The 60,948-nt window shown below is 44.8% G+C and overlaps 2 protein-coding genes across 2 annotated transcripts; both read left to right on the top strand.

Moving 5' to 3' along the window:
- The first annotated feature begins 711 nt into the window (after nucleotides 1-711).
- On the top strand, nucleotides 712-20,272 carry Mtfmt (mitochondrial methionyl-tRNA formyltransferase). Its single transcript, XM_041679688.1, is given in 10 exon segments — nucleotides 712-936; nucleotides 1,967-2,176; nucleotides 3,172-3,294; nucleotides 4,338-4,440; nucleotides 5,576-5,651; nucleotides 8,773-8,864; nucleotides 15,582-15,660; nucleotides 16,487-16,569; nucleotides 19,201-19,362; nucleotides 19,365-20,272. Coding segments are annotated over 10 exon segments (1,164 nt in total). The 5' UTR covers nucleotides 712-733; the 3' UTR covers nucleotides 19,398-20,272.
- A 4,279-nt stretch (nucleotides 20,273-24,551) lies between these two features.
- On the top strand, nucleotides 24,552-56,893 carry Spg21 (SPG21 abhydrolase domain containing, maspardin). The gene is made up of 9 exons (XM_041679660.1): nucleotides 24,552-24,768; nucleotides 29,028-29,114; nucleotides 32,178-32,339; nucleotides 35,144-35,224; nucleotides 37,757-37,902; nucleotides 48,943-49,051; nucleotides 50,835-50,942; nucleotides 54,067-54,207; nucleotides 56,248-56,893. Exons 2-9 carry the CDS (start codon nucleotides 29,052-29,054, stop codon nucleotides 56,362-56,364), a joined length of 927 nt encoding a protein of 308 aa, XP_041535594.1. The 5' UTR covers nucleotides 24,552-24,768; nucleotides 29,028-29,051; the 3' UTR covers nucleotides 56,365-56,893.
- Nucleotides 56,894-60,948: the final 4,055 nt, after the last annotated feature.

Raw genomic sequence — 60,948 nt, 5'->3', positions numbered from 1 at the left:
GGGACTGAAGAGATGGCTCCATGATTAAGAGCACTTGTTCCTAACTGGACCTGGATTCGAGTCCCAGATCCCACATGGTGGCTCAAAACCACCTGTTCCAACAAGCACATGTGTTGTGTGCATACATACATGCAGGCAGGCAGAACATTCACATGCACTTGCTGCTCTTACAAAAGTTTAGTTCCCAGAATGCACACGGGACACACACACAGAATTCAATTTCCAGTACCCCCATGCGACAGACAGATACACGCATGCACAGAATTAAAAATGAAGTTGTAAAGTTTTTAAAAGATTTAAGTTTCTTTTAAAGGTTTATTTTATGTGTATGAGTATCTTGTTTGTGTGTGTGTGTGTGCAGTGTTTTTTTTTAATATTTTTTATGGTCTATTTAACTTTATTTTATATGCATTGGTGTGAAGGTGTCAGATGCCCTGCAACTGGATCTTCAGACAGTTTTGAGCTGCCATGTGGGTGCTGGGAATTGAACTCAGGACCTTTGGAAGAGCAAGCAATACCCTTAACCGCTGAGCCATCTCTCCAGTCCCGTGTGCAGTGTTTTTAAGAGACTTGGCTAAATAATACCATCAAATTTCTTCCTCAGCGTTAACTCAATCGGGTCTAGTCTCCCACGCGACAGGCCCCGCCCCGTCCTCTGCGTGTGCCTGGGCCTTCGGCCATATGCCCCGCCCCCTGGGTACGCATGCGCGTGGTGGGCCGCTGGACTGAGGTGATGCTCTTGGTTCGGCGCTGCTGGGGTCGGCGGCTGGCGGTAGGGAGGCCTCGCTGCTCGTGTCAGACACAGGCCGGGCTCGGCGGCTCCTCCGGCGGAGACAGCCGAGGCTCCCGAGTCCGCAAGAAGCCGCCCTGGAGGGTGTTGTTCCTTGGCACCGACCACTTTGCCCGGGAGACGCTGCGGGCTCTGCACGCCGCCAGGTACCGGGCCGGGGTCCCAGCGCTGAGCCGCGATGGCGACCCCCAGGGCGGGGAGGGTCGCGGGGTCCCGGGAAGGCGTGCCATCGGGTGCTGGCCCTACATCTCCTGCGCGAGGGAACCCCGGCTCGGAGAGGCCCCGCCGGAGCCCAAGGCCGTGAGAAGGCCTGCCTAGCCAACATGGGCTGTGACTCCAAAGATCGTCCCTTCCCGGGCTTGCTGCGCTCCAGTCGGTGGCCTCCAGTTCCTTGCCCCTCTGCACACCGTGTTTTCTAGGGCCAAACAGCTTCCGAACGAACCGTTTTCAAACAAATATATTTCTAAGTTAGAACGGTTCCGTATTCGTGTAGTAGTTAGGAGATTTGACAAACCGCGTCTGCTGGGGAGAGCGTTATTTGTAATCCAGCTTTTCCTGAAAGTCTGATATGTCCACCGCCCCACTTCCCCCCAGCTTAAGGTTATTTGGTTATTTATTATTCCCCCGTTTCCTGGCGTCTCCCCTCCCCCGGTTCTGTCACCGTCTCTGCCGCCCTACAAATACCTATTTTCCTGGAACTGGAGTGACAGACAGTTGTGTCACTACACACCTGGGTGCTATAAGGCGAGAACTGACTCCTGCCAGTTAGCCTCTTACTGCCAAACACATGCTGTAGCACATGCCCGTACTTACACACATATATGACACGTACCCCATAAAAATAATAGTTTATTTTTAATTATTTTTATTTTATGTACATTGGTGTTTTGTCAAGGGTGTTGGGTCCCCTGGAGCTAAAGTTACAGTCAGTTGTGAGCTGCCATGTGGGTGCTGGGAATTGAACCCAGGTCCTTTGGAAGAGCAGTCCCTCCAACCCCATAAAATTTATTTTTTTTAAAAATTAAATAAAAAACCCTATTTGTTGCTTGTACTAATTTTAATTATTTTAGCCATAAGTGAGTCGTGAGTTTAATTCCAAGAATAGCTTTGTTCTGCATGGAGTCTAGCTGTGAGCTGCTCAATGCTGTCTCTTTTGTCTCTAATCTTCTGATTCAGAGATGATGAAGAGGAAAAGTTAATTGAAAGCCTGGAGGTTGTCACAGTGCCTTCACCATCCCCCAAAGGACTCCCTGTGAAGCAGTATGCTATCCAGTCCCGGCTCCCAGTGTACGAGTGGCCTGATGTGGGATCCGGAGAATACGACGTTGGCGTGGTGGCTTCCTTTGGCCGACTTTTGAGTGAGGCTCTTATTCTTAAGTTTCCCTAGTAAGTTTTATTTATAAGGAAATACAGTGTAGAGGTCATGCCTCTATGAATAGGTCTAGAACCCAAAAGGCCATAATGGAAATTTTTATTTCCCGCCCCCCTCTTCTGTTTGTTTTATTATTCTTTCCAGACAGGGTCTCACTCAAGGTAACTCTGGCTGTCCTGGAATTCACTCTGTAGACCAGTCTGGCCTCGAACTCACAGAGATCAGCCTGCCCCTGCTTCCCGAGTATTGGTGGTTTTTTTAATTAAATTATTATTATTATTTTTTTTTTTTTTTTTTTTTTTTGGTTTTTCGAGACAGGGTTTCTCTGTGGCTTTGGAGCCTGTCCTGGAACAAGCTCTGTAGACCAGGCTGGTCTCGAACTCACAGAGATCCGCCTGCCTCTGCCTCCCGAGTGCTGGGATTAAAGGCGTGCGCCACCATCGCCCGGCTTAATTAAATTATTTTGCGTAGATATTTTTATTTTATGTGTATGAGTGTTTTGCTTGCATAATATGTATGTGTGCCCTGTATGAGCCTGGTGTCCAGGGAGGTCAGAAAAGGGTGTCAGATTCTCTGGAACTGGAGTCAGGGATAATTGTGAGCCACTGTAGTGCTGGGAACCAGTTCTCGGGTCCTCTCAACAGGTGCTCTTGACCGCTCAGCTAGTTTTTAATTAAGATTCACTGGTTGCTTATGGTGAGCGTGAACTTACCTAACTTAGTTTTAGGGATGCAAACCTCAAGGTCATGTGCTTCTAACCCTATAGGTTTTATAGTTTTGGTGATACAAGCGTTACATATTTTGCAGATGATGATTGTTTTGAAACAGGGTCTCAATCTGTGGCATAGACTGGCCTAGAACTCACAGCAGTTCTCCTGCCTCAGCTTTCCAAGTGTTAGGATTAATATGTGCCACCATACCAGGCTCTTGAAAGTTGAGTGCTGAAAGTGCATGTTAGTTTGGTAGCAGTAACTAATTCCCACACTAATTTCTGCCTTTTCTAACTCAGTGGCATATTGAACGTACATCCCAGTTGCCTCCCGAGGTGGCGTGGTCCCGCCCCGATAATTCATACAGTGCTTCATGGAGACACAGTCACTGGCGTAACAGTTATGCAAGTTAGACCCAAAAGGTAGAGCTTATTAACATGAATTTTGTCGTCTGTCTGGGGCCTTGGTGGTTGGGGACTGGTTGGAGTATGCTAACTTGGGTGATTCCCCAGTGATTGTTCTGAATATTCCTAATTTCTAACATAAGCCTTATGTCTTTGAGATTCATACAGTCTCTTTAAAGTCCTTGTAAATTTGTCATTGGAACTATTAACACTTGGATTTCTTTTTTTAAAAAAAAAATATCTATTTATTATGTATATAATATTCTGTCTGCGTGTATGCCTGCAGGCCAGAAGAGGGCACCAGATCTCATTACAGATGGTTGTGAGACCTTTGGAAGAACAGGCAATGCTCTTTTAACAGCTGAGCCATCTCTTCAGCCCCCCCCCCTTTACTCCCTCCTTTTTTTTTCTTTTTTGGTTTTTCTTTTTTTTAATTTATTTATTATGTATATATAGTGTTCTGCATGCATATCTCACCATATCTCATTACAGGTGATGGTGAGCCACCATGTGGTTGCTGGGAATTGAACTCAGGACCTCTGGAAGAGCAGCCAATGCTCTTAACCACTGAGCCATCTCTCCAGTCCTCTTTTTTGGTTTTTCAAGACAGGGTTTCTCTCTGTAGCCCTGGCTGTCCTGGAACTCACTTTGTAGACTAGGCTGCCCTCAGACTCATAGAGATCCACCTGCTTCTACCTCCCAAATGCTGTGATTAAAGACACGTGCCATCACTGACCAGCTCTAAACACCTGATTTTCTATAAAATGATGTAAATGACAGAAGGATTTGGAGCTTGTTTTTTTTTTATGTATATTTGTTTTGTGGTTTGTTTGTTTTTTCCCAGAGAGTCACTGTGTATCCCTGGTTGACCTAGATTAAAAGCGTGTGCACCCACACTCACTCGACCTTGCTTGTGAGGCAGTGTCTCAGATATTCCAGGGTGACCTCAAATTGGAATGGCTAACAGTTCGAGTAGTAGCCTGCAATTAGCTCTCTTTGTGCTATGTAGACAAACATATTGTCCTAACAAGTAATAACGTTGGCTGCCTTTTTCTTGCTAGGTTTGATATCGGCCCAATTCTCAAGCAGGAAACCATCCCTGTGCCTCCCAAGAGCACATCAAAGGAACTGGAAGCAGTGTTGTCAAAACTCGGTGCCAACATGGTACAGTTCCTCCACCCCACCCTGGCTTTTCATGCGTTTAGAAGGCTTTTAAGCAATATGAGGGAAAGAGTGATCTTATGATTTATAATTTTTAAGCTTTATTGGTGGGGGAGGGGACATGGTAGTGGGATGGCTCAGCAGGTAAAGGCGCTTGCCACCAGGCCCAGCAACCTGAGAGAACCGACTACTGAAAATCCTCTGACCATCACTTGGTTCATGCGCACGCTATAAAGAAATAAAATAGCATGAGAAAGTGAGCTCAGGACTGAGCTTACGACCAGACATGGTTATATTCACCTGTAACCTCACACTCAGGAGGCTGAGGCAGGAGAATCAGGAGCCCCAGGTTCATCGGGGTAATGAGATTCTGTTTTAACAACCAGCAGAGTGGTTCCTCTCCCTCGTTTCCTAAAAGTTAGCTCAGTATTTGTGACTATTGAGGACTGCAGAATGGATTCTTAATAAAAGCTTTCCAATAAAATAGGCGATGTTCAGAGGTTCCTCCATCTCATAGTGAGGTATTTATTCTTCCCGGGCCTCCTCTCTGCTCTCTTATACATCCCTTGCCTACTTCTCTCACTCAGCTACCAGCCACACCCTAGGAATCTACACGTTTCCCAGCTTATGGTTAGTATTCCCTGTTCTGGGCATTCCCTTAGAAGTGACTTTTTATGGTGGCTGCCATTTATCAAGACTGTTCTAGATACTCTGTGATTTTTCTTTTGCACCCTCCCAACAATCCTCTGAGGTAATTGTTGCTGTCATTCATTTCGCAAACACAATGTTGAGAGGTACAGACACGTTAAAGAGCTTTTCCAGAATGAGAGCACCAGGAGGTTATTGGGTAGGATTGGAACATGCTCCTCACATTGTGAGAGTGGTAGGAGCTCCACGCTGGCTGCCTGATAGATAGCATGAGCTGTGTGGTCAGGCCAGCTGCAGACCAACGCTGGCAGCAGTTCAGTGCCTGTGTCCACAGAGCAGCTTGGGGTAGCCGTCCACGAGCACAGGTCCTTACAGGTGAAGTCAGTTTGCCACCACTCTCTGCTGGGACAGGTGACTTCATGGCACTGAACTGTGATGTGTCTGCCTTGTTCTGCTGAATATACTCTGTGCTCTCTCTCTCCTTTTGTAGCTTATTTCAGTTTTGAAAAGTTTGCCTGAAAGTCTGAACAATGGAAGGCCACAGCCAGCTGAGGGAGTGACGTATGGTAAGTGAGAGCCACAGACACTCTGCTGTCTTGTAAAAGTTTCGTTTGTCATGGTGGTGGCTGAAGGCTCTGACTTCATCACTGTCTTGTATGTGCTTTCCCGGATAATGGTTGGTGGGCTCTCCCCCTTAGCCTATAGCTTCATCTTCAACATTTCCCCCAACATTTTAAGAAGCATGTAGATCCTGTTTGCTCCACATCTTCCTGTCTGTATATGTAGTGTATATATTTTAAATTCTGATTGCCACTAGCGGGTATAAATTCATCAGCATGCACTCTTGGAGAGGTGGCTGGAGTTAGGAGCAATGGCTGCTCTTGCAGAGGCTGCAGATTAGACACCCAACAGCAATATGGCAGCTCATAGCGTTGTAACTCTAGTCCCAGGATATCTGATGTCCTTTTCTGACCCATATGGCACTACATGGATGTGATCCACAAGAGGCATACATGCAGACCAAATGCTCATAGGTGTAAAATGAAAATAAAAATTTTTAATCCTTTAAAATGAAGAAGGCATTGAACATGTCCTGGTCGGTAGGTAGTATCCAATATCCAGTCCACACAGGTTTTCCTAAATGTCCAAGAATCGATTTTATATCTGCTTAAAACACACACACACACAAACTAGGATCAAGGAACACATTTTTTTTAACTTTTAAATTTTTATTTTATGTGCATTAGTGTGCATGTATGTCCGTGTGAGGGTGTCAGATCTTAGAGTTACAGACAGCTGTGAGCCGCCATGTGGGTGCTGCGAATTGAACTCAGGTCCTCTAGGAGAACAGCCAGCTACTGCTGAGCCATCTCTCCAGCCCTCCCTCCAGGAACACATTTTTAAGACTGCTTGAATCTTTAGTTTTTGTTAGTATGATCCTAATTAGTTACCAAAACATACACTATTTTTGGTGTGTTTTGAGTTTCTTTTTTTTTGAGTTAGGATCTTACCCAGGATAGCTTAGAAATCACATCCATCCTCCTGCCTCAGCCTCCCAAATGCTGGAATTATAGGCATGTACTACCACACCTAAAAATGTAGTTTTTAAAAAACAAATTTTAATATCAAAAGGGCTCAAGGTGTAGCTCCAGAAGAGTGTTTGCATAGTGCTGAAGCCTCAACCAAATCATAACAAAGATTCTTCTGAGTTAAGAAGAGATTGCCTTAGGATTCAGTTGCTGTCAATCTTTCTTTTTGCTTTGTTGTTTCTGAATTTGGCTTTTTGAGTCGTGGTCTCATGGAGCCCAGACTGGCTATATTGTTCAGGATGACCTTAGATTAGATTCCTGCTTCTCCTGCATTTATCCCCCAAGTTATGGACTTACAGGTGTATGGCATCACACTTGGCCTTTTTGTTTATTTAATTAAAAAAAATTATTAGTGGTGGCACATGCCTTTAATCCCAACACTTGGGTGACAGAAGCAGGTGGATCTCTGAGTTGGAGGCCAGCCTTGGTCTACGGAGTGAGTTCCAGGGCTCTCAGGGCTGCACAGAGAAACCCTATCCAAAAAAGAACAACAACAATTTACTATCTTTCTGCTTTTAATTAATGCATTTACTTTTTATTGATTTTTGCTCTTGACAATACATCTTTGATACTGCTTCCTTAATTAAATTTTTTTTTAAAAAGCTCTTTTTATGTGTGTGAATTTTTTGCTGCATGTGTGTATGCATGCACCACCACATGTGGATAGTGTCAAAAGAGGGTTTTCTGCAACTGGGGTTGCAGATGATTGTGAGTCGCCCTGTGGATGCTGGGAACCAAAGAGCAACAAATGAGCGCCTGTCCAGGCCCTGCTTTTTTTTTTTTTGTCTTTATCAGCAGAATTTTTGGTTGTGTGGATCTATTGTAATTTATTCACAGATCCCGTTAAGGCTGTGTGAGCTGTTTCCAGTCTTTCATGCAGCAGATGAGACTGAAGTTGAGTGGATCTCCAGTTCAAGGCCAACCTGGGCTATCTAGTAAAACCCTTTCTCAGAAAATGAGTAAATAAAATACTGGAGTCGTTTTACTGTACATGGCTTCTGCGAGTGACGTTGATATTTTTATGTGCTTAGGGAGTATTTGTATGCTTCATATTTCCTTTTCCAAGAAGGAACTTGACTGCTGCCCTTCTTTCTCCATCAGGATTCTCATTTATTCCTTTTCACTTATTAGGAGTATTTTATTTTCCTTTTTTTATTGGTTTTACTGCGCTATACATTTTTCTCTCCACTCTCCTCTCTTCCTCTCCTTTCCCCTTCTACTTGGGTCTCCCCTGACCCCCATGTTCCCAATTTCCTCAGGAGATTTTGTCTTTTTCTCCTGCCTATTTAGATCCATGTATATAATAGCCTCTGTAATATGGACTACATGTTCTTTCAGTTTGACATTTTTTTAACTTTAACTATATTGTTTGTTTGTTTGTTTGTTTTTTTCCCCAAGACAGGGTTTCTCTGTGTAGCTAGGTTGACCAAGCTGGCCTTGAACTCACAGAGGTCCGCCTGTCTTTGACTCCCAAGTGCTGGGATTAAAGGTGTGACCCACCACTGCCTAGCATATTGTTTATTTTTGTCTTTTAAAAAATGCTTGCTTTATTTTATTTATTTGTCTAGTTTTATTTTTTGAGACAGAGTCTTACTTTGCACCCCTTGGCTGTTCTGGAACTCGCTCTGTAGACCAGGTTGGCCTTAAACTCACAAAGACCTGCCTGCCTCTGTCTCCAGAGTGCTGGGATCAAAGGTGTACACCACCACAATCTGCTAAAAAGTTTGTTTCTATAAGTCTAATATAACCATCTTATTGCTCTGGGCTGATAAATTGTTTTCTTCATTTATTGTACAGAGGTAAATGTGTGTGCAGTGGCTCTGTGTGACCAGAGAATGGTTTTCAGGAGCTGGTTCTCCTGCCATGGAGGTTCCAGGCTATGAGCTCAGGTTGTCAGACTTGGAAGCAAGTGCCTTTACTTGCTAAGCTGTCTTGCCTGCCCTCTCTGGGGTTGTCAGGTCTACTTTTACGCCATATGGTAGCAAGTTGTAGGCATATGCCAAAGTTGAGCATTCTCTTCTGCTCTTGATTCAGCCTCACTCTTGTCAGTTCATGAACACGGAACCATGTTCATTCTTGCTCTTTTCTCATCTCTCAGCCCCTAAGGTTTCTGCTGGTACCAGCTGTGTCAAGTGGGAGGAGCAAACCTCAGAGCAAGTACTCAGACTTCACCTCGCCATTGGGGATATAGTGAGTGGAAAGTTTGGATTGTGTTTTTACCATATTGTTTCCTTTCTGGGTATTTTTATTTAGGAGTAAATTTTATAAACTAAACCTAGGAAATTTTCTTAAACGTTAAATTTTAAGTTTTGACAAAGGTCTTGGAATTCACAAAGTGCTTTCAGGTGAATTCTTCAGTATTTCCTAAGCAGGTTTGATTCCCTGTCATAGACAAGGAGAATAAAAACAAGATAAGGAACTTAGGTGTGGCCAGTTAGTAAGCAGTGAACCTTAAGTGTTGTAACTCCAACTAGTTTATTTTTCTGCCTCTGGTCAGTATTTCATAAAAAGATTTTTGGGGGGTTTTGATTTTTTTTTTTTTTGGTAGAGGGTTGTCTGTTTTATTTTATTTTTTTGAGACAGGGTTTCTCTGTGTAAAATCCTGGTTTTCCTAGAACTCACTTTGTACAAGATTTTATTTTTAATTATGTGTATATGTGTGTTCAGGGTAGGGTGTATGTGTGTATGTACAGGCATAGGCATGTGCACGATTGCCATACCTATGGAAGCCAGAAAAGGGCACCAGATCTCCCTAGTGCTGGAGTTTGGGGTGACTGTGAGCCATCCAGCATGGGCACTAGGAACTGAGTCTGGATCTTCTGCAAGAACAGCACTTACTCTTCTTTTTACTAACATAATTTATTTATTGATTCTTTGGGAATGTCATATCATGCACCCCAGTCTCACTCATTTCCCAGCCCTTCCATGTCTACCCTCAACCCTTGTAGCCTCCCCCACAAAGGAGAAGGAAAAAATTAAAACAGTAATAATAATTAAAAAAAAACCCCACTTCATTCCTGTCTCGCTCACCTCTCCATCACATATTCAACTGTCGTAGTGGCACTGGGAGCTGTGGTGTATCACGCACATACTCTTTTGCCTAAGCAGCTTTTCTTGCAAATGTTTATTGCAGTGAGTTATTGGTCTGGCTCAAGGCCTCTGGCTTTTGCTACACCATCAATACTGGACCCTCACTGAAACTCCTCTCAGATATCCTGCCACTGTCCTGAACCATGGAGGAGAGCACTTGCTCTTGACTCCAGGCCCAGATTTGCTTGTTTGTTTGGAGATCAGGTCTCACTTTGATCTAGACTGACTTGGAGCTCACTGTGTAGTCTACATTGCCCTCACATTCAGGCATCCTCCTCCATTAAACTTCTGAGTGCTGGGGTTACAGATAGAAGCCAATACCTGGCTTCTTTGTTTCTTTCTCTTCCTTTCTTATTTCTTTCTTTCCTTCCTTCCTTCCTTCCTTCCTTTCTTTCTTTGCTATTTGTTTATTTATTTTGAGACAGTTTCACTGTGTAACCCAGACTGGCTTTGAACTCTAGATACCTCTGTTTCCACACATATACTTAATGTTTTAAAAATTCGGCATCAATGTATAGTCTGAAAATAAGTGAACACAGAGAAACTGAGAGAAATAATTTCCTGTTATGTTGATTTTTATTGAACTTTCAATCAACAACACGTTTGTTTATATTGTAAATATGTTAAAGTAGCAAAGATGGCATTTTACGTTGTGGGGAGTAGATTAGCTAATAAATAGTACTACTGGGGTGGCTAGATAGCCCTTGCCAATGGAAGCCGTTTCTTTTTATTTAAGATTTATTTCATTTCTTTATGTGTGTCCTTGTGTGTCTGAGTATATGAACATGTGTGTACAGGTGCACATGCCCATGCGTGCACAGAGACCAGGAGAGACCACCTGATGATTTGGAACTGCAGTTACGGCAGCTTCCTAGGTTTCAGGCTTGTGTGGATACACGTATGCACGTTCGTTCTGGAGTGTGAACTCCCATCCTCATGATTTCACAGCAAGCTCTCCTAACCACTGAGCCATCTCTCTAGTCTTAGATGGAGGCCCAATGACTCTACCTTAATTTGACTTGATTTTATATATATGGGCATTTTGTCTGCTTGTACGTCTTTGTACCATATGTGTCCTTGGTGTTCTTGTTGGCTAGAGGAGGGTATTTGATCACCTGGGACTGGAGTTACAGAAAAGCACCCAGTGTTCTTAACCTCTGGTCCTTCTCTCCATTCCACTCTTTTTTTTTTAAGATTTACTTATTTATTGTGTATACAGTGTTCTGCCTGCATGTATGCCTGGACACCAGAAGAGGACATCAAATCTCATCATAGATGACTGTGAGCCACCATGTGGTTGCTGAGAATAGAACTCAAGGCCTCTGGAAGTGCAGTCAGTGCTCTTGGCCTCAGAGCCATCTCTCCAGCCCCCATTCCACACTTTTTAAAATATCAAATTGCTTAAGCCCGATGTGGTAGTGCATGACTTTAATCCCAACCCTCAGAAGGCAGAGGCAGGTGGATCTCTGTGAGTTCGAGGCCAGCCTGGTCTACAGAGTGAGTTCCAAGACAGCCAGAGCTGTTACACAGAGAAACCCTGTCTTGAAAAACAAACAAAAAGGTGTTGTAGGAGGCTGCTTGATTGTTCCTGGCTGCCCAGAACCGAAATAATCACAATAATCACACCGAAACCATATTATTTGCAATACTGTTTGGCCAATAACTTAAGCGTATTTCTGGCTAACTAATATCTTAAATTAACCCATCTCCATTAATCTGTGTATCGCCACGAGGCTGTGACTTACCAGGTAAGTTCCAGCATCTGTCTCCAGTGGGGCTACGTGACTTCTCTTGACTCCACCTTCTCTCCCCGCATTCAGTTTAGTTTTCCCCACCTAGCTCCACTCTTTTGCCCTATCATAGGCCAAGGCAGTTTCTTTACTCATTAATCAATAAAAGCAACACATATACAGAAGGACTTCCCATATAATTTCCCCTTTTCTGTTTAAATAAAAAGGACATTTTTAACTTTAACTTAGTAAAAATATGTATAACAAAACAGGTATTAGGCAAGAATTACAGTTAACAATATTTATATCTACTTTAATATTTTATATATTTTATCATAACTAAAGAAAACTAAACTGTCTATTCTTCAACTCCATCAAAGACCTCAGAAGGATATAATATTACCTAAGTAAAAAATAAGTTCATTGTAAGCAACTTCCAAAACTCTAGAATTGACAGAGACATCTCGCTGCCTGGACAGTCACCCAAAGTTTTTCTGTACCGTTGGAGCATCCAGTCTTCAGCCTACAGGTCCATAGCATCTGGCAGACCTTTCCATGAAGCAGGAAATTTGAAAGACTGTTTTGCCTATATTGGCAGTTTGTCAGTCACTTTTTTTCTGTGTCCTACAGAATGTCTCTTTTATGAAGCAGGAACCCCGAAGGACGGTCTAACCTTTAGACAAGTTCAGCAGACATTTTTCTGTGGGTCCTGCATGTCCAGTTCATACAGTATACCATCAAGCAGTCCAGGCAAGAGCAGTTTTTTGCCCAAATGGCTAACAAACTCCATAAGGAGCCTCTTCAATCTTCCTATTGAAGTAATTGGTGCTGCCAGGAAGAGATGTGTCTCATTGTCATGAGAAGTCTTAAATTCTTAAAACATTTTAAATGCCACATAGTAGTTTTTGAAAGGTTTGAAGAATGCCTATCCATCTGAAATACATCTCTGTACATCTAGAAAACCTAACATGACTACAAGCTTGACTATTATAGATGATTATCTATTAGCCTTTCTTTCTTTCTTTCTTTCTTTCTTTCTTTCTTTCTTCAAGAAAGGGTTTCTCTGTAGCTTTGGAGCCTGTCCTGGAACTAGCTCTTATAGACTAGGCTGGCCTCGAACTCAAGAGATCCACCCGCCTCTGCCTCCCGAGTGCTGGGATTAAAGGCATGTGCCACCACTGCCCAGCTAACCTATATTTCTTTTTTTTTCTTTTCTAACCTATATTTCTTAATTATACATTACATTTTTAAGTGAGCTATACAAACACAGTACCTTAATCAAGATCAGAAATACATATACACAGTATAACAAAATTGACCTTAAATTTGTATCAATAAGCCAAGACACATGCCAATGCAAAGTATTCATATCTATAGCATATCCCCTTTTAAATGTAAACAAACATTTATAAATAATATTTGGAAATTTGGGTGTAGTTCTCTTCAAACTGCTTCCTGATTTTGTTGGGTGAATTTTTTTTGGGGGGGGGGGGTTCACAGAGACCTTTCAGGTGGTCTTGGTCTATCAAACCACATTTGTTTGGAAAGATTCTACAGACTCTCATCCTCTGTGGGAATGGAAGACCCTCTTTTCCAAAGCAACATATCCTTAGATACAAATTTTGAAGTCAAGATACCATTATGTTGGTTTAACTTTGTAGTCCATACAATGAAATGTCTCTCTGTAGTTAACTCCTTCACAGTCAAAAAATTCAAAGAAAACACAATAATATACATAATCCAGACTCCCTGTGTATATTCCATGTTTACATGGCTTATTTTTCTTACTCTATTACTTTTTCTACAAGTTAATATTTATTTTATTATCTTTACTCCTTTAATCTATGACTGTACTCTTTTATATTACATTTACTTTCTCTTTACTCTTTTTCTTCTCTCTCCCAAGCCTATATACATTTTTCAAACACTCTGTCTTGTTTAGAGGTCTTTTATGTCTGAATCTATCTTTATTGTGTATCTGTAATTATTTTCTGACCAGAAGTGCTTCTTAAAATGCTAAGTGCTAGGGCCCTGCCTACTTGCTCTGCCCAGTCCAACATGGTGGATGTCCATTCACTGCCTCTGAGACTGCCGGGTAGGAGCAACTCTCACCATCTCAACTCTGATAACCAACCAGTTGGCACATGCTGCCACCAAGTAACTTGCAGCACGATACCCACAAACCCCATAAAATGCTCGGCCTCCTAAAAGAGCCAGAGTTCATGCAGCCCAGGAAGCCACCATTTCAAAACTGCGCAGCATTTTTTTCTTACCGCTGAATCAGGAAAACCTCACTTAAAAGAGCTGCAGCATGCCGCCAGAAAGCAGAACCCATCTGGAAAAAAGTGCTGCTAAACTTTGTTTTTTAGTGTCTAGAATTTCTTTCCAAGCCCTCTCAGGTTTTATGTGGATTTAGTTAATGTTGGTATGCCAATTTGTCATAGGAGGCTGTTTGTTCATTCCCAGCTGCTCAGCCCCGAAATAATCACACAGAAACTGTATTAATTAAATCACTGCTTGGCCAATGACTCTAGCATATTCCAAGCAAGCTCTTACATATTAAATTAACCCATTTTTTTTCTGTTTTTTGGATTTTTCGAGACAGGGTTTCTCCGTAGCTTTTGGTTCCTGTCCTAGAACTAGCTCTTGTAGATCAGGCTGGCCTCAAACTCACAGAGATCTGCCTGCCTCTGCCTCCCGAGTACTGGGATTAAAGGCGTGCGCCACCACTGCCCAGCAAATTAACCCGTTTTTATTATTTTGTATTTTACCATGAGGCTCATGGCATACTGGCAAGGTTCTGGCTACAAGTCACATCTTTCTCCTGTGGCAGTTCCATGGCTTCTCTTGACTCCGCCTTCTTTCTCCCCACATGCAGTTTAGTTTTCCCCTCCTAGCTCTACTCTTTTGCCCTATTACAGGCCAAGGCAGTTTCCTTATTCATTAACCAATAAAAGCAACACATATACAGAAGGACCACCCATATCAAAAAGGTATATGTTTCTAAAGGTGTCTCTAGAAAGCCATTTCTGTATGTGTGTACACGTGTGTCTGCCATGGCATGCATGTGTTGTTCAGAGGACAACTTTCAGAAATCAATTCTCTCCTTCCATCATGAGTGGCCGTCAGACAGGACTCAGGCCATCTGGCTTAATAGCAAATGTCTTCTACTCAGCCAGCCAGCTCTGCAATTTAGAAACTGGCAGCAAGAAGCTGCTGTCTGAAATAGCAAGAAATTAGAAATAATTGAAATGTCTTTTATAAAGGTATTGTAGATAGGATGCTGAACAAATGCTCAGGTGAAAGAGACATACATACACTGACAGCCATGTTTCAGGTCTTTGTGCTAATAACATTTGGTGCGAGGAGAGTAATATGGAGACATACACATCAAACTGTCAGTGCCTTCCTTTTTTTTTTTTTTTTTCGTTTTTTTCAAGACAGGGTTTCTCTGTAGCTTTGGAGCCTGTCCTGGAATTAGCTCTTGTAGACCAGGCTGGCCTCAAACTCACAGAAATCCATTTGCCTTTGCCTCCCAAATGCTGGGATTAAAGGCATGTGCTGCCACTGCCTGCCAGCACTTTCCTCTTGTGGTGAAAATATAAAATCCTATCACTTTCTGAAATTTTAACACAAATATTTTAATTCTTGCCTTCATATTGAGCATAAATTATTTTGGGGGTGGGTTTTTTTGGTTTTTGTTTTGGTTTGGTTTTTTGAGACAGGGTTTCTCTGTAGCTTGGATCCTGTCCTGGAACTAGCTCTGTGTAGACCAGACTAGCCTTGAACTCACAGAGAAACGCCTGCCTCTGCCTCCCAAGTACTGGGATTAGAGTTGTGCCTGGCTGAGCATAAATATAAATATTTAATTGGAAATATTAAGGCTACTTACATAAAACTTGAGATCTTATACATACTGCAGAGACGAAACAGACTGTCATATTCATGCTCTGTTTCAGCAGATTAGCGATTGAGCGTCCAGTTCCTCAGAACGTGGAAGAAAGTCAGAGTGAGTTAATATGCAGCAGTGTCAAAAGGCCTTGGGAGCTGAATGCATTCCTTCATGAGTCCTTCATTCCAATTGCAGGTTCCATTGCAGACACTCTGGTTGGAGAACACCGTTAAACTTCTGGATCTGGTAGAAGTTAACAACTCCATCCTCACAGGTACTTTTGAATAGCTGGCAAGTTTTCACTACAGTTCATTTAAAACTGTGTCAGGTTTGCCGCTCCACCCATATTTCTAATTTTCCATATTCACTAAACATAAGGATTTGTGTTTTGGTTTTTTAGTGCAGAAGTAATAACACCTCACAGACACTCACAGTCCCTTTTCTTACCCTTTGCAATCATCACATGAACCCTGGAGGCTGGAGCTCTGTGTCCTCTTGCACAGGACTGGAGAGTTGTGGAATGACTTAGTTGATTTCGTGCTGGTGAATATCATAGTGAAAACATATGGACAGTGCAGCGAGAGCAAAGCATCCCAGCCTGCAGTTCCTTCTGAGGTCCCTCAGCTCTTCTGTCTGTGGGCTGCAGTGGGCACTGTTCTAGTCCAGAGGCAGTGGGAGGACCCATTGTAAGTCTTTGACATCCTGTGAGTTTTTCCACTGCTAGGCAGTTCATCTGTCAAAATGACAGTGCTAAACAGATTCAGCACTAAAGGTGATCCTTGGGAGATGGAGCAAAGGATTGTAGCGCCTTATGTGTGGAACACTTCCTTTGGGTCCGTAATGTAGCTAGAGCACCTGGCTCTAGGTTTGGGTTTGCAGAGTTGGGACCTCAGTAAGTGTGTCCTTTCCATCATTAGTTCTGCCTCTGAAGATTCTTTTTGTTCATATTTTAAATTTTGTTATCAGTGCTGGAGATGGAGCCCAGGGTCTTGCAAGTGCCATACCTGTTCTATTCCACTGACAAGATGTTTTTGATTTTTAGGAAGTACCATGATTTATTTCTCTGTTTCTCTTGTGTTTTTCCCTGTCTCCCCTGTTAGACCCCAAATTAACAGGACAAACTGTGGCTCCAGGGTCAGTGGTATACCACAGACAATCGCAGATGCTGCTGGTTCACTGCAAGGTACGCTGACTCGGCTTCCAATTACTGTGCTTGTTTTTACTGACTTTGCAATTTCTTTTTCCTTTTCTTTTGAGATGAGGTCTTACTAAGTAGCCTAGGCTAGCCTTCAACTCAATGTGTGGCCTAAAACTGACTCTCCCGCCTCAGCCTCCTGAGTGTTGGTATTGTTGGGCCCTAAAGCCCCACCCAGGAGGAGGTTGCCTCAAGAGACACTCTCAGCACGGTTGATGCAATAGCAAGAGGAATTTTTATTCTGACACAGCAGAGGTCCCTCAGCCTCGAGAGGAGAAGGACGCCCGCTTTGTCTACTACAAGCTCTTTTAAAGGAAAAACCACAAAATCAGGGAGGGAGTAGTACAGAATCAAAGGGAAAGTCCAAAAATCATTTGTCAACTATTTTGACTAGTTCATTCAATGGTCAGCTAACTCTACTTGATCAATGTTATGGTGATTACAAGGAGGAACACCTTCAGGTCATCTCACCCCAGTTCCAGGGTCCGGGTCTATTGAAGAAAGACTACAAAGGGGATGGAAAGTACTCAAAGCTCCAGTGCACGTGTGGTTGGTTACCAGGGTCCTGGTTCCCAGGAAGCAGGGTGCAGTAATGCTAAGGTGCCTCAAAGTCTTTCAGTATTAGAGATATGTACCACCATACCAAGCTTTCCATTTACCATTTGTGGTGGTTTGAATGAGATTGGCCCCCATGAGCTCATATATTTGAATGCTTGGAACTTTTTGAAAGGATTTGAGGGATTAGGAGGGAGTATGTCATGGGGGATGGGCTGTAAGCCTATGTAGGCCCAGAGCTCTCTCTGATTATGGATCAGCTACTTCAACACCAAGCATTAAATTAAATGCTTTAAGAATTGCATTGGGCCAGGCGGTGGTGGCGCACGCCTTTAATCTCAACACTCAGGAGGCAGAGACAGGCAGATCTCTGTGAGTTCGAGCCCAGCCTGGTCTGCAGAGCGAGTTCCAGGACAGGCTCCAAAGCTACACTGAAAAACCCTGTCTTGAAAAAAAAAACAACAAAAAAAGGATTACATTGGTTGTGTGGCAGTAGTCGAGCGTGCCTTTAATGTCAGCACTCAGGAGGCAGAGACAGGCGGATCTCTAAATTCAAGGTCAGTCTGATCTACAGAGTGAGTTCCAGGACAGCCAGGACTACACAGACAAACCTTGTCTCGAAAAACCAAGAAAAAAAATTGCATTGGTTATAGAGTCTCTTCACAGCAATAGAACACTGATTAAGACACCAATTTTGTTAAGATTTTACTTAATGACTTACCAGATTAAGCTAATAGGTAGTTTTCTTAAACAGTGGAATCTCCAGCATAATTTTTGAAAGTGATAAATTTTATCATTGCTACCCATAACAATGGATTTCTGAAAGAGTGATTTTTTTTAGTAATTTATTAATAAGCTCCTATTTGATATTAGTTATCAGAGCATCTTCTTGAGTGACCACATGGCCTGAGTCCCACTTTAACCCTCAACAGTTAGCAAGGGCATTGTCATCATGTTCTGTTGCTGTGAGGAAGCACCACAGAAGCAGCTGTTGCTGGGGAACTTGTGAATTTGACTCTTACCATTTGTTGCCTTGGAAAAGTCACCCTCCAGCTGCAGACATTCAGACATTGCTTTCTCTCTCTCTCTCTTCTCTCTCCCTCTCTTTCTTTCTTTTTTTATATTTATTTTTATGTGCATTGGTGTTTTGTGTAGGCAGAGACTGTGCATTGGTTTCCTGGCCACCCAGACCCGAATAATCACACAGAACTGTATTAATTACAACACTGTTTGGTCGATGGCTCAAGCATATTTCTAGCTAGCTCTTACAGCTTAAATTAACCCATTTCTATGATGTTACAGACAGTTAATGAGCTGCCCTGTGGATGCTGGGAAATTGATCCTAGGTACTCTGGAAGAGTCTCCCCAGTTCAGGCATTCTTTTTCTAATCTAGTGCTGACATTGAACAGCTACACTGACATCTTCTGCCTACCGCTTAGATTATTTGTTTTTAGATTGAAAAAAATATTGTATGAGTATGAGTGCAGGTGCCCATAGAGGCCAGAGTGTTGAATTCCCCCCAGAGCTGGAGTTACATGCAGTTACAGGTAGTGAGCTACCTGATAATGGGTCCTGAGAATCAAACTTGGTCCTTTGGAAGAGCAGTGCACACTCTTAACTGCTGAGCCAGCTCTTGGGCCTTGGTTTGTTATGATTTGATAACTATTCACAGTAAGATAAGTGGACCTACTCAGAAGACTAAAGCGCCTTGCAAATAGAACTTTTTATTCTATTCCCTATGTTGAAATAAGTCAGGGCAGTTGTTATTCCTTCACGAGGAACCTTTAGAGACAAGGTATGTTCTTTGCATCTAGTAAAAGCAATGGTTTCTATTATGCTTTGGGGGTTTTGGGGTTTTCTGTTTTGTTTTTTAAGATGGGGGTCTCACTCTGTATCATACCCTGAGTTGCCTCAAACTCAGAGATCTGTCTAGCCTGCCTATTTCTCCAGTGCTGGAATTAAAGGCTACACCACCATGCCTGATACATTTTATAAAGTACAGTTTATTTCATTTTCAGGTTTTGCCCCCACTGTCTAGTCACTGTCTGTCCTTTGCCCTTTAGGATAGCTGGATTGGAGTACGATCAGTAATGCTTAAGAAAACACTAACGGCTACTGATTTCTACAATGGATATTTGCATGCGTGGTACCAGAAGAATCCCCATGCTCACCCAAGCCAGTGCAGATTTCAGACTCTCAGACTTCCAACAAAGATGCATCAGAAAACCAAGTTGTTGCTATGCAACAGTGCATTAAGTAGCTAGAAAGAAGATGGGCAAGGACCTATTACACACTTGAATTTAAAAGCTTTATTTATAAGCAACCGACTTTGAAAGTTGACATCATTTGGAGAAAGCGAAAATGGTTATCAAGACGGTGGACACCATTGGAGAAAGGGAATATGGTTATCAAGATAGTGGACACCATTGGAGAAAGGGAATATGGTTATCAAGATGGTGGATACCATTGGACAAAGGGAAAATGGTTATCAAGATGGTGAATTCTGAGCTCTCCATTTTTTGTGTGTAACAGTTAAAAGCAGCCTTTTCTATGTGAATAACAAAAGAAATTTAATAAAATTTGTATTTATAATGTTCAGCTTAAAGGAGATTCTGTGTTTTGAAGAGGAAAGCAACTAAATGGTATGTCTATAGTCTAAAAGGGTATTTAAAAATGGTGCATGTAGCCAGCAGTGGTGCATGCCTTTAATCTCAGCACTCAGAAAGTAGAGGCCAGCCTGGTCTACAGCGTGAGTTCCAGGACAGCCAGGGCTACACAGAGAAACTGTCTTGAAAGCAAAACAAGCAAACAAAAATGGTGCGTTCAAAGACTGAGGATCTAGCTAAGTAAAGTGCCTGCTTAGCCTGTGTTAAGTTCTAGGTTTGATCCCCACCACCACACAAATCACATAGTGCTGCACACCTCGAGTCCCAGCACTCAAGAAGTGGAAGCAGGATGATCAGAAGTTCAAAGTCATCCTCAGCTACATAGCAAGTTCTGCCAGACATTCCTCTTTGGATTTTTATCATTGCTGGAAAAAATTTACTTTGCCTCAGATTTAAAACTGAACTCAGGTTTGGGGGGATGTAGCTCAGCTGGTAGGAGACTTGCCTGCTGTGTGCACAGCACTAGCTGCACCTGCATCATTACACCTGTAATCCCAGGACCAGAAAGTCAAAGCCATCACTACAAAGCATGTTTGAGGCCTGCGTGGGACACATGATCACTTGTCTATAAACAAAAGCAAATGGAAAAAGAACTCTGTTGCTAGTCTCTAGTTGAGTGACTCAGGACAAGTTACCTAAATCTTTAAAACTCTGATTCCTCAGCTTAGTAACGTGGGAAATAAATAACTGCCTTGCAGAATGGTATTACACAGGGAACGCCCAGGGAAGCACCTGGCACATACTGGATACTTGATAATTGGTACCCTCTGCTGTCACCTTTCAAGGTGACTACACCACAGGGTGCCCTTATCTTGGTCAGACACTCTGGGTATGTCTGATATTAACAACATTTTAGTGGGTAAACTGAAAAAGCAGATTACATTAATGTGAACCTTATCCTGTCAGTTAAAGATGAAAGACTGGGCTGAGGTGATAGATCAGGGGTACAGTGTCTGCTGCAAAAACATAAGAACCTTCAATATTCTGTCTTATGGGCCTTTAAATCACAAACTAGAGTGTAGCACGCCAGCATGTTTCTCAGGCAGGTCTAGAGGACTTGTCTACTGTCTGGTCCCTATAACCCACTGCACTCTGACAGACTCCACCTAGCAATGGGGAAGCAGCACTGTCTAGTATGTTAGCACAGCAGTCAGTATCCTGGAGAACTGTAAAAAGATGGTGATTTTCAGGGCTGCTGTGGAAATGGCTCAGTGGATAGTGATTTCTTGAGCATAAGGACTGAGTTCAGATCTCCAGCAACCATGCAGAAAGTTATCCTAGTATCCTCCTATTAACCTCTGGTTATCCTAGCAATTCGAAGATGAAGACGGGAAGATCCTGGGCCAGCCAGCTCTTCAGTGAGCTCCAGGTTCAGTAAGAAACTGTCTCAAGGCATACAGTGGGAACAGTCAAGGAAGATATTGACATTGACCAATGACTTCTCTTAACCACTGAGCCATCCCTCCAGCCCTTTATGTCTATCTTTCTCAGATATGTATATGATTGTTCTGTATGATTTAAAACAAATGTTATCTTGTCAAAAGAGAAATAAGCCCAGTGTGATAGCACACACCTGTAATCCCACAGTTCAGGAGGCAGAGGCAGAAGGATAACTATGAGTTTGAGTCAAGCCTGTGGGATGGGGGTATTCACCAGAGAAGACTGCTCGGACATGGGCTGAAGACAACAAAAAGTCTTTATTAGCTGGTGTGACTACACTGAGTGTTCAGGATCCCAGTGTAGCCCCAAGCCTTTTTCAGGGTGAGCTTTTAAGCAAAAAAAACCATGATCTGGGTTGGCATACACTAGATAACAAGAACAGTTAGCTAGAAGCGGAACCACGAAGCCAAAGAGCGAGGTTAATACATTTAGAGACTTTCCCATAGCTATGGACTGTGATGGATTAGGTCTTTGTTTTAGTGACTGGCAGGCAGATGGTGCTGTGCACATGTTGAATTTTAAAGACTGAATGGCACTTCAGTCATGCAGTCAGTTGTGCTAAGGTCTGGCACCCTGTTACACCTGGTCTTTATATTGAGTTCCAGGCCAACTAGGGCTACAGAATAAAACTGTCTTAAGACACACACACCCTGCTCTCATTCCACCCACCAAAAGTTTGGGAAATTCCACAAGCCACTTGGCCCTCTGTTTACTTTTCTTGGCATTCACAGCATATTTTGTGAACATCCAACTTTCTTTCCTCACACAGGCATAGATGTGGGAACATCCGGCACATGCCACTCAGGACAGCTGCAAGTTCTTAGCACTCTGCCCACCAGTTCTGTCTGCTCTATGGTCCGCCTGGTTCAGAAGTCTGCCACCCACATTTGTGGATTACCAGACAGCTGGACACACAGATGTTAAATGCTCTGTGTGGAGTCAAAGACTAGACAGTGTGCTTGCCATGTGTTGTAGAACAACTGAGGTCCAAATGACCCTATGGGACTTTTCTAAGGGACACACACATTTTAGGTCTTTCCTATTATAATAAAATCAAATATTTAGCAAAGCCAATCTACCATGTGCTTGGGGAAGAGCTCTCAGTTTTGAGATCTGGTAGAATTTCCTTTAAAGTTCTATATCTGCCACTTTTTGCTATAATTTTGAGCAATTCAGTTAGCTTTGAGATACAAAATCACTAAAGCTTCAATTTGAGATCATTTTGCCTTAGCCCTTTAAGGGCTGAGACATCACGATGCTTTGGGGGAAATGTGTCTGGGATTTATCTAAGTTCTGGAACCTAAGACTTGTGAGTCATAGATCAGTGGTTTGGTTTTGTTTAGACAAGGTCTCACTATGCAGCTTTGGCTGGCCTAGAACTCAGTGTGGAAACCAGGCTGGCCTTGAACTCAGAAAGATCCACCTGTCTCTGCCTACCAAGTTCTGGGATTCACGGTGAACACTAACACTCCTCGCCAACCATGACTAAGGATGCAGTTCACTTGGCATCCTCCTTGACAGTAATTTCAAAACAGTTGTCTGAGTAAGGGCAAAGTTCATAGGCCCTATTAACAGGATAGAAGTGCTCTCTAGGACTAGAGAGACAGTTCAGTCGTTAACACACTAGCTGCTCTTCCAGAAAATCAAAATTGAGTTCCCAGTACTCATGTCAGACTGCTCACAACCATAGGCAATTCCAGCTCCAGGGAACACAAAGCCCTTCTTCTGGCCTCTGCAGGCACCATCACACACACATGAGGGTAGGAAGTAAAGCCAAGGAGCTGAGAGGCTCAGACATTTATATATTACTCTTACACCCAAGCTGGACAGCTCACAAATGCCTGAATGCCAGCTCTTAGGGATTCAATACCTCTTCTGCCTTCCTTACACACTACACTCATGTGGATCACATGCTCACCCCCCCACAATTAAAAATAATAATATTTTTAAGAATTCCCTAAGGGGGCTGGAGAGATGGCTCAGTGGTTAAGAGCATTGCCTGCTCTTCCAAAGGTCCTGAGTTCAATTCCCAGCAACCACGTGGTGGCTCACAACCATCTGTAATGAGGTCTGGTGCCCTCTTCTGGCCTGCAGACATACACACAGACAGAATATTGTATACATAATAAATAAATAAATATTAAAAAAAAAGAATTCCCTAAAACATTAGGATCTTGCTTTACAATTCTTACAAATTTTTAAACAAGAGTTACAGGTAATTCAATATGATCATACATTATTTCAGAGCAAAACTGTATTTACTGAAAGGAGTCATGACGTCTGCAACATCTTTTGTAAGAACATTGATTAGAATGTGCCTTACAGAAAAGGACCTGTGTCTGAGGGCAAGCCTAGTGGTGATTATGTTCCCCTCAACATCAGCACAAAGCCGCAAAAGGAGACAGGTCTTTGAAAGGAGGTCCGAGGAGGCCCCCGGTAACTGCAAAGGTAAAAACAAGCTTGCTAAGAAAAAGTAAGTAGTTGAGAAGAGGAAGAAGATGGGAGCATGAGAGGGAGACAGACTAACAGGGTGATGATCAGTATGAAAATGTCCTAATGAAGCTATTGTTATTAATTGATATATACTAATTACAAAAGAAAAGAATATATAGCCGGGCGCACGCCTTTAATCCCAGCACTCGGGAGGCAGAGGCGGGTGGATCTCTGTGAGTTCAAGGCCAGCCTGGTCTACAAGAGCTAGTTCCAGGACAGGAACCAAAAGCTACGGAGAAACCCTGTCTCGAAAAATAAAAATAAAAAAAAAAAAAAAAAAGAATATATAGCCGGGTGGTGGTTGTGCACGCACGAGGCTGGGCAGGAGCAAAGGCAGAAAGATCTCTGTGAGTTCAAGGCTAGCCCGGTCTACAAAGTGAGTTCCAGGACAGCCAGAACTGTTACACAGAGAAACCCTGCCTCCAAAAACCAAAATAAAAACAAACAAAAAAAACAAAAACAAAAACCAACCAAACAAAATATATAAAGCTCCATTCACCAAAGCTAGGACCTGAAGGTGTCTCCCCTAAAGCATGAAGACACCCGAAAACTGAAGGCAGAAGCAGGTCCCTGGAGCCTACCGGCCAGACTTTTACTGCCATAGCTTCCTCCTGGTGCTCACGTCAGAAAGGTGACCTAGGACCGACCCTTGCTCAGCGTCTACCCTGGCTCCAGCCTCTGTAACCCTCCAAACCAATTGAACTCAGCCAGCAAGGACGCTCTCATCCGGGGCTCCACGCCAGCCCCGTCGTCATAGTTACCGCCAGAGCCCCACCCCTTCCTCGCCGCTCGTCCCCGCCCCTCAGAACCCGGAAGCGGGAGGCGCGCCCAGGGAGCTACGGGTTTCAGACCTGGGAGGCGGCGGCCTCTGGCTGCTCGGCCGCGCGCCCCCTCTGCCTGCTGCGCCCGCGGAACCTCTTCTCTGCAGCAGCCGGTGTCACCGGCTCCCCGCCGCCTGCCTCCGCAGCGCCCTAACTGGGGCGAAGAGCCTTTTGGGCTGGAGAGAAAGGGACGCGGGGGTGGCCACGGCAGGTGAGGGGCAGGCCTTGGAAAGCCGGAGTGTGGGTGTGTGGTGCCTGTAGGGTTGTAGGTGGGTGTGTATCGAGCATGCGTGACTTGTGAGCGTAGTCCACGAGTGGGCAGGTCCTTGTGACCACGCACGTGATCCATAACCGTGTGTGTATGTGTCTGTGTCTAAGGCCCAGCCTCGGTTCATTGCGGATGGTCGGTGTGCCTATGAGCCCACTATTGTGTGGCTATGGCTGTAACTAGTGGGATTCAGGGCGGCCGCTACGGGGGTTGGTGCACAGAAGTCTTAATCAGACATCCTTATTTCAAGGGGACAAGTGGGGCCGTGGGGCAGAAGCTCAGGAACATTGGTTTCAGTAAACTTTTAAGGACTGAGTAGAGGCTAGTTGTTCAGAGATCCTGCCTTACGCCAGGTGTGAGGTTTGTTAATGAGTCATGACGAACGGCAGGAGTGTCTCATTTTCTTCTTTCCCAGAGAGTTAAGAAGTTACGTGCTGATGCAGTTCCTTTGTCTCTATCTGCAACTGTCCGGCTCCTCTTGGTGCAAGGATTCCACAGACTAGGAAGTTATCTAATAGCTATGTATGAATTTTCTTTTTTCTTTTTTCTTTTTTTTTTTTTTCTTTTTTGGTTTTTCGAGACAGGGTTTCTCTGTGGTTTTGCAAAAGGATTTTATGATAGGACCTTGAGAAGAGGCATCAGAAGATGCCATGCAGGCAGTGTCTCCTCCTGTCCTGACATTTAGAGATAAGTGGATAGGTTTCTGGAGAAAGGGATAAATCTTCCCTGAAGAAATTGTCCCCAAAGATAGAAAGATGGCTATTTAATACACACAGGTGTGGCGAGGGGTGAAGATCTGCAGTAAATAGCAGCTGCAGGGCTTTAGGTGTAGTTTAGTGGCAGAAGCTCGTGCTTAGCATTCCCGAGGCCATAGGTTCAATCCCCAGCACTGATAATTATAGCTGTGCCGCCTGAAGGCTCTCAAGTTCCAATACTTCTTTATTGGTTGTAATAACAATCACAGATTGTCCCTATGTAAGCCCATTATAGATTGAGATAAAGGGCCAGCAATATGTGACTGGCCATGCGAAGTAAACAATTGTAAAGGTGATTTCCTCAGCTGTAAGGTGCAGGTTTTATTGAAACCCTGAAGGACAAGTGCATGCTCATATAGCAGACTTATTGTCCAGCAACACAAGGTCCAGAAAGGACGGGGTGTCCTCAGCATCCTGGAGGAGGGGTTTCCTTAATCGTGCTTGAAGCTTATCTCTAGCCCTTTCCCTGCTGGCGTGAACAAGTGCTTTTGTTTTATAAAGAACTGAATCGAGCCTGTCCCGAGCTCACCGCCCACATTCTTTCTTCATCCCGACCAGTTTGGTCACAATCTCAGCTAACTTTCTGGGCCCTGGACAGAATGTTTCTCCTGTGCCTTGGAAAAGCATCCGACTTGGACAGATGAAAGAGAGCTAGAACAAACTCCTTTTCATACTGCCACAGCTGCCATCCCTCTGCAGCAGGTGTTCCCTCTCGTCCTTCCTAGCCATCAGCTGGCCACATGCAGCATCTGTCTCGCCCTTCCTGACTGCCAAACCGGCACAAGTGTTAGGATCACTCGTCTTCACAAAAGTGTCCTCACAGCGGGGCAAAACCTCCTATCTATCAAGATTAGATATGAACTTTACAATACTGAGGCGGTTGTGAATTACACTGAAGGCTTTGGTAAGGACGGCCCTTCTACCCACTGCTGTGGGAAAGAAGTGGATAACTCAGTGCGCTGTGTGTCTGCCTATGTGTTTGTGCTGTAGTTTGGGTTACGGATTGCCGCTGAGTCCAAAACTATGAACAGCTTTTATTCTAAGTTCGTTGATTCTAGAAGTAAACTTTAACACGCTGATTGGTATTTTGAAGCAAGGTCTCCCCTATCACTGTATAGCCCTGACTGGCTTGTAGCTCACTATGTACGGCAGGATGGCCTTGAACTCACAGAGATCTGTCTTCCTCCCTTAGTGCCATAATACCTGACTGTTTCATGTATTTTTAATATTCCCTCCTGCAGAAATTGTTTCTAGAAAATGTTTCCATTGGTAGTGCGTAGATGCTGTCTGTGGGATATTTCAAGTCAGAGTATGAAATATTCCCTAATTAAACTGTATGTGCTGCTGGTTGCTTTCATTTAAAAAGTAATAGCTTATGGGAGACAGAAGAGGTAGATTGACTAAAATTTATTACATAAATGCATGAAATTATCAAATCATAAGGTTGTTTTTTTTTTTGGGGGGGGGGGGTTTCGAGACAGGGTTTCTCTGTAGCTTTGGTGCCTGTCCCGCAACTAGCTCTTGTAGTTCCACCGCCCGGCCCAAATCATAAGAATTTTTAAAAGTAGTGAAAGTCATGTTGCAAAAACAGTTTAAATGACTTAGATGTTTTTAAACATGTTAATATTTAAGATAAGATGGGTTTTGTTAAAGATTGTGTTTTTTGTTTTTAGTGTTATTAACCAATTCTGTGCACACTGGTTTCAGCATCAGATTGGTGGTGATTTACTTTGTATTTTTAAACAACTTAACAATTTTAGCCGAGCAGTGGTTGCACACACCTTTAATCCCAACACTCCAGAGACAGAGGTGGGTGATCTCTGTGAGTTTGAGGCCAGCCTGGTCTATAGAGTGAGTTCCAGGACAGCTGGGACTACACAGAGAAATCCCTCCTCAAAACAAAACAAAAGAAAACAAAATTACGATTTAATAACCCTCTCTTAAAGTGTCTTCCTTTGCTTTGAGATGAGAGACCGTTGTCCTGCTAGCACTGTAATTAGAGTTTAATACTGCACTGTCTACATTCACAGTCTCCTGGACGTTCGGTTTAGTGATTCTCAAAGTTAGCATCCAGTGTTGTGTCCCTGAGGGAGGCCCAGAGAATGAGGAAGTGTTCCCTTGAGTTTACAATCCTCTGCCCCGTGCCATCTGAGAACTTTTTCTTTTTTTTTTTTTTAAAGATTTATTTATTTATTATGTATACAACATTCCTTCCATGTATGTTTGTATGCCAGAAGAGGGCACCAGATCTCATTATAGATGGTTGTGAGCCACCATGTGGTTGCTGGGAATTGAACTCAGGACCTCTGGAAGAGCAATCAGTGCTCTTAACCTCTGAGCCATCTCTCCAGCCCCCTGAGAGCTTTTTCTAAAATGGAGATTCAAAGGCAGCCTAGAGATAAGTCCTGCTCTTGAAGCAGGGAACACCATGCAAGGCAAGTATTTGAATCTTCATCTTCTCTGGTAGGTAGGCACAAGTGCCTCTCTTGGCAATAAGAATCTTCAGCAGGGAACCTTACTTTCAGGTTCCTGTTACGGCATTATATGGTGGAGCAGAAGATACCCAGTTCACAGCCCGGCAGTAACAGGATTAGGAGGGGTTCACAGAGGGCCTTGTTCATCTCTTTAGGACTTAGTCATCCCTCAGTCAGCAGATTAGGTGGGCTGACTGCCAAACCATTCTTGACTCTGGGAAAGAAGCAAAGATGAATCCCACAGAGGAAACAAGTGCAGAGGTCATGGAGCCATCAAAACCAAAAGACATACCTTTTTTCCTTAGAGACAAACATTTTGTTGTATTGTTACAGCATATTTGCATTTATGACCCAGGTATTTCAAGAGAGACTTTTTGTAAGTTTTCAGCACTTGGGGATTGAACGCAGGTTTCATGCATGCCAGGCAAGTGCTCTATTACACCCAATTACATCCCAGCTTATGTGCCTTTTAGTATCAGTGAGAATGATATATTTGCATTCCCCACTGGGTATTAACTACATGTGAACTAAAGTTAGATTTGTGGCATTTTATGACAGGCTTACTAACCTCTTTATCATATATATCCTATAAACAGATGGGAAGTTATTAAAATGGATTCTTTTGTTGTTGTTGTTGTTGTTGTTTTGAGACAGGATTTCTTTGTGTAACAGCTCTGACTGTCCTGGAACTAGTTCTGTAGACCAGGCAGGCCTCAAACTCAAAGAGATCCACCTGCCTCTGCCTCCCAAGTGCTGGGATTACAGGCATGCGCCATCACTGCCCCATTTAAGATGGATTCTTAAGATGCTGTCAGAAGCCGGGTGGTGGTTCTCTAGTTTAAATCTGTACTGATGAGGTAAACAGCCCCTTTTGCTGGTTAAAGTTTTGTCGGTGCAGCTAGACCAGCCTCTGCATTGAGTTCAGATGTGATGAGAATTCTCACTGTGAAACTGTTATCTGTTTTTATTTCAGGGTTCACCTCCATTTCCGCTCATCATGGGGGAGATCAAAGTCTCTCCAGATTACAATTGGTTTAGAAGCACAGTTCCCCTTAAGAAGGCAAGTATGCTTTTACTGCTGTTCGTAGTCACTAATCGTCATGTGTGGTTCAGAAGCTGTGCCTCAGTACCGTGTGAGAGCGAAGGTTACTGCTGAATACTGTGATTGGGTGTTATAGAGTGTAAGGGTCACTGTTTCCTTGTCACATGCAGTCATCTTTGGAGATGGAATCAAGTGTAAGGATTTTCTTGTTTGCAATTCCTTTTACATCCTCAGCCTTGGATAATGTAGTGAAAAGCTTGCAACAACATCTATACAGTAAGTACAGTCATTTCTGTTTCCGTTCCTGAAACGTAAGCTTCACAGAACTGTGTGTGCAGTGATGCTGTGACAAAAACCATGACCAAGGCAACTTAGAAAAGACTTTACGTGGGGGTTTCGGTTTTAGAAGGATCGAGTCTCTGGTTCTCACGGCAGGGAATGTGGTAGGCAGGCCTGGTGCTGGAGCAGTGGCTGAGTGCTCACGTCCTGATCAACAAGCTCGAGGTGAAGAAAGACACTGAGAGTCTTTGACACCTCAAAGCCCACGCCCACGCCCACTGATTAATCCCCTCTCACAAGGCCACATGTTCCCAAACAGTTCCCCTAACTGAGGACCAAGTATTCAGGTGTCTCATCCCACACCACAGAAGCATACTTACTCTGCCCTGGTCATCCTCCGAGGGAGCCCATTTGCTTAGGATGTTTGTAAATTCTCAACAGTTCAATTGAAATTTGCTTTTGAGTATGAGCCAGCCCCATTCTACTCCTAAACAAAGGGCTGATCCCCCTGCAGCAGCATTAGAATACTGTGGTCTCAGGATCATCTGTGTTGTGTGTTAATCATTTTAGCAAGACAGACAGATAAGAAAGTATTGTGCAAGTATGAATTCATATAGACATCTGAGCTGCATTTTCTTGCAAATAGGCGAAGCACTGTTGTGGAGACTCCTCAGGCATCTTATTTAATTCTTCCAACAGTTAGACAAGACGGGTGCTAGGGTACATATTTTATAGACAAGTAACCTGGGGTTAATTAGCATACTAGAGATCATATAGCCTGCTAGACTTTGGCTTGAAAACCAAATTAATCTGGCTTCAAAGTTAGACAAACCTGGGCTGCTTACTAAGGGAACTCCCTTTCCTTTTTGTTTCCTAAGAGACTGTTGCCATCATAGAAGAAGTGGGGTCCCTCTACCTCACCCCTCCCTTCAATTAACTACCATGAGCTTCTCTTGATAGACTCACTTCCTCAACAAGCTGATTGCCAGCCCTAAGACACCAAACCAACTAAATAGTCTTAGAAGTCATTTCACTGATAGGCTTTTTTTTCCCCCCTATTATCTGTTAGGATAAATTTGCTTGAAATTTCATGGTACTTTGGTTTTAAGTTGTCAAGCAGAGCCGATGGTGGTGGCGCATGCTTTTAATCCCAGCACTTGGGAGCAGAAGCAGGCTGATCTCTAAGTTCGAGGCCAGCCAGGGCTACACAGAGAAATCCTGTCTTGAAAAACAAAACAAAACACAAAAAGGTTGTCAAGCAGATTCTGTGTGTTCTGAAGAAGCTCTGATGAAACTGACATTCAGAGAATTCAGGGGAAGTTGAAGCTAAATACTTGTGGTATTTCTGGCTCATGTTCAGAGTGCCTCTGTCACTTCAGAGCACGCTGTTTATTTCAGACCCTGATGTTTGTGTTACTCTCCTTCCAAGTTCGATCAGTCAAACAAGTCCATCCCTGGAAGACTCAGGTCTATGCTCGTCTTTCCTGATTTTGTAAGACTGGGATTCGTTGTGCGGGCTGGAAAGGTCATCAGTTTTGTTATGTGCTTTTTTAAACCACAATCACAAAGGGACCTAGGAATCAAAACAAATGGCAAACACAAAGGTCAAGAACATGAGCTGTATTGTCACCATCTGGGGAAGGCCAGGCGGAAATTATTTGGAGTCCCTGGACTTTGCCTTGTCCCATTTGTCAGCTCTTAGTGACCCCGGTGACCCCTCTTAGTCAGCTGCTCCCCACAGATGGACACGAGTCCACAGTCCTGCTAGCTAGAATTCAGAAAAAAAAAAAGATGGATATTGTTTTTACTGTTGAGTGTTGGTACGATGAAGTATAGTAACAGCTAGCCGGCACTGAGTAACTCCCAACTGTCTGCATTTGTGGGTGATGTTCTTGACTCGCCTCGTTTCATCCTTTCTTCCCTGTCAGGAATCACAAAGGCCTCTGGTGACCTCGTCTTCCTCCCATCCCTAAAACAACTGCTTTCTCCCACTTCCCAACCTCAAGTGAATGTTGAAGCCTTTCCTAGGACAGTGACACACACATCTACCTGGTCCTCATCCGCTGATGAAATCCCTCCCTCCCTCTCAGCTTTGCTAGAGATTGGATCCTGAAGCTCCTGGGGTCTGTCTAGCCTCTCCCCAGAGTGGGTTCTCAGTTCCTCCTGGCCTGCCCTGTTCAGTCTCTGACTCTGCTGACCCTAGCCAGTCCTCTGGGCCAGTACTTAAGAATGACTGCAGGGCTGGAGAGATGGCTCAGTGGTTAAGAGCATTGCCTGCTCTTCCCAAGGTCCTGAGTTCAATTCCCAGCAACCACATGGTGGCTCACAACCATCTGTAATGAGGTCTGGTGCCCTCTTCTGGCCTGCAGGCATACATGCAGACAGAATATTGTACACATAATAATTAAATTAAAAAAAATAAACCTTAAAAAAAAAGAATGACTGCAAACTGCTCTTGTGTAGACGCACGCACACACATGCACACACATACATGTGTGCGCACACACGGAAAATATAAAATGCCATGTAGAGTTTACTGTTTAGTGGTAAACAAAACAGACTTGCTCTTACTCTGGTAAGGTCAGTTAAAAAGAGAAAAGGTGACTCTTGGGAAGTTGACAAAACACACTGAAGAAAGAAAAGGAAAGCAAAGCAGTTTACTGTGGGACGCCCATCTGTGACCCCCATGTTACCCTGGAACAAACGCGGCAGCTCTGTTAACATTGCCAGTGACTATTAAAACCAGCACCTTCAAACCCCGGCTCACGATTTTCCTTTGTCCCCTTTTAACTTTCCCTCCAGATAATCGTAGATGACGACGACAGTAAGATATGGTCGCTCTATGATGCTGGCCCCAGAAGCATCCGGTGCCCTCTCATCTTCCTCCCTCCTGTCAGCGGGACGGCAGATGTGTTTTTTCAGCAGGTCTTGGCTCTGACTGGCTGGGGTTATCGGGTGATAGCTGTAAGTATTACGCTTTAGCATTGAAACTCCGGCTTGTGCCCCTTGGCCCTTCTGCTTCTCACTAACTCTAGTAATGGGAGCTTTTTATCTGGAGTCAGATTGTGTTCTCCTGTTTTATTTTTCAGTCATGGCCGAGAGCTCCACACCACTAAGCTGTGCGCCCTGCGCTTGTTTCCTCTTTTAAAGTATCCTCAAGGTCTCGTCAGAAAGGCTTTGTTCCCGAGTATTATTTCTTAGCAGAGTTAGAGCTTGCTCTTATTTCCCACTGTTCCTTCTGAATTTTCTCTCTAGAGCAAGAGTGTTTACGTGGAAGGTGCTGTTGCTTGTGACAGAGGTTGTGATGCCTGTGCCTCAGCACAGGTTGGTGAGGAAGAGCCTGTCTGCAGCTTTGTATAGCCGCGGTGGCCTCTGGGACCTGCGGTGTTCCTTTCCCCAGCTCCCTATGGAGTGCCGCTGTTGTGATCCAGTCGGTCACTGTCTGAGGGAGAGAGAAAGTGGTCAGCTACCTTCTGTTGGAAGGGGAATTAGTTACTTGGCATGTTACTGGGATAGAACGTGAGGAGGGAAGGGTTTGCGTGACTCACAGTCAAGGGTACAGATCATCATGGCGGGCGTGAGGGCTGCGAGGGCTTGGGGCAGGTGGTTGTGTTGCGACTGCAGGTAGCGGCAGAGAGAAAGCTTGCTTTCGTGTTCGGTCTGTGACCCCAGCTCGTGTGATGGATAGTCCCTCATCACACCTCCTGTAGAGCCGACTGTCCATATTAACCATCGCGGAAGGAAACTGGTTTACACATGGGGGTCCCATTAGAAAATCCGAGTGCTCTTTGTCCTGACAGCCCTTCTCTTGAGAGAACAATTGGCTCCAGTGCTGCTCCAGGCGCTCTCTGGCTTCATCTCTCATTTCTTCCCCATTCCTCAGATGGTGTGAGTCTTGGGTTAACTTCCTGTGTCCTGGGTGCTTGGTCATCCTTCACACACACACACACACACACACACACACCAGGAGGGTGAGCACCCAAGCCCTCCATAGCCATGCGTGGAGCCTGAGCTGCCCTCAGGAGTCTGTCCTCCAGAAAGCAAATGATGGCAGGGCTTCCTGCCTCACACTGGCCAGTTTCAGAGGCCTTACCTCTGATTTTCTTTGCCTTTGAGGTTCCTTTCTGGTTTAGTTTGATTTGGTTTGGGTGGCGGGGTTGGGTGTGCTGTTGAGACAAGTTCTGTGTAGCCCTGACTGTTCTAGAACTAGTTCTGTAGACCAATCTGGCTTCAGACTCACAGATCCACCTGCCTCTGTTTTCTCAGTGCCAGGAACCAAGGTTTGAGTCAGCACACCCTGCAGGATTCTTTTGAAAATTACGCTTGCTTGCTTGTTTGTTTAGTGTTTGTGTGTGTGTGTGTGTGTGTGTGTGTGTGTGTCTGTGTCTGTCTGTGCATCTGTGTATGTGCACGTGGCATGCCCAAGGAGCTCTGAACCTGTCATCTATTGTGAACTGCTCAGAGTGGATTCTGGAAACCAAACTTGGGTCCTCTGGAAGAGCAACCAGTGCTCTTAACCACTGAGCTGTCTACAGCTCTGAAGAATGTAATATAGTCTGTCAGTTTACTCAGCTTTACTGTCTTAACTGTGCATGTGGGAAGAGGGTATTAAATTGTGTACAACTTTATTACCTATAAATGTAGTTGGGTTTGGTCTTGGGGATTAAGCTCAGAACCTATGTAAGCTGGGCACATGTCAAGCCCTGGTCTTAGTGTGAAGACTTTCAAATGAAAGCTTTTATAAATACATCCCCTTTCTTTTAGGGTGCCATCTACATCCTAGTCGAGAAGCCTTCTCCACAAAGAGAATTTTATAATAAAATATATTATATCAAGTCCAAAATTATCCTATAATTTACATAGCAGGATCTATCCTACTGATTTTTTTAAATGACAATATAAATCTGAGGGCTTGAAACAACAAAACAAGCTTGTTGGTAGGGTTTATGCATTTGTAAATGAGGCCAGAGATAGAGCTCAGTGATAAAGGATTTGTTGAGCATGCGCGCGCGCATACACACACACACACACACACACACACACACACACACACGAAGAAATTCTTAGGGGACAAGTCTCAGTCCCTAGAAATGAGTTTGTTGCTTATACTTTTGTCTTCATTATCACCAGTGCTACCAGACAGGCTTTTTAGGGTCAGGTAGTCATAGTGAAAGTACAGGAAATCAGAAAAACTAAGAAAATTGCAAAGGATGATTTTATTGAACAGTTCCTTAAAGAAATCCTACTAAGGGGAGGGGCTTTCTTAAGGAAAGATTTTATCTCCAGTCCTCCTGGCTCTATGAACCTCTTGTTCTCAATTCAGAATGAAATTGGGTTTCTTTACCTGGAGGAATTCTGCAGGAGTTGTTCTTGCCCCTAAGTCTATTTGAAAAGGAAATTGATACGTATTGAGATTGTTGTATGTGGACTGGAGAGACTGCTCAGTGGTTAAGCGCACTGGCTGCTCTTCCAGAGGGCTCAGGTTCAGTTCTTAGAACCAACATGGCAGCACACGGGCGTCTGTAACAGCAGCCCCAGGAGACCTGACAGCTCTTCTGGTCTCTATTGGCACCCACATGCATGTGGCGTTCAGACACAAACACACACCTAAAGATAAGCTTTAAAAAATAAAAAACCTTAAATGATGTCATTTTTACACACTTTGAAAAAGAAGCAAAGGCGGGCAATGGGAATGTTGTTATGTGATTCCTGAACTATTCGAATACTGAGTGGCATTTTAAGTTTTTAACATAAAATTTCTATTTCAGTTGCAGTATCCAGTTTATTGGGATCATCTTGAATTCTGTGATGGATTCAGAAAACTTTTAGACCACTTACAGTTGGATAAAGTGAGTACCTACACTAATAACATGTAATGTCTGTGCATCTTATAAAGGCTAGGTTGTCTTTTATTTTTTAGTAATAGCTTTATTGTGATACAATTCACATATCACACAGTGTACTATTTTTAAAGTAGAAAGTCACATATTTAAAATTCCAAGATATATTTGTAGCTGTCAACACTGTCAACTTTGGAGCCTTTTTTTCACCCCCCACCAAAGGAAATTTTTTGAACCAATGAGATGGTAAAGATTGGGCTGCTGAGACGGTAAAGGCACTTGTCACCAAAGTCACCAAGGGGCCACATGGTAGGTAGAGAACTGTGGCTTGCCCTGGTGCCAGTTATACATTGGGCGCCAGTTGTGGGGGTCTCTGTGACTGCCAAGGCCACAGAACAACAGTCCAGGTAAGATAAGAAGGCAGTCAGGATCAACACAACTAGTAGCCGGTGGAGAGTCTGACGCCAGCATGTATTTTAGGCATATTTAAGCATAGCATTTGAAACATTTCTGGTGATAATTATCTTGTGCTGTGTGCACAGTAGAGCTTAAGGCATGAGTATATCAGAACTTTCCTGGAGTACGTGTGACATCATCCATAACGATGTGTTCTGTAGACTGACCACATGTGACATCATAAGGGTCTCCGGGAGGATCTGGTCTGGTTTCTGTCACACAGATAGCACAAAGGGCACCAGGCTGTTAACCACCTTCCAGCCTTCTGGGAGGAAAACGTGGTACACATCTCCCTTTGAAGAGACAGCCCTTCAAGTTTAACATCCTGGTTTCCCTAGTGCCTTCCTGTGAGCACAAGGACCTCTGTGCCTCCTCCACCCTCAGACCTCCACGAGCATGCCATGGCACATGTGCACCTGTGCCTGCACAGTAGGAAAGTTATTATCAGTCGTCCCCCGTCTTTCCTCCTAGCTCTGCAACCTCTATGACCTTATCTGCTCTGGACATTTTACCTAAGTGAAATTATATAAGAACTGGCTTTTTCTGTTTAGCATAGCATGTCTGAGGTCCTTTCCAAGGCAGCATGGGTCAGCACAGGTTGAGCAGCCCTGTCTGGAATGCTTGAGATGGTGACTCAGATTTTGGAGTAGTCACATACACTTTATCTGTTGAGTGTCCCTGATCTGAAGATCCAAAATGCTGTATAATCTTTTATCAGAATTATGTCCTCAAAAAGGTTTTGGTTTTAGGGCATGCATGGCTGGTTTTGTGTGTCATCTTGACACAAGCTAGAGTCATCAGAGAGGAAAGGCCTCCATGAGCTCCAGCTATAAGGCATTTTCTCTATTAGTGATTGATGGGGGAGGAACCCAGTCTATTGTGGGTGTGTCCACCCCTGGGACTGGTGGTCCTGCTTTCTATAAGAAAGCAAGCTGACCAAGCCATGGGGAGCAAGCCAGTAAACAGCATTCCTTCATGGCCTCTGCATCAGTTCCTGCCTCCAGGTTCCTGCCCAGTTTCAGTTCCCATCCTGACTTCCTTCGGTGACGAATAGTGTTGTAGAAGAGTAAGGTAAAGAAACCCTTTCCTTCCCAACTTGCTTTTTTTTGTCTCGGTGTTTCGTCACAGCAATCGAAACTCTAACAGGGCATTAGATCATTGTTCTGTTTCAGTGAGAGCCTCATAGCCCAGATTGGCCTCAAGCTCACTGTATAGTCAAGCATGACCTTGAACTCTAGGTCTTCTACCTCCCAGTGCCGGGAGGATTAGAGGTGTGAGCAGTCCGTGAGGCTGGATCTTAGAAACCTGACTGGGGTGACAAGGCATGAAGAAAGGACAGTCACGTATACAGAAAAGCCGGGTTTGGGTGAGCCATGCGCTCTGATGGAGATGTACCAGTGAAACCTCAACGACTTTATTGTAAACCACTCAACAAGGAGGCGGGTTTTGCTAGTCTCAGTAGGAGGTAGTGGGGAGCAGTTTCAGGTTGCAGTTATCCAGAAGGAGGAAGCTGTGGTTGATAGTGTCTGCATACACTGGTTTTGGCTGAAGGTCCGTTGTTCATCAGCACTCTTGTCTGGTCCAAGGGAAGGCTTTGCTAGTCCCATGGGTCCTTGACATGGCTGTGCACATGTCAGTGATAAACATCCACAGCTTCCACAGCCGTGTCCAGTTTGATTTCCCAGGGGTTTTGTTTGCTTGTTTAAGACTTGTATTGCTGTACGCACAGCTCCGTGTACTTGCAGAGGTCGCACAGGGTGTTGGGTGTCCTCTGTCACTCTCCATCTATTCCTCCAAGGCCCCTGGGGCTACAGGTATGGGCAGTACACCGGCTTGTCCCATGGCTGTTGGGATCCAAACTCTGCTCCTCCAGACTCTGCAACAAGCACTCTTAACTGCTGAGCCATGTCTTTAACCTCCCTGTGTTGTTCTCTTGATGGGCTGTACACATTTATTTAAATGTCTGTACGTTTCTAACTGCTGTTGCCGTTTCAGCCTGCTAGGTAGTGGTGGCATACTCTGTGGTTCACAAAAATTGAAGCAACTCAGTGTTTTAGGATCTGCCTTGTGTTTGTGTATAATTAGGTCCATCTGTTTGGGGCATCTTTGGGAGGCTTTTTGGCTCAGAAATTTGCTGAATACACTCACAAGTCTCCACGAGTCCACTCCCTCATCCTCTGCAATGCCTTCAGTGACACGTCTATTTTCAACCAAACATGGACTGCAAACAGGTAAGAACATAGTTTTAAATGTTGGCTTTGGGGGAGTTTTGATTCAGTGGCAATATAAGGTAATCCAGGAAAAGAATGCTGTGAACGCCACATTCAGCTCTTCCTTTACTTGGTTTGGGCTCAGCATGTAGTCACGTGTTTCCATAGTCTCTCTGGAGCCCCACAGATGGTGTTCTGGCCTTACTTGTAAGAGCAGTTCTCTAGATGGACAGTTTTGTGTGGATTTTCCCATTTTTCTGTCACGCTCTGCTATTAATTTTCATACAGTTTGCTTTCCTTCTTTTCTGGGCTGTTGCCCTGAGGGGTGATGGAGAAAGATGAGAGCACTCAGTTCATGGTGGTGTGATCATGGCACTTCATGTCCCTTCTCCAGAAAATTTTACATCTAGAATTTCTGTAGGAGCTACCAGTAAGGTACCAGGTTCCCCTCAACAATCCTTTCATTGATTTTAACATTTTATTTTTAATCTTTGCCTGTGTGAATGCGAGCCATAGTGCATGTGGGGCAATCAGGACCCCTTGGGTGTGAGTCTTGACGTTCACTACTGTGTATGCCATGGTAACTGGCCCCATGGACTTCTAGGGAGTCTCCCTTCTTGCTGTAGGTGTTCTAGGATGACAGGCTCATGCTCCTGCTTCCAGCTTTGTGTGGTTTCCAGGGATCTGAACTCAGATCCTCACTGCTTTCATGGCAGAGACTTACTCCATGGAGTCATCTTCCCAGCCTGGTTTTAACATTTTACTTGATAAATTAGATGGTATCTTCAGGCAAACATGTACTCGTCAGGAAGGCTAGTCTCTACTCTGAACACACATCCATATACTTCCCACTTGAGAAAGACCCAGTGAATTAAGGACAAGTTGTTGGAGTAAGGGAAAGGATTTGATAAGTTGCAAGACCCAGAAAACCTGAAGACCAGGGTCCCAAACGATCACCTTAACAGAGACTTTTATTTTATTGTGTGTTAGAACAGGTTTTAAGCTTTTATTGTGGAGACCTGGTAATGTGTTGATTAGAAGGGCTGGCTGGTTTAAATACTGAGAAAGATCTGTGTCCTCAAGGAAGCCCAGGCCTTCCCAGCAAAGGGAACCAGCTGTGTTGACATCCAGTCCACAGCCCTGTGGGACAAGGGCACTGACTCCGGGGCTTTCTTAATGAGAAAAGAGAGGTGATTTCAAAATGGAATTGCTTAAGTTGGAGGAAGAAATCCTGCCCTGCTCTGGTGAACTTCTGTGTAACCATCCCAGCAAAACCAGCTCTTGGCTGTATACTGAGCAACATTCTGGCTTGGGGCTTTAACTATAGACCTGGTTAAAGGTGAAAAGTCAACCTTCCTCCTTGTTCTAGGGGCACACCCACCGTTCCTCTTTGGAATTAGCCCAGGACAGGGATGGATTTGCACCATCCCCATTCACTGTACCACAGGATAAAAGCCTTCCTGTGTAGTTTCTGGGTAAGGCCTCAGGCCGCATCTCTATGTCTTACTTAATTCTAGTAAATTTCTCACTAAAGGGAAAAAATGAGCAGAAATCTTGTAGGACTCAGCCATTTTGAATGGATTAGCCATCTTCCCCAAGGCTGCTGTTTTGCCCAAACACAGGAGGTTGTATCAGAATGCAAGGGTGGTAGCACACCTCTCTGTGCTACCACCAAGAGGGAAGGCTAAGTACCACCCGTGTCTGTCACAAACCTCTACCGCGTGACAGTTCAGGAATCTGACTGTCCTTGGTGGGACACGAGAGTCTGGTGCCCACATTGCCCCATAGTGCTGGATCCACAGGCTAATCTAGGTCTAGGCCCTTTGACAGATGGCTTCTCAAAAGTACTTGAGTTGGGCTGGTCCACTTTGCTGCATGCTCATGTTCTTCTCTTGCTCATGGGAGGCATGTAGGACCTGCTCACCAGGCAGAAATGGGTGGGTGGCTGTAGTTTATGCAGGCCTCCTAGAGGCAAACTTGGATAAAGGTTAATATCGCCCCAGTGTTTTGCATACCCAGTCACCCCTGGTCCTTGACTAAGTCAGCATATTCTCCTACAAAGGGAGAGATCTCAAGTGACCTATCACATGGTACAGTGTTACATTTATTACTGATATGATGTGTGAGCGTAGGCACATATCCAGAGTGCTTTGGGAGGCTAAAGGGCAACTTTCAGGAATCTGTTCCTCCTACCTCGAGGCAGTGTTGGTGGTGGTTATTTTACTTCTTTGGTGGGCCTGCCACCCAGCTCCCAAATAATACACATGGAGGCTTAGTCTTAAGAATGCCTGGCTTTCACTTGGCTTATTTCTAGCCAGCTTTCCTTAACTTGAATTATTCCATCTACCTTTTGCCTCTGGGCTTTTTCCTTTTCTTCCGTATATCTTACTTTTATTCTTACTCCATGGCTGACTGGCCGGTCCCTAGCATCCTGCTCTCCTTGTTCTCTTGCTCCTTTTTCTCTCTGCTTGGCAGCCCCTCATGTCATTTCTCCTGCCTTGCTATTGGTCATTTAGCTCTTTATTAGACCAATCAGGTATTTTAGACAGGCAAAGTAACACAGCTTCACAGAATTAAACAACACAACATAAAAGAATGCAACACATTTTTACATCCTGAAACAAATATTCCACAGCATAAAGAAACGTTCCAAAGTCCTCCCCCCTCCGTCCTGGTCTAGGAAGGTGAACATCCAAACTGGCTAGGCTCCCACAAAGCCAGAACATGTAGTAGGATCAAAACCCAGTGCCATTGTCCATGCACAAAACTCAAGTCCAAATGGATCAAAGACCTCAATATCAGTCCGAGCACACTGAACCTGATAGAAGAGAAATTGGGAGGTACCCTACAACAGATGGGCACAGGCGATCGCTTCCTATGTATAACCCCAGCAGCACAGACATTAAGGGAAACATTGAATAAATGGGACCTACTAAAACTGAGAAGCTTCTGTAAATCAAAGGACACTGTCACTAAGACAAAAAGGCAACCCACTGACTGGGAGAAGATCTTCACCAACCCTGCAACAGACAAAGGTCTGATCTCCAAAATATATAAAGAACTCAATGGGTGCTTTTAAACGCCAAGTCATCCCTCCCACCCCGGCACTGGCTTTAAGGAAGCCAAATTCCAGGATATTTTCCTTAAAAGTTCTTTAACAATACAAGTCCAGTAGGCCTTTACCCACCTAGAAAATGTGTCCACAAAACTCACAGAGGGCTTAGAGCACTGGAGGGACACTAACTTGCCTCTCTTTGCTGGATCCCAGAGGTTTGATTGTATCTCCCTTCAGATTTTTAACACATACTAGTTTTGTTGCTTGGAAAGGGTGTTTCTTTGGGTTGTTTTGAGATGGGAAGGGACTCAATGTGTAATTGTATAGTCCTGATCTCTCAGAATCTCAGAAGTCCTCTTGCCTCTGCCTCCTGGGTGCTAGGATTAAAAAGTGTGCATCCCCACACCTGATGTATATATACATACATACACGTATATGTATAAATTTTTTTAAAGTACAAGTGCTCTGCCTATCCATATGCCTGCAGGCCAGAAGAGGTCATCAGATACTATTATAGATGGTTATGAGTCACCATGTAGTTGCTGGGAATTGAACTCAGGATCTCTGGAAAAGCAGCCAGTGCTCACTCTTCTTTTGTTTATCGAAACAGGGTTTCTCTGTAGCTTTGGAGCCTGTCCTGGAACTAGCTCTTGTAGATCATGCTGGCCTGGAACTCTCAGAGATCTGCCTGGCTCTGTCTCCCAAGTGCTGGGATTAAAGGCGTGCGCCACCACTGCCTGCCGGAGAGCAGCCAGTGTTTTTAACTGCTGAGCCATCTCTCCAGCCCCCTGTGTTGGAGTTTTTGAGACAAGGTCTCAAATGTAGCCCAGACTGGTTTCAAAATCTTCCTGCCTCTGTTCCCCTAGTGCTGGGATTACAGGCATACCACTAAACTGGTGCAGACCAGGAAATTTAGGGTGGCGTGTTTAAACAGTCCTGTATAAAATGAGCCGGTGTACATTTATACCCATTGGGAGACTGTTGTGCAGAGGGGATGCTGTGTCACAGTCTCTGCAAGGGCTTCCTAGGTCAGAGTCACCTCCAGAGCACAGCCTTTCCATCAGGACTAATGGTCAAAAGTGAAACCCTAGGGGCTTGGTAAGAGTGCTTGTGCAGCAACCATAAGGGCCTGAGTTAAGCAGGGCACATCCACACACAGTGCTGGGTAGGGTAGGGGTGGAGATAGGATTCCTCGCCAGACAGCCTAGCCTAAAAACGGTGAGCTCCAACTTCAGTGAGACCCTGTCTCAAGGGAATAAGGCAGTGATAGAAGAAGACAGCTGTGTCCTCTGACGTGCGCCACACACACAAAACAAAGGCCTGTTCTTCAGGTCTTTATCAGTATGTAAAAGTTTATATTGACATAAATCAATTTGAGGAACCAGAGACTCAGAACCGAGCTGTCATCAACTCCAGCAGTCTTCTTCACTGCTTTGAGTGAGCCAGCTTCCACTTACTAGGTTGTCCCTTCTGGTGGCCATAACTGTAGCTTATGATCACCTAGGGATGCTGTGAGCAGCCACTAGTAACTGCAGGATTTTAGCAACCCGCTTTCCCTTGGCTAAGCCTAGAGCCCTATATGATGCTTTTTGCCTCCTGAGCCATTATTCTTGCCTCTGCATTTCTCATGATGCTTTTACCATGTGACCGGCTCAGCAGTAGGCAAAGCCTGATCAGAGAGGCCCAGACGGTTGGATGTGCTAGTTCAATATTCTATAGGCAGTTATACCTGGGGTAGGGGCATCAGACATCATTTGGGAGCAGAGTGGTACAATTCACTGCAAGGTAGCTCATATCTAACACTGGGACTGGTCAGTAGAATGGCTGGGTAGTTTCCCATTCCTCATCTTTAATAAAGAAAGGATGTGTAGGGAGCATGCACAAGGCTTGTCCCAACGGTTTGGTATGTGCTTGTGAGCGTTCAGCCTCTGAACTACAGCCCCAGCCCTTGTGGCTTAGTCTTTTGTAGACTAATGTCACTTAAAATGACATGGTAGCATCAAGATGTGGTGGTAGATACCTAAAATCCCCAACACTTAAGAAAACTGTCTCAAAAACAAAAGCCCATACAGTGGTTTTACATTAAACCCATAATTGCAAGGGAAGAAAACAAAGATAGCTATTTATCCCAGATCCAGGCAAGTGCTGTCTGGACTTGTTTATACACTGGCAAATGTTTCCTTGCCTCTAGATAGAGGTTCTCAACCCCACAGGAGTAACATATCAGATATTACAGTTCATAACAATAGCAAAATTACAGTTATGAAGTAGCAATGAAATAAGTTTATGGTTGGGGGTCAGCACAACACGAGGGGCTGTATCAAAGGGCCGCAGCATTAGGAAGGTGAGACCTGCTGTTCTAGGACAAAGAGATCATTAGGAGGCAACTGTGTGCACATCTGTGGTTTTGCACGAGGCAGTCTGAATTGTGCCCCTGTGTTAGCAGGCTCTGCCGCTTAACCGCAAATAGACTTGTCCGCAGAGTGAGAGGCCTTAGGGTGCAGATTCTGGAGAGTTCTAGTTCCCTTAGACCTTGATACTCGGTTGAAGGTGATTTTTTTGAGTGCCAGTATTATATGGAGTCTGGCAGGGTTTTATTTATGTAAATATTAAAATTTCTACTTTTTGAGAGAGATCTTACTAAGCTCAGCATTTGCCAGCATCCTTCCCCCCCCCCCCCCCCAGTGCTGCTGTTTACGGCACATCCCATCATGCCTGGCTAAGAAGGCTTGTGTTAAAAGGCATCAAGCAAGCACATGGTGCACACACATGAATAAATCTAATTATAAAAGAGGCTAGGTTTTATCCCTCCTTCTTCCCAAGGGGTGTTGTTTGTGATGAGGATCTTTGCCCCTTCTTTTAAGGCAGTTCTTTTTTTTTTTTTTTTTTTGGTTTTTCGAAACAGGGTTTCTCTGTGGTTTTGGAGCCTGTCCTGGAACTAGCTCTTGTAGACCAGGCTGGTCTCGAACTCACAGAGATCCGCCTGCCTCTGCCTCTAAGGCAGTTCTTACTGGGAAATTAAACTTTGTCTCGCCGTGAGCCTTACCTGTCACAGGTAACTTCAGGTCTGTTCAGCTGGACCTTGATGCTTGGTTGTCCTGGCAGAAAGGTGGTTTCCTGAGCATGTGAGGTTTGTAGGTGGTCTTGTCCTACAAACAAGGGGAATCAGGCACTCTGGCATCTGTTAGTATAGATGCTGAGAGTTCCAGGATGGCATTCCGGAGGTTACAAAAATGGGTCCTCTGCCTTTCCCAAGACTCCATCAGGAGAGTGGCTGTAAAGTGTTGGTTGTTCTTGCCAACCTAGTATTTTGGTTCTGATCAAGTAGCACTGGCTTCCAACAGGAAATCAATTCATTACCCTCTGTCAGGTTTACCCCAGGCTCCTATTATGGGGCAGTTTGTATAGTGTCTTTCTGTATCTAAGTTACTCTTTTCCTCTCCTGTACCTTCACTTTAGAGCACTCTACTCTACCATTCCTCCTCCTTGCACTAGGGGTGCCAGTCCTTTGCCTTGGGTGTCTTACATTTTTGGAGACCTTTACCTCCAGTCGGCCTGTTGTGTCTGCCCCCCCCCCCCAACACACCTGCGGCTGCTGTGCATTGTTAAACTTTGTGTTACATCAGCTTCCCCAAAACAGGTTTATAACAAAAGCTCCCTCAGTCGGTTAGATTTCCCTTATTCAGCTTTTTGTGGGGGGTATGGTGAGGGTATCGTGTATGTGTGTGGAGGCCAGAGATTGACCGCACACGTTTTTCTCCATCCCTCGTAGAGGTAGACTCTCTCCCTGGAGCTCCAGGACTTTCTAGCTGGCCAGCGTGCTCCGGGCGTCTCATGCCTTTACCTCCCACATGCTCAGCATTGGCTCAGGCACTGGGGATCTGAACTCCAGTCCCCATGCTTGCAGGGCAAGCACTTACCCTTTGAGCCTTCTCCCCAGTCTCTTATGACAGCTTTTCATATTTTCTAGGCTGGCTTCCAATGCTCTGGAGGTCGCCTAGAAGTCTTCATCCTCCCAAGTGCTGGGATTATAGGTGTGGACCACCGTACCAGTTTATCAGTCCTGGGTATGTACCCAAGGCATTCTCTTCCAACTGAGCCACATCCCACCCTGTTCTTAAATATCATGCTACATGTTGTGTGTGCTGAAGCAAGATGATCACGAGTTTGAGAACAGCCTGAGCTTGTATGTACATGGTGAGAGAGACCTTGTATGAAAACAAGAGGTCATGCTCACCTTTCCCGTGTGCTGTTGACCACCTCATGGGTCCGCACCTCTCCAGGAACTGGAGTAGATGGAGCTTTGGAGCTTTGTTGTAACTCCTGAGTTCTGTTGGGTCTCTTGTTTGAGAACCCCTCCACCCCCTTGCTAAAGGTTTATAGAGTACTTCTCCAAAGGAGGCATTCCCCTGTCGATTGGATCCCAGTGTAGTCTCATCATTGGAATAGGTTCTGTTGGCCCCTGGGGGGCTGCTTGGATGGAGCTGGCATGCCTGCTGCAGCCTTGTCAGTTGCAGTCCTCATTTCTCTCCTGTGCGGCATGTACAGTCGAAGCATCGCAAAGATAGATAGACTCCTTGGAAGGAAGTCTTTCTATAGGGAAAATTGTCCTGTCAGTTAAGCAAGCCTTATGTCTTAAAGTGCCCCCCACCCAAAGACCTCCATAGCATTGTCGGGAAGGTGGCTGCCTGGCAAACGCTGTCCAACTCCATGGCTCCCGAGTTTCCTTCCGTGAGTTGTCTCCGGGCTCTATGGTGTTTCCTTTCCTTTCTTGTACCATTTGGAACAATCCAGCCGTTCTACTTTAGGACAAAAATTTTATTTTCCCCCAAAAAATCCTTTCTTAAAAAAAGGTCTTTAACTTTCTCATCAGACCACAAAGTCTTCCTTCATCCTTACACTTCTCTTCACATTTTTCTCTTCCATGTTCGCTGGTTCCTTTCCTGCCTCAGTTCCTTCCCTAAAGTATGTATCTTCAGGCCATGTGTGAGGTGCACGCCTTTAATCCCAGCACTCTGGAGGAAGGGAATTTGAGGCTACAGCAAGTTCCAAGCCAGCGAGGACTATATGGTGAGACCCAGTCTCAAACTTGACAAAATCTCCAAATTTAGATAAGATTTTTCTCAGCAAAATATTTTTCAGTAAAATGTATTTTGATTTTATGTTGTTTTTTTTTTTTCATCAAAATTCAGCTTGGTTTCTTTTTGTAGCATTTGTTTATTGGATTACACGTTAATTCCAGTTTTAGCACCCAGGACCATACTCAGGGTGATGATCAAGAATAAAGCGACCATCGGGCATTGGTGGCACACGCCTTTAATCCCAGCACTCAGGAGGCAGAGGCAGGTGGATCTCTGTGAGTTCGAGGCTAGCCTGGTCTACAAGTGCTAGTTCCAGGACAGGTTCCAAAAGCTTTAGAGAGAGGGCTGGAGAGATGGCTCAGAGGTTAAGAGCACTGACTGCTCTTCCAGAGGTCCTGAATTCAATTCCAGCAGCCACATGGTGGCTCCCAACCATCTGTAATGAGATCTGGTGTCCTCTTCTGGCCAGCAAACATACAGCTAGAACACTGTATATATATAATAAATAAATCTTTAAAAAAAAAAAAAGCTTCAGAGAAAAAGAGTAATGCGACCCTGATGTTCCTCTATGTGCAATCAGTTTGGGGAAACTGTTTATTAACAGCCCCAGATGTAGTTTTCACCCCGCTTTGCTAATAGGTTCAAGATACATAGGTCACCACTGAAATTCACACATGTCATGTAAGCCTAAAGACCTCTAGTCTAATGATCAGTTCTGTTCTATTTAAGCATTCATTCATCTGTAAACCAACTAGAGATTTTACATAACTTTTTTCTCGGTCGTCATCTCCCTATGCTCCCCTGGAGGGCTTCGAACTCACCATGTAACCCAGGCTCATCCCAAGCTCTTGTTCTTCCTGTGCCTCCTGCAGAGTGCTGCGATTCTCAGCATGTGTTCCCACACTTGGCTTCCTCGGAGGAGTGTATCATGTAGCTGTAACTTATGCATAAGGGTAAATACATAAACACAGCCTATGAAAACTTGATTTGGGTCACCTGTGTAGCCCAGGCTATCTTCCTGTCCCAGTCTCTTGAGCACTGGCGTGATAGGCATGTGCCAGCACGCTTGGCTTTAAAGTCTGTCCCAACAAACACCTCTTCCTTTTTAAAGAAAGGAGGAAAACCATACACAAATGAACTAATTTGCAATGGAAATAAAGTCCAGCTCTGTTCCCTTTTCCAAACAGAGTACCTGATGGAGGGGATGTAGCTCAGTGCTTGCCTAACATGCACAGGCTTTAGACTGGATCCCAGCATCTGGGGAAATAAAATGACCAAGCCTGCTATCACAGTGCACGCTTGGCAATCACAACACTAAGAAGGCTAAGGCAAGAGGATTACAAGTTCAAGGCCAGCCTGGGCTAGTATTAAGATGCTGTCAGGGCAAAAGAGCACAGAGGGCATCCTCAGCTCTAAGAGCTCAGAAAGTGGCTGGGGTGGGAGGCGCTTACGAGGTTGTCAGACATTGAGCGGTGGTCCTTCCAAGAGGGAACTCAGCTTTGAGCAGTAAGCGTCAGGAGATAGCCTGGACCTTCGGGAAGAAAGGTCAGCACAGTTGAGAGGAGTGACTGAGTGCGTTCCACGGGGAGTACTTGTCCATTAAGGAGCAGATAGAGAAGGTGAGCAAGATGATTCCGCAGATGAAGATGCTTGCTGCTAAACCTTACAAACCTGAGTTCAGTTCTGGAACCTATATGGTGGAAGAAGAGAACTGACTCCCACAAGTTCTCTTTTGACCTCCACATGTGTACTATGAGTACACACATACAATAAATAAATTAATTTTTGGGGGGGGTGACATTTGAGACAGGGTTGCTCTGTGTAGACCAAGCTGGCCTTGAACTCACAGAGATCTTCCTGCCTCTGCTTCCTTCCTGAGTGCTGGGATAAAGGTGTGCTCCACCACCACCTGGAATATATATTTTTTAATTTAGAGAGTGGGTCAGCAGTTAAGAGCAGTGGCTGTTCTTCTAGAGGCCCCCGGTTTGGTTTCCAGTGCCCTTGTGGCAGCACACAAACACTTGTAACTCCAGTAGGAGACTGGAGCCCTCTTCTGGCCTCTGCGGGCACCAGGCGTGTATATGGTGCACATACATACTTGTAGGCAGAACACACACAAGTCCTGTTTAGAGGACTGATGAGCTGGTTCAGCAGGTAAGCGCTGTCTCCGAGCCTGACAAACTCAGTGTATCCCCAAACCACTTAGCGGGGAAACAAGACCTCAACTCCTGCAAATTGTCCTCTCACTCCCACACACATGCTGTGGCCAATATGCTCCCACACAAATAAAATGTAATATAATAAAGATCATATGCAGAAATCCATGAAGATTGAATTTCTTAAATTAGCCCATGTTAATGTAATAGTGGCAAATTTCAGTAGAGAAAATAGCTTTCATTTTGGTATTTTGAAATCTGTCACAAAACATCAATCAAAAAATGCTATCAACCAAAGGGAAGGAAAATCTCTCTCCCTGTGTGTTGTTGTTTTTTGAGACAGGATTTCTCTGTGTAGCTTTAGCTGTCCTGGAATTCAATCTGTACACCAGGCTAGCTTCAAACTCACAGAGATCTTCCTGCCTCTGTCTCCCGAGTGCTGGAATTTAAAGGTGTGCACCACCACTGCTTGGCCAAGAATATTTTTCCTAACGCTGAATTTTCTAAATGCCCACTGGAAATGAAGCTAGTTAGAAAAAACATACTTGTAATCAGAATTCTTGCCTGTGCTGAGGTATTTTGCAGTATTGCTGAGTCTTGAGTTGAAGTGTCGCTCTTGGGAGCTTTGGGGGATCCATAGGAGTTGGTTGTGGGCCGCCTCCTGGATTCCAGGCATCCAGTCATGACGGAGCTTCAGTGCTAAAGATGGCTCGCTGTTTATGTGCAGACTTCAGTGTCAGTCACCAGCCTCTTCTGTCTTTTTTTGCAGCTTTTGGCTGATGCCAGCATTTATGCTCAAGAAAATAGTTCTCGGGAACTTTTCCTCTGGCCCAGTGGACCCGATGATGGCTGATGCCATTGACTTCATGGTGGACAGGGTAAGGATCAAGAGCCTGCCAAACACTTTGTACTGGGACTTTTTTGTGCACGGGGGAAGGAGGTATTTGTTAAGCAGTCCTCTGTGTTAAGACCTTCAAACAGACCCCACTGCTGAGGAAGGCTTAGCTCCGTCAGTGTCTCCGGCAGCTCAGGAGGCAGAGGCGAGCAGATGCGTGTGAGTTCCAAGACAGCTAGGGTTAGAGTGAGACCCTACTTAATTTTGCAACGTACAGTAATAGTAAAATACTATAGATTCTTTAAAAAGTAGAAGATTCTTTAAAGGTAAACTGTAAGCATTTAAGGAAATAGATCGTTTTAACCTGATGTAACATTACCTAATGGTACATACATTGGAAAAGTACCTACTAATATGTATATTGTTTATTAGTCAGTTTATTAGTCAGTTTAAAATAAAATTTAAGGACCAAGTGGTGGTTACACACACCTTTAATTCCAGCACTCGGATCTCTGAGTTTGAGGCCAGCCTGGTCTATGGAGTGAGTTCCCAGACAGCCAGGGATATACAGAGAAACCCTGTCTCAAAAAACCAAATGAATAAAATTTAAGGGACTGTAGATATGGCTGAGTGGCTAAGAGCACTGGCTGCTCTTATAGAAGGTGTGAGTTGGGTTCCCAGCACCCACCTTTGGTGGTAGCTCCAGCTGCAGGAGTATCCAACACCTCTGGTCACTGAGGGCACCTGCACATGTGCACACATACCCACTTGCTGACACTCAAGTTGTCTGTGTCATATATAGAAATAAAACAAACCTCAAAAATTATAGAGCGGTTAAGAGCATGTACTGCACCTCCAGAAGATGCGGGTTGTGTCCTTGCATGTCAAGGAGCTCACAGCTGCCGGAAACTCCAGCTCCTGAGGATTCAGCACCCTTAGCTGGCCTCACAGGCACCTGTACACATACAATTTAAACATAAAATTAAATCTTTGTTTAAAATTTTTTTCAGCCTGGCTATGGTAATTATGCCTGTAATCTCAGCACTTGGTAGGCTGAGGCAGAAGGGTCTCCACTTTGGGGCCAGCCTAGATAATACAGCAAGACTATCTCCAAAAACAAAACCTTGTGAGACCTCACACTAGACAATACGTCTGCAATTCTTGGGCACCTGAGAATCTAGTTCCTATGGAGTGGGCAGAGGTTGTGTTGTTTCTTTTTTTTTCACCCCTTTGGCAGGGTTTCTCCAAGTAGCCCTGATTGACCTCCAACTCAAAGATCTTCCTGCTTCTACCTCCCAAGTGCTGAGATTAAAGGCATGGGCCACTACTACCTGGCTAAGTTTTGTTGTTTCTCAAGACAAGGTATCTTGTGGCCTCAAATTTCACCTCCTACATGCAGGGGTGTGCTGTCATGCCGGCTGGAAATCTCTTCCCTTGAGCTCCTGTACCACTCAGGTCAAGCTGACAAACACGTCTGCAAACTGGTGTTTCAGAACCAAGGCGCAGGACATCCTTACGTACTCATTTTTTCCCTTTGAGTTGCACAGATCAGTGTGTTGTCCCGTAGACACCTGGGCTAAGCAGGAAGTACAGGCTGAAGCCAAAGGAAAACCACGTTCCAGTTACAGAGCTCGACTTGGGTGCCACAGTAGAAAACGCCACTGCCCTGCAGTCCCAGATCAGTGTCTCGGATGCAGTGTGTTTTCTCATTGGTGGATCTTCCACCATATGCGTTGCCAGCACCATAAGCATAGATGTTATCTATGGACCTACTGTAAGCATACAAACAAAATTACTGCAGCCGTTACCTGTCTTTCTTCCTGCAGCTGGAGAGTTTGGGTCAGAGTGAACTGGCTTCAAGACTGACTCTCAATTGTCAGAATTCTTATGTGGAACCTCATAAAATTCGGGACATCCCTGTAACCATCATGGATGTAAGTTTCTTTTGAAGTAATATTAGGTGCTTATTTAAAATGTATATGTCAAGATGTCATTATTTTGGGACATTAACCATGCTGCTTTCTGCAAATATACCTTGGTTTCCTCAGTTCCAAAATCTACTGCTTAGCCTGGAGTTTTCCTCCTAAGAGTGACACCGTTGTGCTGGGTGTACTGGTGAAGGCCTGTGATCCCAGCTCTGGAGAGACAGGGGCAGGGAAATACTCAGGTTGGAGACAACCTGGTGTACACAGCAAACTCTAGGCCAACCAGGATAAGTAGTTATGTTAAGACTGTCTCAACTCTTCCCTCACCGAAAGTTAAAACAGACTGAAGAGATGGTGGCTCAGCAGTTAAGAGCACTGACTGCTCTTGCAGAGGCCCTGGGTTTGTTTTCCAGTATCTACATGGTGTCTTACAACCATCTGTAACTCTAGTTCAAGGGATCTCATGCTCTCTTCTGACCGCCTCAGATATCATGTATGAATGTGGTGCAGACATTCATGTCGGCTAAGTAAGATACATAAAGTAGAGACAAATTTCAGTAAGCCTAGTAGTCTTTACCTGATTTGGGGAGGTTGTTTTAGGATGTAGGAACAAAACCCGTAATTTTCTGTGTGCTGGGAAGATACTCCCCACTCAGCCATACACCTCAAGCCCTTGGGCTGGTGTGTCTATATTTTCTCAACCACAGATACTAAACATTTCACATCCGGAGGTTTGCCTTGTGAGAGTAAAGAATTTCTGTAAGGTAGGACTGGCAAGATGGCTCCATCAACTAAAACTGCTTGCTGCCAGGCTAGAGAGATGGCTCAGAGGTTAACAGCACTAGCTGCTCTTCCAGAGGACCTGAGTTCAATTCCCAGCAACCACATGGTGGCTCCCAACCATCTGTAATGAGATCTGGTGCCCTCTTCTGGCGTGCAGGCATACATGCAGGCAGAACATGCCTGCATAATAAATAAATAAATCTTTTTTTAAATCACATTTAAAAATATTGCTTGCTGCCAGGCCGAGAGCCTGAGTTTGAGCCCAGTAGCTCTCCATGCTCCGTGTCCTGGCTGATGACCAACCATCTTCTTTGTTTCTGTGAACTTGCTTGCTCTAGATACACCATTTGTTCAAGTCTAGATTGTTCCACTTAGCACAGTGCTCTTAAGGTTGTCTGCAGTGGGGCTGGAGACATGGCTCAGTAGCTAAGCACTTGCTGCTCTTCCAGAAGACTTGAGTTCAGTTCCCAGAACCTACATCTGGCACCTATAACTCCAGCTCCAGGGGATCTGAAACCCTCTTTTTGCTTCTGGAGAAACTGATTTTACATGCATATATCCACACAGATTCACACATGTATACATAATTAAAAATAAAAATCTGGGAAAAAATATAATAGAGAAAGCTCAGTGGTTAAGAGCAGTGACTGCTCTTGAAGAGGACCTGGGTTCCATTCCCAACACCCATATAATAGCTCACAAGCTTTCTTTACTACAGTTCAGAGGATCCTCTTCTGGCCTGCATGCCTATGGTGCATAGACATACGTAGAGGCAAAAAACCTATACACATCGAAATAAAAAATGAAAAAAGATTCACTAGCCCCACAATGTATCTGAGTGTCATTCCTTTAAGGCTGAATGATAGTCTGTAACATAAACTTTTTTACATCTTGTTGATGACATGCTGGTTGTTTGTGATGTTGACTGTTACATGTCTATTAACATGGGTGTAAAAGGATCTTGGTCCTTGCTTTCGAATCTTGTAATTTGGGGCTGCAGAAAGAGCTCTTGTAGAGAACCCAGGTTCTGTTCCCAGCTCCTACATGGTTTCTTCAACCGTGCATAACTTCATTTCCAAGAGACCCGGTGCCGTCTTCTGGCTTCTCGAGTACGCACACACATAGTGGCACACATGGAATTTTGCTTTAAACTTTTTGAGGAACTGACATAATGTCTTCCGATGGCTGTATCGTCTTATATTTCTAGTAGTTCGCAAGGGTTCTGGTTCTTTTACCGAACATTCTGACATTTTGGTTATGAGCCTAGCCTTTAATGCCCAACCGTCTCTCCAGTCCCATGGCACATGCTTGTAATACCAGCATTGGGGAGGTGCAAACAGGCAGGGTCCTGTTTGCTGACTGCCAGTCTAGCCTCTTAGAAAGTTTCAGACCATTGAGAGACTCTGTCTTAAAACACGAATTCTTGAAAATGACACGTGAGGTTGACCTCTGGCCCCCACATACTACGAACATGCATGCGTGTATACACACAAAATTTATATATCCTTTAAAATATTTTCAAAGATATCTTGTATGCATGCTTATATTGAAAGCATCTGAAATATATTAAAAACCACATGTGCTCAGCTGCCAGAGCCACTGTTCCCAGAAAGTCTGAACTTCTTGCCTTTAATCTCTAATTTTTAAAAAAAGATTATTTTAGCCAGGTAATGGTGGTATATGCCTTTCATACCACCACCCGGGAGGCAGAGGCAGGCGGAACTCTGAGTTTGAGGCCAGCCTGGTTTACAGAGCTAGTTTCAGGACAGCCAGAGCTACATTGAGAGACCCTGCCTAAATAAATAAATAAATAAGTAAATGATTATTTTGCTTTGTGTGTATGGGTGTTTGCCTGTGTGTATGTGAGTGTACTATGTCATACAGTGCCCATGGAGGCCACAAGTGTTGCATCCCCGGAGTTACTGAGAGTTGTGAGCTGCCATGTGGGTGCTTGGAACCTAACCAGGGTCCTCTGGAGGAGGAGCCAGGGCTCTTAACCACTGAGCCATCTCTCCAGTCCCAAGATTTCATCTTTTTTGAAATTAACATTTCCAGTGATTATTCATTATTAATATTTTGTTAATTAGCTACAGGTGAGAGATGCAACAGACATTTGGCAGCGAAATCTATAGCTGCAGTTAAAATTAGGATTTTCTTCCGTGGGAATGGGGCCTAGAACACCCTAGGCAAGCGTTCTACCACACAGCTATATTCCCACCCATTGGGTTAGAGTTGAATGAGACCAGGCACAGCACCAGGAGGGGGCGCTGGCTGCTCTGGCACTCAGGAATGGTATGCTTTTGTCCTGTGCTAAAAATACCATGAGGTTTCACCTTGTGTGCTTTCAAAGGTGTTTGACCAGAGTGCGCTGTCAACGGAAGCCAAGGAAGAGATGTACAAACTGTACCCTAATGCCCGGAGGGCTCACCTCAAGACGGGAGGCAATTTCCCCTACCTGTGCAGGAGTGCAGAGGTCAATCTTTATGTGCAGGTAAGGCCAGCCTGAGATCCACAGCACTTGTAGAGACCCCCAAGGCGACTCTCCCTCGGCAGCCCTTTTCAGGATGAGCAGCCTGCATTCCCGCACTGTGACCTTGCTTCCTGGAGACAGGGAATTCAGCTACAGCGAGACACCATCTGAATGGGAACAGTCTGAGTCTCAGAAAATGAGGTGATCTGATTATGCACTATTGGCAAAAATAGAAACACACTCCATTCTCTCAAGAGATTATAGAATAGGGTGACAAGTGACTGCCTTGATGATTTGGCAAGAAGCATCAGGCGCCTTCCATAGCGAGTCCTGTCTTTAGTGCTCCCGTGCACCCATGGAAGTAGATCCTAAGGAGGTGATCCTAAACAGAGAATAGTGGTGCCCGGGGATGCTCATCATGCCACGGACCACAGAAGGAAAGACTGGAAGGACCTCCCACCACCGCGGAAGGCGGGACAGACATCCGCTGGGGGAGCAGCATGTCTAAGAAGGGCTGGGGAGATGGCTCAGTGCAAGATTGCTGCTCTTGCACATGATCTGAGTTCGATTCCCAGCACCCACACTGTAGCTCACAGCCATCTCTAACTCCAGTTCAAGAGATCTAACACCCTCTTCAGCCTCCACGGGCATCAGGCGTACATGTGGCATATATACACACATGTGAGTAGAGTACTCATATAATTTTTAAAAAAGAAAAGATGTTTATGAAGGGCTAGCAGGGCGGCTCTGTTAAAGCATTTGGCATTCAGGTGTGAGGACTTTAGTTCAGACTCTCTAGAACTCACATAAATGCCTGGTGCACATGGTTGCCTACCTGGACTTCAAGCCTGGGAAGGTAGCATCTGGGGATTCCCCAAAGCAAGCCGGGGACTAGCCATACCAGGGTGCTGGAGAGATGGCTCAGCAGTTCTTCCAGAGGACCCCAGTTCTACTCCCAGCTCCTAGTGGCAGCTGACAACTGAAACTCCAGGTCCAGGGGATCCACCTCTTCTGGTCTCCATGGGTGCTGCATGAATACAACGCTTAGACATGCATGCAGGCAAATCACCTGTACACATTAAAAAGACAGACCATATTAGAGAGCTCTGGATTTGATTGCGACCACCTTCCTCAGTGAGTAAGATGGAAGAGTGATCGACCTTGATCCTCTACAGAAAGCCCACATGTGCCCACAAATGCAAAGTGCATATATACTCTATACATGGGGGCCATGGGGGTGAGGATGTCCATGAAAAGTCAGGAACATAGAGAAGCTGGCTTTGAAAAAACAAAACAATTTGACACCAAAGGTCCCACCATTTCTCTGGTCAGGCACAGTGGTGCATAGTTGTAACCATAGAACTTTGAGGCCAACGGGGGTGGGGGTGGGGGGTGCTGTAAGTTCAAGGCCGGTCTCAGTGACATAGTGAAACCCATATTCTTGTTTGTTTTCCAGCTTTTCTCTAGTTCCCTGTACTGGTGTGTCATTCTAGGAAGTTTTTATGTTTTCCCACCATGCTTGTTAATAACGTGCTGCGCCTTCTGTAATATAGTCACTGAGAAATGAAGGTGCTGGGCTTGGGGAGATGATGGCTCGGTTGGTAAAGTGTTTGCCATGCAAGGATGGGGACCCGAGTTCCGTCCCCATAATACAAGTTTTTAAAAAGTTGGGTATGGTGGCACAGCACCTGGGGGCACAGACAGGAGCCCCCGGGGTTTGCTGGCAAGTCAGCCTTGCCTAGAGAGGACAAGTGAAAGACCTGCCACCAAGCCTGACAACCTGAGTTCAGGGCCAGAAATGACGTGGAGGAGACAGCCGATCCCACAGGTTGTCCCCGGCCTCCACACACACACACGAAATAAGGAGAGTGTAATATTTTAGAGTCCTGAGGAGCTGCACTGATGTTGACCTCTGGCCTCCACATACACTCACCAAGAAGGTTCGGGACTGAGATGGGGTGTCCTGGTGGTGGAGCACTTTGCCTAGCACCCTGAAGCCCCCTTCATGTCAGCATCATAAACAACACTAATAATAACCCAAGTCGTTCTGCACTTTCCCAGATACATTTGCTGCAGTTCCATGGAACCAAATATGCCGCCATCGACCCGTCAGTGGTCAGTGCAGAGGAGCTAGAGGTGCAGAAAAGCCGCCTCGGCCTCAGCCAGGAGGAGCCGTAGGCGGGCTCGCAACACGCCGAGTACAATCAGTTCAGGTTCATCAGGCACACTGGGCCTTACTGTTTCAGAAGGAGGACTGATGGTCATTTTCACGACATGCGTCAGCTCTTCTAAGCCAGTGTGACTGTCCCCTCTCCAGGATTGTTTATTTCGTTTTATTTTTTTAAAAACTTTTGAATTTTAAGAACTTTTGAAGACTCCCATTTTAAGAATTGTGAAAATTTTGCTACCAAAAGCTTTCTCCCCTGTTGTGTGTTCATTTCAAAGGCTTGGGATCATGTGATGTTTTTTCTTCCGTTTTTTCCCACTTTCTGTGTTCCTCACTGCAAAGGCTGCACCTCCAGACTGGAAGAGGAACACCACCTATTTTATGCTTTCCTGGGATAACCAGGTGCCAAGGCCAGCAGCCTGCTGGCTACTCCCTCCAAAACCACTACTTTTGTTTCCAGCTGAGCACACCATTTTGAGTATTAGTGGCTGTATTTCTAGACATTACAGTCATTTGGAATAAAAACTGAATTTCAGTGAATGGCTCTGTGGTTACTGTTGCTTACACAGCTGGCTGCTGGCCAGTGCCGTGTGACTTTGGGGAAACTGCTCCATCATCCTGGCACTGATGGCTGATGTCGCAGTCAGAGGTGCTGTTACCGCGACTCCCACTGTATGCCACATGCGTTCCTCTCCATCTTCCTCACTAATGGAGTTTTTAAAAAAGAGATAAGGTCTAATTTAGGCTAGGCCTCCATCCCCCAAGTGCTGGGTTTTTTTTTAAATTTATTTATTATGTATACAATGTTCTGTCTGCATGTATGCCTGCCCACCAGAAGAGGGCACCAGACCTCATTACAGATGGTTGTGAGCCACCATGTGGTTGCCGGGAATTGAACTCAGGACCTTTGGAAGAGCTCTTAACCTCTGAGCCATCTCTCCAGCCCCAACATGTTTTTAATACATAGGGAGGAAATAGTTTAATAAAATGTCCCCATCTGTTGATCCAGCTTAAAAAATTTCCAACCTTGGGCTGGAGAGATGGCTCAGTAGTTTAAAGCACTGGCTGCTCTTCCAGAGGACCCAGGTTCAATTCCCCATCTACATGGCAGCTCACAACTGACTATAACTCCAGTTCCGGACATCTGACACACACGGACATGCATACAGGCCAAACACCCAGCACATAAAAAATAAATAATTAATTAAATAAATAAAACACTGTTTGAGAGGCTTGGAAGATGGTTCAGTGAATAAAAGTGCTTGCTGTATAAACAGGTCCCCGAGTGCCCATTACAATATCACAAGTGTCCACATAGGCCTATAACGTCAACACTGAGTGCAGGGCATCCTCTGGCCTCTGCCCCCCCACACTGTATGCAAATACATGTACACATGTATATGCATATGTATATACACATTAGTCACATGAAGGGTTTTTTTGATTATACAGGTTGAAATGTCTGTATATAAGATTGTGTTCGAGCCGGGCGATGGTGGTGCATGCCTTTAATCCCAGCACTAGGGAGGCAGAGGCAGGCGGATCTCTGTGAGTTCGAGGCCAGCCTGGTCTACAGAGCTAGTTCCAGGACAGGCTCCAAAGCCACAGAGAAACCCTGTCTCGAAAAACAAAACAAAACAAAAAGATTGTGTTTAAATCACATATTAGAAAGCTATAATTAACATTTTGGAAAAGAAATAAGTTGTGGGAAGTTATATATATAAAACTAGAAGGAATTAACACTTTAATCATAAAAAACAAAGATCTTGGGCCAGCAAGATGGTTCAGCAGGCAGAAGCCCTGGTCACAGCCTGATGACCAACTCCAGTTCCTGGAACCCACCATGGAAGAAGAGAAGCAATGCCTGCAAGTTGTCCTCTGCCTTCCACAGGTGTGCCTTCACGTGTGCATGCCCACACTCACACACATAATAAATGTAAAAATATAAGCTGCTGGACTGGAGAGCTGGTTCAGCGGTTAGCCGAGCACTGGCTGCTCTCCCAAAGGACCTGGATGCAACTCACACTGTCTATAACTCCAGTTCCAGGGGATCTGGCACCTTCACACAGGCATGCACGCAGGCAAACACCAGTGCACACTGAAAAGGCTGGCACACACCTGTAATCTTGAGCACAGCAGAAGCAGGCAGATCTCTGACTCCGAGGCCAGCCTAGTCCACACTGAGTCCAGACTCATAAGACCCTTTCTCAAATCAATAAAAGCCAAGGCTCTTGACCAGCAAGATGACTGCTCCAGAGCAGCAGGTTTACAGCTGTGTGCGCAGGTGAGTGACACTCAGCTCCCAGTGCCCCACCCCCAGGGTGCTGGGGGTCATCTTGGAAAGGAACTGTACTTCCTGAATTTGGACTGCACTGGAGGTCAGAAATACTTGCATTTTCCACAGCGTGTAGTAGGCTTAGGATATGACAACCTCACAAGCCAGGTTTGACTTTAAGTAATCAATGCACACTGAGAATGTTGTGTGTCGGGAAGCTGGTGGTGTGATGCAGAGGGGTGTGGAGGGTGCTGGCCACAGAACCAGGGATTCTGAGACTGGGGATGTGACTGTGGTTCACCTGTGGTTCTCCCACCCATGGTGCCTACTGCCAGCAGTTCAGAGAAGGAACTCAGTTTCCATGGCTCCCCACTTACAGAGTGCTGGGAATGCCTCTCTGGCTCTGGCTGTAATCCCACCTCCAAAGCCTATCGCCTAACAAGGTCTAGAGAGAAACTCTCTCCCTTGGCCGTAAATGCCTTGCTCCATTCCCGTCCTGTCCCCCTATCTTGGGTGTACATTGCCATGGAGCTGAGGTCCCACCTACGGAGGTGGAGCTGATTTTCTTACCCCTGCCTTTCTCTCCTTGTGAAGTATCTGTCCCCAAACCAGTAGCCAATTCAGTGGACATGTACCCTTGGCTACCTCTGGAACAGGCTCTAGCCTAGGAGATCCCCATCGCTCCGCAGAGCCCACCACTACTATTGTAGGAAAAATCAGAGTGCACCCCCCACATTCCCTACACCACACCTGCCTGAGCTGCCTCAGTGAACCCACTCCTTGTACACAGCAAGCCTATTCAAACTTGATACCGTATGGACTGTGTCCAGACTCACTAATCACAGCTAAAGCTTCAGGAAGATTACATTACCATATCCAGCTGGAAATAGAACACTGTAACAGACTGATAACCCCAACACTTCCTTATGAGAAAGCCACTTTCTAAGAATGCCACTAAAGTGTAGTTGGTTTTTTGGCTTTGTGTGTGTGTGTTTACCCTTTGGGGGCCCAACTCCCAAATAAATACACAAAGATTTTTATTCTTGCTTATGATCACCTGGCCTTAGCTTGGCTTTTCTAACTTTAATTATCCCATCTCTCTTTAACCTCATTTTGCTTCTGGGCTTATTCTATAATCTTTCTCTCTTCTAACTTTGTGGCCGGCTGTGTGGCCCCTGGTGTCCATCTCTCCTCCTTTCCTCACATCCGTAGAGGTCTCCTCCCATTTATACTCTCTGCCTGCCGACCCTGCCTAGCCCCCTCCTCTTCCCAGCTATTGGCCGTTCAGCTTTTTATTGGACCAATCAGGTGTTTTAGGCAGGCAAAGTAACCCAGCTTTACAGAGTTAAACAAATGCAACATAAAAGAATGCAACACATCTTTGCATCATTAAACAAATGTTCCACAGCACACACGAATATAACACATCTTAAACTAATATTCTACAGCACTAAGATAAGCCGAAGAAAGGATAAAGAAAGTGGTGCATTTACCCAATGGAGCATTATTTAGCTGCTACAAACAATGACATCAAGAAATTTGCAGGCAAATGGATGGAACTAGAAAAAAAATCATCCTAAGTGAGGTAACCCAGACCCAGAAAGGCAAACATGGTATGTTCTCACTCATGGATATTAGCTATAGAATAAAGGATAGCCATGCTACTACCCACAGACCCAGAGAGGCTAGGTAACAAGGAGGGCCGAAGGGGGGACACATGATCTCCCTGGGAGGGAGAAATAGATCTCCTGGGTGAAATGGGGGCCAGGTGGGGATGGCAACTTGAGGGATCGGCCTAGGGGCTGGATGGAAGGGGAGAAAGATAACTGGGGGTGGGGCGGCATTTGGAGGTCAGCTAGAAACTTGATACAAGGGAAACTCGCAAATATACAAGGATGCCTCCCCCCCCCCCAGCTAAGACTCCTAACAACAGTGGATATGTAGCCTGAACTGGCCCGTCTCCTATGATCAGATTGGTAACCCCAATCGTCATCAGAGAGCCAGTAACTGATAGAAACAGATGCAGAGACCCACAGCCAAACATAAAGCCGAGCTCAGGAAATCCTGCTGGAGAGAGAGAGGAAGGAATGTGGGAGCCAAGGACACTACAAGAAAACCCACAGAAACAACTAACCTGGCTCATAGAAACACAGTCTGAACCAACAACAAGGGAGGTCGCATGGGACCCACCTAGGCCCTCGACATGTATGTGACAGTTGTGTAGCTTGGTCTACTCGTGGGCTCTTAATGCTTTGGCTGGCTCTTGGAACCTATTCCTCATACCAGATTGCCTTGCCTAGTGTTAATACAAGGGGAGGTG

This window comes from Microtus oregoni, unplaced genomic scaffold (genome assembly GCF_018167655.1).
Source record: "Microtus oregoni isolate MIOR12 unplaced genomic scaffold, Mior012 000032F_ref0000030, whole genome shotgun sequence".
Taxonomy (NCBI): Eukaryota; Metazoa; Chordata; class Mammalia; order Rodentia; family Cricetidae; genus Microtus; species Microtus oregoni.
This window is presented reverse-complemented; position numbering and strand designations above follow the sequence as displayed.

Coding starts and splice junctions, on each gene's coding strand:
- Spg21 (XM_041679660.1), top strand. CDS start 29,052: ATGGGGGAGATCAAAGTCTCTCCAGATTACAATTGGTTTAGAAGCACA. Junction 37,903..48,942: donor CAAACATGGACTGCAAACAG/GTAAGAACATAG, acceptor CTTTTTTTGCAG/CTTTTGGCTGATGCCAGCAT. Junction 50,943..54,066: donor TCCCTGTAACCATCATGGAT/GTAAGTTTCTTT, acceptor GTGCTTTCAAAG/GTGTTTGACCAGAGTGCGCT.